Source organism: Puma concolor, chromosome E3 (genome assembly GCF_028749965.1).
Source record: "Puma concolor isolate L17-30 chromosome E3, mPumCon1.1.hap2, whole genome shotgun sequence".
NCBI lineage: Eukaryota > Metazoa > Chordata > Mammalia > Carnivora > Felidae > Puma > Puma concolor.
Genome location: NC_141682.1, coordinates 31,057,513 through 31,129,332, shown reverse-complemented (window position 1 = coordinate 31,129,332; position 71,820 = coordinate 31,057,513). Strand labels below are relative to the sequence as shown.

The following is a 71,820-nucleotide window of genomic DNA, read 5'->3' as shown; positions in this document are numbered from 1 at the left end:
GTGGTTCCATACAAATTTTAGGGTTGCTTGTTCTAGCTCTGTGAAGAATGCTGGTGTTATTCTGATAGGGATTGCCTTGAATATGTAGATTGCTTTGGGTAGTATTGACAATTTAATAATATTTGTTTTTCTTATCCAGGAGCATGGAATATTTTTTTTTCTTTTTTGTGTGTCTTCTTCAATTTCTTTCATAACCTTTCTATAGTTTTCAGTGTATAGATTTTTCACCTCTTTTGTTAGATTTATTCCTAGGTATTTTATGGGTTTTGGTGCAATTGTAAATGGGATCGATTCCTTGATTTCTCTTTCTGTTGCTTCATTATTGGTGTATAGGAATGCAATCAATTTCTCTGTATCGATTTTATATCCTGCCACTTTGCTGAATTCATGCATTGGTTCTAGCAGTTTTTTGGTGGAATCTTTTGGGTTTTCCGTGTAGAGTATCATGTCATTTGCGAAGAGTGAAATAACCTCCTCCTGGTCAATTTGGATGCCTTTTATGTCTTTGTGTTGTTCGATTGCTGAGGCTAAGACGTACAATAATATGTTGAAAAACAGTGGCAAGAGTGGACATCCCTGTCTTGTTCCTGACCTTAGGGGGAAAGCTCTGTTTTTCTCCATTGAGGATGATATTAGTGTTGGGTCTTTCATACATGGCTTTTATGATCTCGAGGTATGATCCTTCTATCCCTACTTTCTTGAGGGTTTTTATCAAGAAAGGATGTTGTATCTTGTCTAATGCTTTCTCTGCATCTATTGAGAGGATCATGTGGTTCCTGTCCTTTCTTTCATGGATGTGATGAAACACATTGATTGTTTTGAAGATATTGAACCAGGTCTGCATCCCAGGTATAAATCCCATTTGGTCGTGGTGAATAACTTTTTTCATGTATTGTTGGATCTGATTGGCTGATATCTTGTTGAGGATTTTTGCATTCATGTTCATCAGGGAAATTGGTCTATAGTTCTCCTTTTTAGTGGGGTCTTTGTCTGATTTTGGAATAAAGGTAATGATGGCTTCATACAATGAGTTTGGAACAGCTATTTTTTGGAACAGCTTCAAGAGTATAGGTGTTAACTCCTCCTTAAATGTTTGGTAGAATTCCCCTGGAAAGCCATCTGGCCCTGGACTCTTGTTTTTTGGAAGATTTTTGATTACTAATTCTATTTCTTTACTGGTTATGGGTCTGTTCAAATTTTCTATTTCTTCCTGTTTCAGTTTTGGTAGTGTGTATGTTTCTAGGAATCTGTCCATTTCTTCCAAATTGCCCATTTTATTGGCGTATAATTGTTCATAATATTCTTACTATTGTTTTCATTTCTGCTGTGTTTGTTGTGATCTCTCCTCTTTCATTCTTGATTTTATTTATTTGGGTCCTTTCCTGTTTCTTCTTGATCAAACTGGCTAAGGGGTTATCAATTTTGTTAATTCTTTCAAAGAACCAGCTTCTGGTTTCATTGATCTGTTCTACTGGGTTTTTTTTTGTTTTGTTTTGTTTTGGTTTGGTTTCGATAGCATTAATTTCTGCTCTAATCTTTATTGTTTCTGTCTTCTGCTGGTTTTATGTTTTATGTGCTGTTCTTTTTCAGCTCTTTAACGTGTAGTATTAGGTTGTGTAGCTGAGATGTTTCTTCCTTCTTTAGGAAGTCCTGGATTGCTATATACTTTCCTCTTATGACCACCTTTGCTGCATCCCAGAGGTTTTGGACTGTGGTGTTATCATTTTCATTGGCTTCCATATACTTTTTAATTTCCTTTTTAACTTCTTGGTTAAGCCATTCACTTTTTAGTAGGATGTTCTTTAGTCTCCAAGTGTTTATTACCTTTCCAAATTTTTTCATGTGGTTGATTTTGAGTTTCATAGTATTGTGGCCCAAAAATATGCATGGTATGATCTCTATCTTTTTGTATTTACTTAGGACTGATTTGTGTCCCAGTATGTAATCTATTCTGGAGAACGTTCCATGTACATTGGAGAAGAATGTGTATTCTGCTGCTTTAGGATGAAATGTCCTGAATATATCTGTTAAGTCTATCTGGTCCAGTGTGTCATTCAAAGCCATTGTTTCCTTGTTGATTTTGTGATTAGATGATCTGTCCATTGTTGTAAGTGGAGTGTTCAAGTCCCCTACTATTATGGTATTATTATCAATGGGTTTCTTTATGTTTGTGATTCGTTGATTTATGTATTTGGGTTCTTTCACATTTGGAGTATAAATGTTTACGATTGTTAGGTCCTCTTGGTGGACAGACCCCTTAATTATGATATAATTCCCTTCTCCATCTCTTGTTACAGTCTTTATTTTGAAGTCTAGATTGGCTACTTGGGCTTTCTTTTGTCGAACATTAGCACGATAGATTGTTCTCCATCCCCTTCCTTTCAATCTGAAGGTGTCTTTAGGTCTAAAGTGGGTCTCTTGTAAACAGCATATAGATGGATCTTGTTTTCTTATCCATTCTGTTTTCCTATGTCTTTTGATTGAAGCCTTTAGTCCATTGATGTTTAGACTGAGTACTGAAAGATATGAGCTTATTGCTATTATGTTGCTTGTAGAGGTCGAGTTTCTGGTGGTTCTCTGGTCCTTTCTAGTCTTTGTTACTTGAGATCTTTTTTTTGTTTTTTGTTTTTTGTTTTTTTTTGTCTTTTCTCCCCCTCAGAGAGTCCCCATTAAAATTTCTTTTAGGGCTGGTTTAGTGGTCACAGACTCCTTTAATTTTTGTTTTTCTGGGAAACTTTTGCTCTCTCCTTCTATTTTGAATGACAGCCTTGCTGTATAAAGAATTCTTGGCTGCATAATTTTCCAATTCAGCACATTGGATATATCCTACCTCTCCTTTCTGGCTTGCCAAGTTTCTGTGGATAGGTCTGCTGCAAACCTGATCTGTCTTCCCTTGTAGGTTAAGGACTTTTTTTCCCTTGCTGGATTCATGATTCTTTCCTTGCCTGAGTATTTTGTAAATTTGACTATGATATGCCTTGTTGATGGTCAGTTTTTGTTGAATCCAATGGGACTCCTCTGTGCTTCCTGGATTTTGATGTCTGTGTCTTTCTCCAGGTTAGGAACGTTTTCCACTGATATGCTCACATAACCCTTCTACCCCTTTTCTCTCTCTTCATCTTCTGGGACCCCTATGATTCTGATGTTGTTCCTCCTTAATGAGTACTGATTTCTCTAATTCTTAAATCATGCTCTTTTGCCTTAGTCTCCCTCTTTTTTCTGCTTCATTATTCTCCATAAGTTTGTCTTCTATATCACTGATTTGCTTCTCTGCCTCATCCATCCTTGCCACTGTGGCAACCATTCGAGATGGCAGCTCAGTTATAGTATTTTTTATTTTGTCCTGACTAGCTTTTACTTCTTTTATCTCTGTAGAAAGTGATTCTAATCTATTTTCAACCCCAGCTAGTATTCTTTTCATTGTGATTCTAAATTCTGGTTCAGACATCTTGTTTGTATCTGTGTTGGTTAAGAACTGGGATGTCATTTCTTCCTCCTCTTTCTTTTGGTGTGAATTCCTTCATTTCGTCATTTTGAAGTAAGAAAAGGAATTGATAAGTAAAAAAAAATTAACATTAAAAAATTAAAAACAACACACACACACACACACACACACACACACACACACACACACACAAATCAAATACATGATGCTAGATCCTAGGTGTGTTTTGGTCTGGTTGTTGAAAGGAACTTAATAGTTGAGAGAAAAAACGGGGGGGGGGGGGAAGGAAAATGTTTGAAAATTTGAAAAAATGAATACAATGAATTAGAATAAAATGAAATGATGGAAGTAAAATAGAATTCAAAAATTTTACAAAGAAGTAAAAAATATAGTAGAAAAAATTAAAGAAGAAGATTTTAAATAAAAATTGAAAATAAAAATAATTTTTCTCTTTCTGTATTCAAGAAAAGGAAACTAAAAAGAAAGAAAATAAATTGAATAGATGGACCCGCAAACAGACTGAAATACGATTGAAATTACATCGGTTTCCCCTTGAAGTCAAACTATGAAGTGCTTTATAATCCATCAACTAGGCAGGCGGAGAGACTTGTATTTCTGAAGAGCGAGGTTGGCCCAGTTGGGCGGGGCTTGGTGTAATGACTTTGTTCCCACTAGATGGCCTGCTCAGCTTACTGGAGGGGATTGTTGTGGCGCTTGCAGGTGTGTATGCGCAAGCGTGGGAGCCAGGAAAATGGCGTCACCCAACTGCCCCAGTCTCTAATATCAAAACTCTGTGCTCTCCCCAACCAGCAATTGTGCACCCATCCTTTGTCTCTGGCTTCCTCCGCTCCCGCTTCTACACTGTCCGTGCAAGCATTCAGGTTGCCAGGTGGCACCTCCCTCCTGAGTTTTATCTCTGACGCGGCTGTGTTTCCTGACCCCTCACTTCGGGGGAACTGCGGCTTGGACCCGCTCTGATCCTCTGCAGGAGGGTCTCCCTGAGCAATGGCCGGTGGCAGCCACAGCCAGGAACCTTTGCAGGACCGCTGCTGCTGCCAACGCCCAGAGACCGCGGCCGGGTGCCAGCCTGCCCCAGAGAAAGTTCACATGATTGTGTAGCAGCAACGTTTCAGGGATCATGGAAAATCACCACACGTATCTGGCCCCAGACTTCTCCCTTAACAACCTTGTTCCAGCACCAGCGAATGTGGTTGTTCTCTGGGGTCTGCTGTGGACCATCTGGCCACAGCCTAGACCAGATGTCCTCCTAGCAAGGAAACTGCCTCTCCCCATGTGACTGGAGGATAACCGGCCTTCACTCTGCACCTGGGGATCCGCCCTTCCCACCAGAGCCCCGCCAGGTAATGAGCTGCGGAGTTTCAGACTCTGCCCTCCCTGTTTCTAGAGTCTTAATGGAATTTCAACCCTCTCCTTTCTCCTTTCTCCCTTTTTAGTTTAGTCCCTGTGGCTGTTTCCACTTTTCCACTTTCTCTCCAGCTGCTTTTGGTGGTGGGTGGGTGCTTTTTCTGAACTCTCTCCCGTCTCCATCCTCTGTCTGCAAGCAGAAACAGCTCCCTGCCCTTTGGGGCTTCTCTCTCCCCCAGTTCACCTCTCCCTGCTGCATACTGCTGAGTTCTGTGGTTCAGGTTGTGCAGATTGTTGTGTTAATACTCAGATCAGTGTTCTAGGTGTGCAGGATGGTTTAGTGTTGATCTGGCTGTATTTCATGGATGCAAGACACAAAAAAACTTCCATCCTGTTCCACCATCTTGGCTCCTCCCTGTATGATCTGTTTTTATTATTATTAATTATTATTAGTAGTAGTAGTACCTTGCAGGTATGAAGTTGTAAATTTAATTGTGGTCTTGATTTGCATTTCCCTATTGACTAATGATATTAAACATGTTTTCATGTGCTTTTTTGCCATTTGGTTATCTTCTCAAGAGAAATGTCTATTCAAATTTTTGGCCTATTTTTTAAATTAGGTTCTTTGGAGAGACACATTCTTGATGACGTCTTTGAGCCCTAGATCCAACTATGAGACTTTGGGGTCTTACTCTTTTCAGTTATGGGAATCAATAGATTCAGTTTTCTGTGCAAGTCCTTTTTCATGTGTCTCTTGTCACTCACAACTAAAAACTACTCCTGAGAAATAGGCTAAGTCCACGGAACAAACCTGGATTCAGATCCGCTACTTGCATCCCCGAATAGCAACTCCTGAAATAAATTGCTCTTAGAGTTATGTTTATTTCTGCCAGAACTTTTTTTGTAATCAATGACCCAATTTTAAAAAGTAGAGAGTGCCTTTTAGGAAGATGAAAATCATCTGTATGATACTATAATAATACATATATGCCATTATACTTTTGTCCAAACTCATGAAATATACAACAGGAAGTGTGAACCCTGAGGTAAACTGTGGACATTGGATGATTATGATGTGTCCATGTAGGTTCATTTACTGAAAAATGTACCACTCTGGTGAATGATGTTGATAATGAGGGAGGCTATGCATGTGTGGGGGCAGGGGAGAATCTCTGTGCCTTCCTCTTAATTTTGTTGTAAAGTTAAAACTGCCCTAAAAAAAAAAGTCTCTCTCCCTCTCTCTCTGTCTCTGTCTCTCTCTCTCTCTCTCTTTGATTAGAGTTTTAATGAAAAGCCAATCAGCTAGGATGGACCAGGAAGTTTCCTGTAGGTATATCAAGACTGCTCTGGTATAGCAGAGCCCTACCTCTCCCATTTCATTCATGGACTTTTCCTGCATGGCCCCTGCAGGATTTTAAGTTTGCAATTCCTGACTTAACAGATGTGTGGATTTAGCTGGATCTCTTACCCTCAGTTTTCTTAATGGGTAAAGTAAGACTGATTAATAATATATACTTTGAAAGTTCATGTGCGACTTAGGTACCAAATAATAAAAGTTATTATTGCTGCTTTTAAATTATCATCGTCACTGATGATAGTCATTGTGGCAGATTCTTAGGGTGACCCCATCTTTCCCACCTCCTCGTGTTCTTGCCCTTGTGTGCTCTCTTCCCTTTCAGTATAGGCACGACCTGTGACTTGTTCCTAATCAATAGAATATAGCAAAGGTAACGGGCTACACATGATTATATTACATAAGCTTGTAGCACCTGTCTTGCAAGAGTCTCTCCCACCTTTGTTGGCCTTCAGGAAGCCAATGTATGCTGGGAAGCTCCAGGTTGAAAGGAACTACCGGTGGCCTCTAGAAACTGAAAACAGGAAACTAAAACTTTTAGTCCCATACCATGGAACTGAGTTCTTCCAACAACATGCATGCTTGGAAAGAGATCCTTCCCCAGTCTAACCTCAGATGAAACCACAGCCCCAGCTGATACTTTGAATGCAGCCCCACAGAAGACCCAGTTATGCTGTGTCCAGACACCTGGACACAGAGAAACTGTGAGATAATAAATGTCAGTTGTTTTAAGTTCCTAAGCTTAAGGAGTATGGTTCACCCATACTCCTTAAGGTAGTATGGCTATGCAGCCAAAGATAAGTCATACACTATTGTCCTACTAATTAATACATGAATATTAAGCAATAATACATTAAGTATTAATGCACATTAGATAGCAGGAAGATTATGGAAGAGATGGTCTAGATAAGAAGGAAGAGAAAAGTAGGAGTGCCTGGGTGGCTCAATTGGTTAAGAAGGAAGAGAAAAGTGACTTGCATCCGGTTCTGAATGATCCCACAGCAGCAACCAGCCACACAGACAAAAACCACAAAATGTTTCGTGTCCCCATTTTCCAAGGATGATTTGCCCCCTTTCTGCTTTCCCCGAACAAACACTGCTTTTGACTTGCTTTTGACTATCAAGAGAAGTTTCATGCAAATGAGACAGCCCCCTGGAAAGAATGAATGATCCCAGGGTAGGATCCCAAAGAAGAAATCTTATTCAGTGGATCCTAACTAAGGTGCTTATTAAACCAATATTTCAAGGCCTAATTTTTAATAAAATGCCCAGGTGAGACTTGATAAAAGCATCTCTAGAGAAAAGAGAGGGAGAGTCCCAATCCTGCAGCCACTGTCCAACTGTATGTGAAGCCATAAGTGGAGAGATTAATGGCTCCTCACAGCCATAAATACATTTTTTTCTCTTCGATGAGTCCTGGGGGACAGGAATCTGCTTATAATTGGATGTGTTGCAATATTGCTTTTTCATTTACAATTACAGTACTGAGAAAATGAAAAGGAATAGCGTGAGACTTGAGTGTGCTGGTGATTAAAAATGGCACTCGCAATATGCCATCAAGGCAGCCCTTCCTACCGTGCTGGCCCTCTTCTTCATTGGCACCTGCTCTGAAGGGGAGACGGGTGCCCTGTGACGAGGCAGGCACTGGGAAATTGGAGCTACCATACTTCCTTCTGCTGCCCTCACAAAGACAGGCAGCTTTCTTCAGCTTCTACCCTTGTATTCTGCCCATCTCAAACACATTATGACATCATCACCCAAGTTCAGGATTCCAGAGAAAAATGAGGGTCTCATTTCTCCTTCCTCATCTCTGTCACCTCCCCTCTCAGTTTTCCACAATGGCAGTTATGGCTGTGCTTTCCGGAGCTTTGTTTTCCATAACATCCTCTCTGAATTCATTTACAAATCAGAGAGAGGATGTTTCAGGAAACTATAGAGGGAAAACTCTTCGCACTGGGTGCCCAGTGCATCGCAGGTGCTTCACAAGTGCATTGCAGGTGCCAAATAATGAATAACTTAGTAAGTTAATTAATAACTTCATAAGTTCCTTCACTCCTTCATTTTGCATTCGCACCACTCCCCTCCTGCCAACCGTGGCCTCACTCACGTTCTCACTGAAATGCTTAGAAACTGGTCCCCTGCCCTCATCCAGCCATTGTCAGTGCGAAGTGTGGTCCCTAGACCAGCAGCATCAGCATCACCTGAAGACCTGTTGGAAATGCAAGCTGTCAGGCTCCAAGCCAGAGCTACCGAATCTGACACGTCAAAGGTGACAATTTGCATTCTGCATTTTGTTGTTTTAATGTTTATTTATTTTTGAGAGAATGAGAGAGAGTGCAAGTGGGGAAGGGGCAGAGAAGAGAAACAGACAGAGGATCTGAAGCGGGCTCTGCGATGATAGCACAGAGCCCGATGCGGGGCTTGAACCCGCCAACCGTGAGCTCATGACCTGAGCCGAAGTCGGACACTTAACCAACTGAGCCACCCAGGTGCCCCTAGCAATCTGAGTTTTAACAAGCCCCCCGGGGGATCTGGAGGCAGGCTCAAACACCTTAAGTACCAATCTAATCCCTTTTAATGCCTGATGGATCATCCACATCGATATCCTTTACCACAAACTCCAGATTCACTGGAATTATTTTTGGAAAAAACAAAAAAAAACAGAAGACCATTTGCCAGAGCTTAGAAATCCATTCGAGAAATTTCTCTTGCTCTGCACAGGTTGTAAGAGGACTTCACTTGAAAATCACATATGGCTTGCTGATGAATTACTCTTTAGCTCCACTCTGTGGATCTTTTGTGTTTCGTACGTACCTGCTTGCAGAGAGGTGCTGGTCAATGTTTAACAACTGGCTTTCTGGGAGCAAGATGCCTTTGCCAATCTCCAGGGTGAAAACATTCCCACCGTGGCCCACGTCAGGCTCCCAACATGATACCAAGCGCAGAGTCGAGAAAAGACACATACAAGCGTTCTCACAAGCATGCACCTGCTATGCCCGCTGCCTGCTTGCCAACAAAAGCCTGCATTTCTAGGGGTAGAGAATCTGTCTTCTGCTTCTTTGGCATTGCCCCCAAGGGTTCTGCTTGGCCAAAGGGGAATGTGTCTGCCTCCACCCTTAGGATGGTGGGACGCTTGACTCTCTCGCCAACGATTCTGTGTCCCTTCTGTTCACACTAGCCCTGTGGGAGGAGGACTTGCTAACTGGAGGTGGCAGCTTGAGACAGTCGGTGGGGCACATTTTACTAGTTGGCCGGCTATTGGGATAAAGGTAGGAACCAGCTAGATCTTTCCTCTTTTCCTTCTGTGCCTGTGCACGGTGGCCCCTTGCCCACTTCCTATTTTTTGTCCCATGTCGTGATGCCAGAAGACAAAGCAGCCCCTGGCTCCTCCTCCAGGGGCTGCGGGGGTCTGTGGCCCCAGAGTGGCTCACACACCCAGCCATTACCAACCCTGGGGGTAGGGTCCAGGAAGCCCTCTTGGACTTTCACCCCCAGACACATGCACAAAGAAGTCCAGTTCTCTGGGGGCGGGGGAAGGAAGGCACCAAGCCATGTGCCCACCGTTAATGCAGCTGCACTTCATTTTCCCTTTTTACCACCATCCTTGTGGAGGAGGGGAGCAACTTTGGCCATGAACCCTGAAGCCCTAACCCCTAGCTCACTGCTCTGAAAACAGCAGATACTTAGTTCTTTCTGGAGTAAGAAGGGCCTGGGTTTAGTAGACAATAGGTGCTCCATAAATGAGACATTTTGTAAGTCTTGTTTCATGGCGTCTTTGGCCAAAGACTTGGCCCCTAGAGACCCCTGTCAACTGTTTCCCCAGGAGGCAAGGCCCTACAGGAGAAGCTGGGCCCCATGGTGGCCATCTCAGTACCAGGCGGCAGTTGTGACAAGGCTCCCTCCACACCAAGCCAGGCCAAGCTGTCATCTACCCAGTCTTCTGCAGGCAGGAGGCCATGTGGCAGACCTTCAGGACTGACGGCCAAGTGTATGTTCTCTCCCTCCCTGTTTAATGGCTCCACCAATCAAGGGATGTGGCTTAGCATTTGTTTCAGAGAACCTGACATTCAAAGATGGGGGTTAGGGGGACCAGGGGCATAGCAGGTACCTTAACAGTGATGTGGCTGCTGTCCCAGCCTTAGTCCTGGCAACCAAAATAGATTCTGGTGTTTCCACTTAATGTGAACACAAGTCCTCTAGGGATCACGTTAAAATGCAGATTCTGGAGCTCCTGGGTGGCCCAGTCTGTTGGGCGTCTGACTTTGGCTCAGGTCATGATTTCATAGTTTGTGGGTTTGAGCCCTGCATGGGGCTCTGTACTGACGGCCCGGAGCCTAGAGCCTGGTTCAGATTCTGCATCTCCCTCCCTCTCTGCCCTCCCCCACTTGCACTCTCTGTGTGTGTCTCTCTCTCAAAAATAAATGAACATTAAAAAAAAACTTTTAATGTGGTATGCAAATGCCATCCTTCTCAGACTCCACTCTCATGACCATAACACAATCCAGTCATAAATCATGGTTATGGTGATTTTTGAATTTAATTTCGAATTTTCTTTTATGTTATAATCAGGCTTAGAAGGAAAGGCAAAAACAATATATCACGCTCTTGTGTTTTATTGGTTAGGGTTTAAATACATTTGTTCATTTGACTACTCACTGATTGCATTTTTAAACATAACGTATTTTAATGCGATTTTTCTCTACTGCACACAAAATGCTTTAAGGCCATAAAATTCTGTGATGAATAGTAACTCCTCTTAGAAACCAAGGCATCAGCGATTCCTTTGAAGAATTTCTTCAAATTGACTCTTCAAAAATGCTGTAATGTGGTTGTGTCTACGTGACATCAAAAACATCTGAAGCAAACTGTTTTGTCTACACAGAGCCAAGTCTTGAGATATTTACATACATTTGAAGACACAGAGGAAAAAGAATCCTGGCAAAGAGCTGATTTTCACTTCACATCTTGCTCACAGCAAGTAAAGAAGGAGCCCGTAACAAATGATGCTTAATTAATTACAGTAAAAACTCACGTCTGACTTAACAAGCATTACTGGCAACCCCATTAACCCAAATCCTGTGGATTCCCACACCAGCCGGAAAGCCTTCCAATCACAGAGAGGATGGAATGAAAACACAACTAAATCACATCTTCAGAGGAATGCCAGCAAAAAGCAGGAGTTAAAACATCCAAAGATAAATAGGAAACCGGCGAAAGCCACGAAGCATCCAAACATCCTGGTGAAATTACAGTCCATTTCAATCTCATTAGTGGCAGCCACCAGTGGAACGCAGAGCAGAGCTAGAAATAACTGGGAGGCATGTGCTACATCAGAGACGATGATTCTGTCCCGTTTAAGGTACAACTTGGCTAATTCACGGGCGCCTGCCGTGGCTCAGTTGGTTAAACATCCATGTCTTGATTTCAGCTCAGGTCATGATCCCAGGGTTGTGGGATGGAGCCCCGCCTCCCCTGGGCTCCACGCTGAGTGAGTCTCTCTCTCCCTCTCTGTCTCTGACCCTCCCCCCTCGTGTGCTCTCCCTCTCAAAAATAGAAAACAAATAGAGGCGCTGGATGGCTCAGTCAGTTAAGGGTCCAACTTCAGCTCAGATCATGACCTCGGGGTTCATGGGTTCCAGCCCGACATCAGCTCTGTGCTGACAGCTCAGAGCCTGGAGCCTGCCTCAGATTCTGTGTCCTCCTCACTCTCTCTGCCCCTCCCCTGCTTGTGCTCTGTCTCTGTCTCCAAAATAAACGTTAAAAATAATAATACATACATAAACATTTTTTTTAAAACTTGGCTAATGCTTTCTCATTTTGCCCCAGATTTAAAAAGTGAAACTCATTATTTGAGAGGTCAGGGATCCTCTCTAAGTGAACCTTGGGTGTGTCAGGCAAACCATTGCCACAATAACGCTGCAGAGCAAACCCCTCCCCTCCCCTCCCCTCCCCTCCCCCAATCTCAGTGGCTTAGGCTCATGGCCCTGCAGTTGGGATGTGCTCTGGCTGATCCCAGCCGCAATTGACTGCATGTCTCTGCTTCAGACTGTAGGTTCAGTTCAGCTTGGCTCCAGGGGTCAAAACTGAAGGGCCAGTGGTTTCATGGCCACTAGGACGCAAGAGGACAGGTCCCACCACCCAACCACATTGCAAGCCTCTGCTCACACCCCAGGCCCCAACAACCTATTGGCCAGAGCGAATGATACGGCTGAACCCCAAGCCAAAAACGGGCCAGAGTGAAGAATTGGGGCCGATAACGTAAGCTACCACACCAGATACACCAGTGTTTCTCAATCTTGTACTCATTGTCACCCGTCAACCCCCCCCCCCCCCCCCCCCGCCCCACCAGACAGCCTTTAGACTTCGGCACTCTGTAGAGAATGCATGAGAAGCACTTGACAAGAAGTGCTAGAAGCTAAGTCCACTTATCCCTCTCCGCCTAACGTAATTTGAGCTCGCCTCCCTGCTTTGCGGAAGAAGGAACCCGGCCACAGGTTGGATACCTACAATGGGTTCTTCATTACACTTTAGTCCCAGTTTGCTGTACAGGTGTCTCTACTCAAGTGCCTCTGCGGCCTGCTTCTCCCACTGACGCGCACAACTTCTCCTTAAGGAAATCATCTCATTTTATGCCTGAAAGCCTCTCCAATGCAGCCTGAATGTTATTACCAGTTCACCCGCATTTGCACGGCCTCTCAAACAACTAGCAAATCACAGAGCCCTGATCCTGCAGCTGCCACCAGGATCCTGGCCACAACGCCAAGTGTCACCTCCTATCAGGGTAACGACACCCTGCGGCTATCTTCAGAGCGCACTACGAACGCCTATTGCTGATCTGACTAGCATAATGTTAGAGTCTAACTCCCGCCTAATAAAAAAAAAAAACTGTAGTTTTTTCATATTAATTACAACCGCGGTTAATGTGCCTACAGGCACATCACACTCCTGAATAGCAAAAGATGTCTCTTACCAGTTAAGAACCACACTCAGCGGCTCGTGCAAATCCCTAAATGATACAAGAGGCTTAAACAAATTCAAGGTTTATTTATTTTTTCCATACACAAAAGAAGTCCACAGATAGACAGAACAAGGCTACAAGTAGAGGTACATCATGAAATCGAGCTTTTGCTTTCTTTCTCCCCTGGTATCCTTAGTAGATGGCTTCCTTCCTCGCTGTCACCTCATGGTCAAAAATGACTGCTAGAGCTCCAGCTGTCACACCCATACACCAGGCAGAGAAAAGGAGGAAAGATAGAAGGGCAAAGACTGTGCTTGTCCGTGGATCCAACTGAGTTCATTTCTCTAAGTGCTATTGATGTTATTTCTAGAAGTCATCTGAAATTATCTCATGTACCATGAGAAATATGTGTGGCACTCTTTGGCCCCAAGTACATGGGGTATGTTATGGTCACTCCGAAGTCTGTCTGCTCTGAAACCCTTCTCTTCCCCTTATTGCAAAGCCCTTCATTCTCCCCAAGGCCACCACCATGAAGCGTGCAGGTGTTGTACCGTGACCTTCTTTCCTGAAGAGCCGGGTCACTTGCAGAAGAAAACCTCAATATGAGAAGGTAATGTTTAAAGTCCTCACTGCTAGGGCTTTCCTTGGAGTTGCAAAAGGAAGCCATCTAAACACACGGACCCTTTGCAGGTGGCAAAATCCTTTAACTGACACCCTGAAGGAGTGCTCTTGATCTGGTTCGCCCCACCTCAGGTCTGTAATTCTCCCCTAAAATTTCTTCTGCAAATCTCTCCATTCAAATCTTTTTTTTTTTTTAATTTTTTTTTTCAACGTTTTTTATTTATTTTTGGGACAGAGAGAGACAGAGCATGAACGGGGGAGGGGCAGAGAGAGAGGGAGACACAGAATCGGAAACAGGCTCCAGGCTCTGAGCCATCAGCCCAGAGCCCGACGCGGGGCTCGAACTCACGGACCGCGAGATCGTGACCTGGCTGAAGTCGGACGCTTAACCGACTGTGCCACCCAGGCGCCCCTCCATTCAAATCTTTATTAACCCTCTGGGCAAGTCGAGAGGTGAGCCACTCTCCTCTTAAAGGGAAAGAACACCTTCCCTGGACACACCTCCCCCTTCCCAGATTATAAAGCCCTGAGGCTGTCCGTTTGCAGTTATAGAAGAGACTACTGGCTGCCTTCCCATTTTTACTTCTCTTCTACTCAAAGAACCTCAAATTTATTTCATGTAGCAATGTGACCAGCAGAAGGAGTGTTTCCTGACCTCTCTCACCGCTAGAGTTAGTCAGTATTATATAAGAATAAGTTGGTGGATGGAGTTTCCAGGGAAACTTAAAGAAGGGTTAATTGGGGTGCCTTCTCACCCAGGCTCAGTCAGTTAAGCATCTGATGTTGGCTCAGGTCATGATCTCATAGTTCATGAGTTCCAGCCCCACATCGAGGTCTGTCCTGACAGCTTGGAGCCTGAAGCCTGCTTCAGATTCTGTCTCCCTCTCTCTCTCTGCCCCTCCTCAGCTTGTGTGCTCACTCTCTCCCTCTCCCTTCCTCTCTCTCTTTCTCTCTCTATCAGAAATAAATAAATAAACTTAAAAACAAAAAAAAGAAGGCTGATTCATCCAGGAGATTCCTGTTTCTTTTTCCCCCTTGCTTCCTACTTCTTGCTTGGAAAAGCTTATACGTTTGCAGGGTTCCAGCAGCCATTTTGAACCATGAGACACTTTGACTATGAAGGCCTACATTTTACTGAAGCGAAATATATATACATGGAAGATAGGTCCTCACTGGCCATGAAGCCACACTATCAGTCCTAAACTCTTACTTCTGGACTTCCATGCACAAGAAAAATAAACATCTATCATATTTAAGCCACTGTTATTTAGGTTATCTTTTCTTTGCAGCTGCTGAACCTTCCCTTAACTGATACAGGGATCCCGGGCTTAAAGACTTCATTCTGACTGTGACTGAATTCTCTAGCTCAGTGACTCTCACGCTTTGCATAGCTTCAGTCTCACTGGAGGATTTATTAAAACAGATCGCTGAGCCCCACCCCCAGAGTTCCAGATTTGGCCATTCTGAGGACCTGCATTTCTAACAAGTCCCAGGTAATGCTGATCCTGATGTTCTGAGGACCACACTTCTAGAATATCTACGCTGGCTCGTTCCTAATTATTTGGATGATTTGCTTCCTAGAGACTGTGAAGAAAACAAGCGGCTGGGAACTGAGTCATTCTTGTTTCTCCCTTTTTGGCTTTTTGGCTCACCAATTCCTTTCCCAGACATAGCAAACTGTACCTTTTGCCTGATTTTTTTTTTCTCGTTTGGCAGTATGCCCCTCTATGTCTACCATTATGAGAACTGCTGCTAACTTGCTCACACGAACTTTGAGTCCTGGCAGAGATCCACGTAATTCATATAAATCTGCAACTTGTGAGCACTTCATCTTGTACACTTTCTATTTTCTCTTCATCTTTTTAAAAAAAAAATTTTTTTTTAAGGTTTATTTGTTTTTGAGAGAGCGAGAGAGAGCATGAGTTGGGGAGGGGCAGAGAGCAGGTACACAGAATCTGAAGCAGGCTCCAGGCTCTGAGCTGTCAGCACAGAGCCCGACGCGGGGCTCAAACCCACAAACCGCGAGATCATGACCTGAGCTGAAGTCAGACGCTTAACCGACTGAGCCACCCAGGCGCCCCTTGTCTTTATCTTTAATGCCACACTTTTCATAGACAATAGTTCAAAATTGTGTGGCAAAAAAAAAAAAAAAAAAATGATTTGGGGTTTATGGCTTTCAGTTTTGCTGTTTTGTTTTGCATCTGAAGATAGTTGTATATATTTTTTCCTCTCACATATTATTTTGGTTCATTATCTCTACAGCATGTCAGTTCACCCCATAGCCAAACATGAATTTTTTGTTCAGAGTTCTTTTCACTGGACCCATACATTTTCCTCTTCTAGAGGATTCAAAGCAATGGTGATACAACACTGGGTAATTTTTTTTAATTAAAAAAAAATTTTTAATGTTTATTTATTTTTGAGAGTGATAGAGAGACAGAGTACAAGCAGGGGAAGGCAGAGAGATAGGGAGACACAGAACCTGAAGCAGGCTCCAGGCTCTGAGTTGTCCCACACAGAGCCCAAGGCAGGGCTTGAACCCACAAGCCATGAGATCATGACCTGGGCCAAAGTAGGAGGCTTAACCGACTGAGACACCCAAGTGCCCCACCAGACAATTTTTTTTTTACCCAGCAGCATCCATTCTCCTGTATTTTGGTGGTACCATTCTGGTTTCCACTTGAAAATCACCTCTCCTGGTTCTCAGCCCTCCCCTCACAGTGGAACATGTCACCCATCCACAGCCAGTCAGAGCCCAAGGTCTTCTTTGTGTCCCCCCCAATTCATATGTTGGAGTCCCAACCCCTAGGACTTCAGAATGTGACTGCGTTGGGAGATAGGGTCCTTAAAGAGGTCATTAATTTAAAGTGAGATCCTTAGGATAGGACCTATTTTATAGGTATCCTTATAAAAAGAGAAGACAGCCATCTACAAGCCAAGGAGAGAGGCCTCAGAAGAAATCAATCTGCGCACACTTCAGACTTCTAGCTTCCAGAATCGTAGGACAATACATTTCTGCTTTTCATTCGGTCTGTGATTTTGTTATGGCAGCCAGAGAAAACTAATACATCCCTGGCCCTGGGGTCGGCAAACTTTTTCTGTAAATAGCCAGACAATAAACATTTAGACTTTGTGGGTCATATGGTCTCCATTACAACTACTCAACTCTGCCATTGTAGCATCACAGCAGCGGTAGGCAACATTCTAAACGAATGGTTGTGGGTGTGTTCCAATAAAACTTTATTAACAAAAATAAGCAGGCTGCCCTTGTAGTGTGATTTCCTGACTTCTGCCCCCAGATGATTGGTTTAGGAGTAAACATGTGACTGAGTCCTGGCCAATAAGCCAGGTTATGGTGACTCTCAGAACTTGCTCCAAACTAGTAGGAAAAGCACACTCTTTTTACTGGACCATAGTTAGGAGGATGTGAGAATGCAGCCACCGTTCAGACACAAACCTGCCATCTTTCATCTATTTTTACAGAGGCCAGAATTCAGTAAGTAGATGCACACAAATGCCTAAAGAACAAATAAGCAGTAATCAACAATTTAAAATCTTCTACATATCCAAATGGGCTTGGCTGCTAGTTTGAATCAAGTTAACAAGAGAAGTGCCCATTGCACTGTTTGAAAACAACAGAAAGCAACATATCCTGCTATATGGCACCTTATGTAACAAGAACTTTATTTTTTTTTTTAATTTTTTTTTCAACGTTTATTTATTTTTGGGATAGAGAGAGACAGAGCATAAACGGGGAAGGGGCAGAGAGTGAGGGAGACACAGAATCGGAAACAGGCTCCAGGCTCCGAGCCATCAGCCCAGAGCCTGACGCGGGGCTCGAACTCCCGGACCGCGAGATCGTGACCTGGCTGAAGTCGGACGCTTAACCGACTGCGCCACCCAGGCGCCCCACAAGAACTTTAAAAGAATAACAAGACCCAGGAGAAAAAGTCAGAGGGAAGATACTTATCCAGATTCTCTGAGAATTCCCAGAAACAAAGCAGCTTTAAAAACACATCTGGTCAGTAATAAAGGAGATTCAAGGATGGCTGAATTTTTTTTTTCCGTCAACTTACGTGATTTTAATTTAGATCTTTAACAGAAGAATTCAACATAGCTTCCCTGTTATGGATCAGATAGAAGAAGATATTAGAGTTCTTAAAAATTGAAAATCGTATATTATTTTCTTTCCAGACTGATATTTACTTCTGTGTAGTAATTAACAAAATCAGATGCGAGCTTGCTTTTGTCCAACAGCTGATGGTGCTGGTGTCGGATAGTTAGCAGACCAAGTTAAGCTCTAGTAGTAAGGAAAACTCAAATCTCAGGGGCTTTATGCAAGTTTATTTCTTGTTCCTGCAAAGCCCTGAGTCTGGGCAGCTTTCTGGGGAAGCCGCCTTCCACGTGGTAACTACTTCCTATGGCACTTCCAACAGATGATTCACTATGGAGGGAGAAACAACACGGAGAATCACACACAGCCTTTAAACGCTTTCACCCTAGAGTGTCAGAGGACACGCCTACTCTCAAGCCATTGGCCAGAATTAGTCACATGGCTTCCCCAACCACAGAAGCCTGGGAAATGTAGTCTTTTAGGTGTCCAGGAAGAGGGGGAGGATGGGAAACAGTGATTATCACAGTGCGATTCCTTCCAGAGGAGGAAAAAGGGCAACTTGCAAACCAATGAGGAGGAAGCACAGAGAAATAGGGATGCAGATAACTGGAGGAGAGACTACCATGGGGTGTTGCTCAGTTCCGTTGTTCTCAAGATGCACCTATGTACAAATGCCTGCCCGTGATGTTGTTCACTGAGCTGTGGTAAAAGGAAAAAAAAAGAACATGTCATTATAGAGCTAAATTGGCAGTGTAATCCTTCAGTGTTGCTAAGATTGACAATAATAAATGGCCCTCCTACATTTTTTTTTTGTTTTAAAATGTCATTTCTTTTTTGACTTGATGGTGATCATAGTTAGTAATTGCTTATCTAATGTCCTAACTTGGCAAAATAAAAGGTTGGCAGCCGCTCATAACTTTCACCATGTTTTAAAGTTACTGTGTCAGTCTGCAAAATGAAATTCTTGGAGCCAATGACCTAGTTAATGGCTTTGCCTAGAGCTTGCTTTAGCTGTGTAAGGAAATTTACTTTTTTGAGCCCTCAATCTGCAGTGTTTAGCATTTTTCAAAGGAAGGTATCATTATCTCACATTTATAGATAAGGCAACAGAGACTCAGAATAAAGGGTTCCTGGTTATAATTTCTCAGTTGTCCCACTTTTCAGCCCTCTAATAAGTCCCTTTCTCCGCATTACTCTCTGTGGTTCTCCTTGTCTGATTGAACCCTTGCTGATACACACAAGGATCCTCTTCTCGGTGTCTACTTGTGGGGACTCTAACTTAAGACAAATCACTTAATAAATGGTGCCCTATGTGACTTACCAAGGCCACACTGTTAATTAAGGCCAACAGTGGACCTCAATCCGGATGTACATGACTGAGGTACACGTTCCATCCCTAAAGCCCACTGTCACTTTAGATACTGAACTACACCAAAGCAGTGAATTAAGAGGAACTTCTGGGTCACGTTCACCAAGTGCATGTGGGCAGAAATCCCTGCAGCTCTATTAGAATGATATTTAACTCAAGACCCGTTAATGAAGCACCCATCGCCTGCACACTGGCAACAAGAAGGAGAATCACGCAGTAGGGTGTCTGAGAACAAAAACGGGCTAATTCTCAGCACAGGTGCTCTTGTGGAATATTGATAACTGTTCTGAAGACCAAATGGAGTATCTTTGGCTCTTTTTACCCCACCAGGTGTTTCTCACTCCCGGAGCCGAAAATGTATGTGCCTTCTAAGACTGTAAAAATAGGCATCTCTCACATTCCTCTATAGGAACATTTAGAAACAAACAACATTTGGAAAGCTGCATACATCTTATATGAAATATAAAGCTGTTCCACTGTAACTAGGGGCTTGCTCAGTCTGATGCATGAGCATAGATATTTGTATATTCATAAATTTCTGGTGCTAATGCACTTGAAATTCACTGTTCCTGAGAAAGGCAAGAAGAGACAAGACAACTTTGAATAAGTTGGTGGGTTGTTTTTTTCTGAGATTTCTTCACTAAACAAACTTGTAAATATCCAACTTGCTTTTATTAGTGTTAAACCCTAAATCTTATGCATTATATTAAAACATCAAACTTTGAACAGGGTTTTGGGAAAGGCTAAAATAAAACTTAATTTTTCTGATTTAATAAATATTACTAATAAAATGAGGCCATTTTGTTTTTCATCTACATACATTTCTAACAATCCCTCTTATATCTATACTTCCTTGTCAGTACATAAAAATCAGTTCTATAGATCATGAGTTATTTTAAAGCTACTTTTATTCCAGGACTTCAAAGACATACAGAATGTACTTTTCTTTAAGTGCTCTGCAACTCAGTATCCATGATACATCATCATAAAATATCAAAAATCTTATTATCCATCAGAAATATTTAGGTGGAATAGTTAATTAAATGGTGCAAAAACCTTAAAATTACGATTCACATTTGAGGCTATAAAAAGGTACTAAAGCATAAGGAAAGAGAACATTACCTTAAAGACTTAGAGGAAAAACAGAACTTAATGATCATCTTCTAAAAGACATGGACATAATTTTTTTTTAAATATTGTTAAAATTGCAATTAATTTTATATTGATCAATTTAAAGGAAGATCAAGAGTCCTCTATGAAACAAAAGTAGGAGGCCATAAGAGATTAAGGAAAAAATGCAGGGGGAAAAGCCAAATAAAATTTTTAAAGAATTTAAGGAAATCTAAACTCTAATAGGAGAATTAAAATCCACACTGGAGACAGTTTAAAACAGAAAGACCACTGTAGAAAACGGTGTTATAGGAAACTTAGAAAACCCTAAAGATTAGAGTAGGGAAAAAGAGGCAATGAAAATCAATTTTTGAAGGATAAAGTACAAAAGCAGTAATCATAAAACAAAATATAAGATATAAGACTAAATGGGTTAACATGTACAATGAAATATTACTTGGCCATAAAAAAGGGTGAGCTATTGCCATGTGTGACACTATGGATGGACCTCAAAGGCATTATGCTGAGTGAAATAAGTCAAAGAAAAACAAATAACATATGATTTCATTATATGTGGAATCTACAAGACAAAACATATTAATTAAATAGAAAGCAGATTCAGACCCATAAACACAAAGAACAAATAGATAGAGGGATAGACAAAATGGGTGAAGGGGAGTTGGAGGCTTCCAATTATGGAATGATTAAATCATGAAAATAAAAGGCATACCATAAGATATATAGTCAATGACATTGTAATAGTATGGTAACTACATGGATGGTAGTCGGTAACTACACTTGTGGTGAGCATAGTAATGTATAAACTTGTTGAATCATTATGTTGTACACCTGAAACTAATGTAACATTATGTCTCAGCAGTACTCAAATTAAAAAGAAAAAAAAGACCAAACATGCTGACATTGCCAATAAATATAAATGGGTTACACTTCCCTGTCAAATGGTTAAGAATTTCAAATAAGGTTTTAAAAGAAGTTTCAAATAAGGTTTATTAAAAATAAAACTCTAGGGGTACCTGGGTGGCTCAGTTGGTTAAGTGTCCAAGTTGGACTCAGGTCGTGATCTCACAGTTCATGAGTTCTAGTCCCGTGTTGGGCTCTGTGCTGACTGCTCGCAGCCTGGAGCCTGCTTCGGATTCTTTGTGTCCCTCTCCCTCGGCCCCTCCCCAGCTTGTGGTCTGCCTGTCTCTCTCTCAAAAATAAATAAACATTTAAAAATAAATAAATAAACAAAAACTCTATTTTGCTTATAATGTATATACCAAAAAGGCAGATTAAACTAATAGAAGAAGATCTATCAGACAAATGCAAACTGAAAATGAAGCATAGATGAGAGATAAAGTAGGTGAAAATTCGACATATGTGCATGGGCGTGGATAGGATGTCCTGGAGGCACCTTGAACTGACTCACAACAGCTGACTATACACATCTCTTCTTACCTCTACATTTAGTGACATTTTAGTACTTGTTTTTGCGGACAGCTGGTTTACCAGCACACCACTGTGTGTGCCCCTCTTTCCTTCACTCCTCTCCTCAATGTTTCCCAGCATTATGGATTTAATTTGTCATCTTAGATCTTGGTTATCATCATTAAAGTACTTTTATTTACTGTAAAGTTTCATTGTATGGGTCAATTTTACCATCGGGTACCCAGATATTTCATCAAACATTATTGTGGGTGTTTCTGCAAGGGTAATTTTGGAGAAGATTAACATCTTAATAGAGGAAAACAGATTGCCATCCATAATATCAGGAAGACTTAAATAGAACAAAAAGAATGACCTTCCCATGAGTAAGAGAAAAGTCTCCAGCAGACTGCCTTTAGACCTCTTCTACATCATCCACTCTCCTGGATCTCCAGGCTGCCAGCCTTCGGACTGGAATTATACCATTGACTTTCCTGTATCTTTTTAGAATCTACACACACACACACACACACACACACACACACACACCCCTCATTTGTTTCTTTTCTCAAGAGAACCCTAATTAATACATTTATACATTATATGCTTCACTTTATAGATTCTTTAAACATTTGCATTGTTTTATAGCTATATTAGGATTAACTTAGACTTTGTGTAAGCAGTTATTATATACCTTGAGCTCCACATTCTTAATTTCTATAATTCGATTGATGTTCTAGTTGTCTGGAGTATGATGGTAAATACTTTCAGGAAGTGTATGTTAAGATATACATCTTGGGGCACGTGGGTGGCTCAGTTGGTTTAGTGATGGACTTTGGCTCAGGGCATGATCTCGAGGTCCGTAAATTTGAGTCCCACATCGGGCTCTCTGCTCTCAGTGCAGAGTCCTCTTCAGATCCTCTGTGTCCCTCTCTCTCTTTGCACCTCCCCTCCTGTGCTCTCTCTCTCTCTCTCTCTCAAAGGTAAATAAATATTTTTAATAAAAAGATATACATCTTGATCATGTCTGAAATTGTCTGTTGCCTTCCCACATGAACAAGAGAGGAGCCAGATCCTTACCTTTGATCACTGGTTTTGCAGATAAGAAATATCTTAGCCTTATTTTTTTTTCCTAAGTAAGTAGTCTTTTATCCTGTCTGAATGCCCATCATATTCTTTTTCTTCTTAACATCCAAACACTTTGGGGTGCCAGGGTGGCTCTGTCGATGGAGTGTCTGACTCTTGATTTCACCTTAGGTCAAGATCCCAAGGTCATAAGATCTAGCCCTGCTCCATGGAGCCTGCTTAAGATTCTCTCTTTCCCTAGGGGCACCTGGATGGCTCAGTCAGTTAAGCATCCGACTTCAGCTCAAGTCACGATCTCACAGTTCCTGAGTTCGAGCCCCACGTCAGGCTCTGTGCTGACAGCTCAGAGCCTGGAGCCTGCTTCGGATTCTGTGTCTCCCTCTCTCTCTGTTCCTCCCCCACTCACACTCCGTCCCTCTCTGTCTCTCAAAACTGAGTAAATGTTAAAAAAAAAAAAAAGATTCTCTCTCTCTCTCCCCTTCAGCCCCTTCCCTACTCATGTACATGCTCTCTCTCCCTCTCTCTCTCTCAAAAAAAATTCAAACATTTCATCAAAATAGCCTGTTAGATTGATTTGAAAATGAACATTTTATCACATGTTTACTCCCTCTGGAATCAGGGTACAACTTACAGTCACTGTCTAACGTATGGCAGTATGATTCTGCAAACTCCTTCTATTTGACACCTGTGGAAAAGAATCAAGCATAAAACCCTCTTAGCCTTGATGCTATGTGGGTTATACTCTTTGCTAGTCTATTTTCATAAGTTTGTTTTGGCCTGTGCTCAGTAAACCATAAATTTAACATTATTCAGTTAAAAAAAAAGGCATCTCTATTATTCCTTTGAATGATTCCGTCTCTATGTGCTGTTTGCTCCTTCTGAAATTCTTCTCATTCTTCTCCCTCTAGTCTGCATTTCTTTGATCTTTTCTTAAGTCTGTGTTCACGTCTTTGTCCTCTCCCTTTGGGTTTTGGGAGAAATTTTTAAACACATCTCGCACTGCTCTGATTCCATTTTCACAACAGACAATTGTGTTCTGTATAGCAATTGTGTCCACTGCGGATTTTCATTTATCCAGTGTGGATTTTCTCTCCATACAATCCTTCCAGTCTCCACCTCTTTCCTCTTTAATATCACCCGCAAATGTAATGTTTCCAAATGTAATGCTCCAAAGAATTGTGTTACAATATACTTTAGAAATATCCTAAAATATGAGACATATCCTAAAATTTCTTGCAACACCCCTAGTTCGCAAGGCGATTTTTGTTCTTTTTTTTTTTTTTAATTTTTAAATGTTTACTTATTTTTGAGAGAGAGAGTGAGTACAAGTGGGGGAGGGGCACAGAGAGAGGGGGACAGAGGATCCGAAGCCGGGGCTCGAGCCCACAGACGGTGAGATCATGACCTGAGCGGAAATAGGACACTTAACCGCCTGAGCCTCCCAGGCGCCCCCAGCGAGTCTTGTTCTGATTGCTGAGTTTGATCCTATGGTTTTGAGATCGCTCTACTTTGGTACATCACTTGGTTTCCTATGTGCTTGCACATCTGGAGACATGAGCAGTGATGCCAAAGCCATCGTGCCTGGCCCTGGTAGTGTGTCTGTCAGGCTCAGAGTTTGAGTGGAAACATGATTCCCTCCTGCCCTCCATCAATTTCCGACAGGCTTTCTCTTACTTCTTTCCTCCCCTCACCCTGTAAGGGAAACTCTTCCCAGAGAATTCAACTGTCCGATCGTGCTCCACGGGAGAGGAAACCAGTTCCTTTACTGGCTTTGTCTACTCTGTCCCAGACATGTGTTGTCCCTCTTCCTCCTGTTAATGCGTGTTGTCCCCTCTCACCTCCAACAAGCCACTTTGCAGGAGTTCAGTCAACACGTCTGATTGAGTTGTGTGTTTCTTCTTGAAGAATTTGATACATTAATACACGCCTATTCCCTAGACCTTCATCAGTCATTATTCCTACCAAGACAAAGTATACCCCAGAGGGACGTTTTGTTTCTCCTGAAATGATGTGAGATAATTAAGATGCTATTAACTAGTCTGGAATCATTTCGGAGTCCTTTAAATTCCGTTATCTAATGAGATGAGGGACTCACTCCGATATTATGGGAAGGTAATTTCTTTCCTTCATCAAAATAAACAAGCAATTGCTCGCATCCCAAAAAGATAGTAAACACTAACTACATTCAAGAATAGGATATGAAAAGATGACAAAGGCTACATGATCTATTACTGATCCCATCAAGGTAGAAATCTGCATTAATGCTGGTCAGTTAGAACCAAAACAGCAAAGCATACTAATTGTCACAGGCACACACATCAAGATTAACTTTTTGCAATTATATTCCCATGTACTGTATGTGCTACCTTTTGGCAAAGCACAAACTCACTGGTCTATATTACATATAGATCAATACAAATACAATACACATACACTCATAGAATCTAGAATGCATCTATATTTTAACTAAATTGAATCTATACATTTATTCTTCAGTTCCTTCCCTTGGATTTACTGCTAACTCAAAATAAATTCACTCACAAAGTTAATATTCAATTTCCGTTTATTTCATTACAGTCTTCGTTCTTTTGGGGCCATAGTAATTTTGCTGGGGAAAGAAGTAAGAAAACGTTTCATCCAAATACATTTTCTTTATTTAATTTTAATAATATAATTTAATATGTAACTGCTGTTTGGACTAAAATGGGTGGTAAATAAAAAGACTGGAAGAGAAATATGGGTTTTCTCAGAGTCTTGACATTTTGATATGGAATATAGTTATTTAAAGATACAGCTCACATTTAAAAAATTACCTACACACTGACTTTTGACATCCATGGTTACCAAATTGCTCTGCTCTTGTCAGCATCTACTTCATTCAAAAATATCCTTCCCTGGGGCGCCTGGGGGGCTCAGTCTACTCAGGTCACGATCTCACGGTTCATGGGTTTGAGCCCCACGTCAGGCTCTGTGCTGACAGCTTAGAGCCTGGAGCTTGATTCAGATTCTGTGTCTCCCTCTCTCTCTGCCCCTCCCCTGCTCGCACGCTCTCTCTGTCTCTCAAAAATAAATAAATGTGGGGCGCCTGGGTGGCGCAGTCGGTTAAGCGTCCGACTTCAGCCAGGTCACGATCTCGCGGTCCGTGAGTTCGAGCCCCGCGTGGGCTCTGGGCTGATGGCTCAGAGCCTGGAGCCTGTTTCCGATTCTGTGTCTCCCTCTCTCTCTGCCCCTCCTCCGTTCATGCTCTGTCCCTCTCTGTCCCAAAAATAAATAAACGTTGAAAAAAAAAATTATAAAAAAAAAATAAATAAATGTAAAATAAAAAATTTTTAAATAAAAATTAAAAAGAAATCCTTCGCCCAATATTTGCCAAGCTATGACCATGTGTCAGGTTAACTCGGTTAACACTCAAAATAGTCCCATGATTTACTTTTCATTCCTGTATTCCCATTTTACAAGTGGAAAGACTGAGGCTCAAGAAACTTGCCCACAGCCATGAAGTTGGTACGATGCAGAAACTGGATTCCAAGACATGGCTTCCTGTTTCCAGACCCCCTGCTTTTGCCAGCCAGGACCATTGGGCTGAACCACCTTCACATGGAGAGTCTTTTGTTTACCATGGTTACCCCCCACAGATACACTGCTTTCCAAATGTGCTGTTAGCTAATTAACTAAAATACTTGTGGAAATCAAGAATGGATCAATACTAGGAAATCGAGAATTCAACATAGTTCTTCAACAGATCAAAGGAAAACATCATGATTGTACCAAGACATGCTGAAAACTATTTGATAAAATCCAACATCCATTCCAGGTTTGAAATAAACTCCTAAAAAGGAGAAATGATATGTATGAAAACTACCTCAGACCGGAAGAAGCGTATTAAAGTAGAAATGAACAGCTCCACTAAAGCCAGAGGCAAGGCCTGACCAGTATTAGATTTTCCTCTGCAGCAACCTCCTGGCCAAAGTCCCAGAGTTCTGGAAGCTGGTAACATACAGGTGGATTCTTCTCCCAAGAAACAAACGTAGCCAAGAGGAAATATCTGGAGAATGTGGGGCATGGAGATCCCTCGATGAAGCCAATTAGTCTGCCAGCCCGGCCCAGGCACACGATGATAGCCAAGAAACCACAGTGGGGATTTGCCAACCGCCAAATATGTCCATTCTAATTACACGTGGCTAGCCCCAAGAAGTGACAGGCTTCTTCTGAGAGCAAGTCTTAGAGGTTAGGACAGAGAACCTTTGGCCCTCAATGCTTCCAGCAGGTGGGGAATTAATGTTTCTGTTTTCTTTTTTAATGTTTATTTTTCTTGAGAGAGAGACAGAGGGTGAACGGGGAGGGGAGAGGCAGAGAGAGGGAGACACAGAATCCGAAGCAGGCTCCAGGCTCTGAGCTGCCAGCACAGAGCCCCATGCGGGGCTCAAACTCATGAGCCACGAGACCATGACCTGAGCCGAAGCTGGATGCTTAATCGACTGAGCCACCCAGGCGTCCCTGGATGCTTCTTAATGTACAGGTTTCTCAGCCAGAGGCTACTGGCATTAGAAGCAGGACGAGAACCTGTTTTGTGATTTATTTGTCTTGAAGAGTAATTCCCATGAATAAGCTCTTCCACAAGTTCATTTCTCCCACCAAAAGGATAGGTAAACTATCAAATTATTTCCTCCTTTCTGTTGTTCCAAGTATGTGTCTTGACTTCTAAACATAATGCCTCACTCTAAATGTCAGGGCTCTATATCCTATCTCCCTGTGCAGGTAAAACTACATTAAACATATTTACATTATATATTTACATTAAATAATAATAAATTCCACTTTTGAAATGAATCAACTTTGAATTTCCTGAGTCCATTTTTTTTTTTTTTTTTTTTTTTTTTTTACTAAGAAAGCACCTTCACCCCATGGGATTTCTTAGGAAGATATAAGAAGTAAACTCCAAATTAAGCATCTCAGAGGTCAGGAAAAGACCAGGCCATGAAAAAATAATTACAGAATTTTTTTTTTAACGTTTATCTATTATTGAGAGACAGAGAGAGACAGAGCATAAGCATGGGAGGGACAGAGAGAGGAGGAGACACAGAATCTGAAGCAGGCTCCAGGCTCTGAGCTGTCAGCACAGAGCCCGACGCCGGGCTCGAACCCACCAACTTCGAGATCATGATCTGAGTCGAAGTCAGATGCCCAACCGACTGAACCACCCAGGAGCACCAATTACAGGACGTTTTTAATAGGCTATAATTTAATTTCACTTATTTAACAAATTAGTACTTTTATCCCCAAAATACAGCACAATGTATATTTGATGTCTTATTTGTATTATTTTTTGTTACGTTTTATTTTAATTTATGTTAATTGTATTTAGCTTAGAAAATTTTTTTAATGTGTATTTATTTTTGAGAGAGAGTGTGAGCAAGGGAGGGGCAGAGAGAGAGGGAGACACAGAATCTGAAGCAGGCTCCAGGCTCGGAGCTGTCAGCACAGAGCCCAACTCGGGGCTTAAACTCATGGACCACAAGATCATGACCTGAGCTGAAGCCGGGCCCTTAACTGGCTGAGTCACCTAGGTGCCCCAGTTTTAACTTTTAATACGTTTTTTAACTATGTAGTTCAAAACAACAAATATAAGATAAACAATGAAAAAAATTCCCATTCCTCCTCATTCCCATCTGAAAATTCCAGTAGAAAACCAACAACCTTAGCTTCTTATATATCCTGCCAGACTTTCTTTATGTATATTCAAGCACTACACTCACAAAAAATTTCTTACACATCACATTGTACTTTGCTTTTTTCACTGAACAAAATCAATTGTTTTTGATGAATAAAAAGCCACAGGGTTTTGCAGGGGGTGAGGGGGGTGGATGGATTGCAGCCAGATATTAGGATATTTTGGCAATCATAATATTTTTGCATGTATGCTTGGGATGATAACTGATTGTAATTTATAATTTACAGATTTAATTCTGTATACGTGCTCTACCCCAATGACAAACTCCTATAGGAAAATGACATGGTTTATTAAAGATTGTCATAGGTCACTACAAGCAATGTGGTCCAATAATCAGACCCATATTTAGCATCTTCTACCTATGCTTCTTCCCCCGTCTGTGCTTCTATGAGACTGTAGGTGGAACCACATTTGGAGAAAACACCGAAAGTCTGTGTGTAAGTCCCCTCATGAACAAGATGCCAGGGAAACGGCCCCGCCACCACCACCCCTACTTTCCATTCCCCACACATGACACTAACTCCAAGTCAGGCAAATGGATTACAACAGCGTCATCAATGCCTACTGACAAAGACGAACAGCTTTTAGATCATTATTATTCACAAGGTCAAAGCTCTTTGTCAGCGCCATGGTCGGGGCTTGCGTAGCCACCCGGACCCCAAGCTCTGAAGGGTCCCAGGCTTGGTTGAACGCTCTGCTGTCGCCATCTTGAAATTCCCATTACTTTTTTAACAAGATGCCCTGAATTTTCATTTGCACTGGACCCCACAAACTATGTAGCCAGTCCTCTGTTCCTTGTCAGAATACATTCTAAGAGGGAGAAGATGGTAAGGGAAAAGGAATGTCTCTAAAATTAAGGAAAAACCTGGGTCATCTGGGTGGCTCTGTTGGTTAAGCGGCCAACTTCAGCTCAGGTCATGATCTCTCTGCTGGTGAGTTCAAGCCCTGCGTCGGGCTGTGTGCTGACAGCTCAGAGCCTGGAACCTGCTTCACATTCTGTGTCTCCCTCTCTCTATGCCCCTCCCCTGCTCACGCTCTGTCTCTCCCTGCCTCTCAAAAATGAATAAATGTTAAAAAAATAAAAATTAAAAAAAAAATAAATAAAAATAAGAAAAACACACTTCACAAAATTTGCCTGACTCACATATTCTTTTCCCCATGGGAGAGTTTCCTCGGGGTTCCTCATAAATTCCTACAAAAAGCTAATTGCCTAATCCATAAGAACCACTATCATTTCTTGATGTCCTTGCAAAGAGGGGCAGGTAATTGGTTTTCAGGTTCAGATTCATTCTTACTTTTTTTTTTTTCCTTTTCTGTTGTCAAACAGTAAAAATATTTTTATTTTAATTAGAGTCATCAAAAGTCCTTATTTCTGAGAAAAGAGATTAGTTTAATGATTAACTTCCCTGTGCCTCTATGAGTAATAATTAGTTAACCAAATACAAGTCTTCTCTCGGTGGAATAATGACACAGTGTTAGTACACAGGTGACTTCATTTTCAGACAATTAATGTAAGTGACACACACCAGTGGGTCTCCCAGGGACCTCAGGTCCCCGGCGAAGCTCTGTAGGTATTGCAATGGTTTCCTCCCTCCTACGCGTACCATCCATTGCCCGCAGACAGAATCGTAACAGGCCTCTCAAGGTCATATACTAAAAATTTGCACATGCTCGTAGACGCTGTCCGGTTTAATATACCACAGATCTATTTGAAACTGTTGCTGAATTCATAGTAGCTTTTTAAAAATGTGGCTGCAGGGCACCTGGGTGGCTCAGTTGGTTAAGTGTTCGACTTTGGTTCAAGTCATGATCTTGCAGTTCATGAGTTTGAGCCCCGCCTCAGGCTCTGTGTGGACAGCTCAGAGCCTGGAGCCTGCTTCGAATTCTGTTTCCCTTGCTCTCTGCCACTCCCTCACTCATGCTCTGTCTCTGTATCTGTCTCTTTCTCTCAAAAATAAATAACATTAGGGGCGCCTGGGTGGCGCAGTCGGTTGAGCGTCCGACTTCAGCCAGGTCACGATCTCACGGTCCGTGAGTTCGAGCCCCGCGTCAGGCTCTGGGCTGATGGCTCAGAGCCTGGAGCCTGTTTCCGATTCTGTGTCTCCCTCTCTCTCTGCCCTTCCCCCGTTCATGCTCTGTCTCTCTCTGTCCCAAAAATAAATAAAAAACGTTGAAAAAAAAATTTAAATAAAAAAATAAATAACTAACATTAAAAAAAGAAATGTTTTTACTTTTTTTAAATGTTTATTCTTGAGAGAGAGGGAGACACAGAACCTGAAGCAGGCTCCAGGCTCTGAGCCATCAGCACAGAGCCCAACGCGGGGCTCAAACTCATGAACCATGAGATCGTGACCTGAGCCGAGGTGGGATGCTTAACCGACTGAGTCACCCAGGTGCCCCAAGAAATTTTTTTAAAGTGTGGTTGCCACCCACAGACACAAATCTACTACTGTCATCATGGAGGGATTGATCCAAGAGTATTCTGAGTTTATGTTAAAGGGATGTATAAGCATAGAAAGGATGTGGACCATATGAGTCACGTGTTCAAGTCAAAGTGACTCAGGATGGCATTCATGGCCTGCCCGTGTTAGGCATCTAAGGAGGCAGTGGGGGGAGCGGGGGTGTCCACAGTTTTCGAAGTCAAGTAGAATTTGCTCCTGCTCCCACTTGGGGGCCGTGGACAAGCTCCTTACCCTCCTATGTCCTCTTCTCCTTACGTGTAAAATAAGGAAAATAATAGTAGCTACCTTATGATCTTAGTGGACACCACCTCATTGTGCCCCAGGACACCTTGAACTCAAAGGAGAATCATGGCATTAGAAGAAGCCCCCAGCCCCGAATAAGGGAGAGGAAAGAGCTGAACAGAGCGAGGTAGAGCCGGGATGGTGGTTAGTAATGTGCCCTGCCCCAGCCACAGTGTCTGCACATTGCAAGCCCACAATAGACGTGACCTGGTTGTTGTCGCCATGGTTAGGTCACTTGCCCACCTGTCTCTACCTGAGTAGCTGTCCTAACTTGCACGATCATTAAAAGCACACTCTAGCTCAGCATGTCTTTCTGTTCATTACCTGGTAAGACGTTATCTAATTTTTAAGACATTATCTAAGCCTCTAGGTTTTCCTAATTGCTTTCCCCATGAAATTTTAATACAGCAGATGCATTGCAATTCTATGTGTTGTGAGTAATTTCAAGCGTCGTCTCAGCTGGGCCGTGAGTTGTAAACCCAACCCCTAGTACACAGACTTGGGGGGGAGATGTTATAGGCTCCGGATGGAAGGTTCTTAGCCAAGCAAGACTGTGGCTCGTGACCTGAGAGACCTCGCCTCTCAGTTCCGCCCTTCCAGATGGACTGGACACCTTCCCTGAGAGGCAGTCCCAGGACGTTGGGCCCCACCTAGAAACCTCCTTGCTTGCTCTTCACTCCCAACACCGCTATCTTCCATCATGTTCTCAACCTGCAACCTCTTTATCCCCTACGTAAAACTCTTGATATTCTCTTTTCCTTTCATAATCATCTTTAAAAAATTTTGAAACTGGACCCCAAAGGTTAGCGACTTTCCCTTTGTTAGAGGGCAGGGATGATCCAGGCATCAAATGCTCCTCAGCATTAAGAGGGAAGGTTTGGTTTTAATCCTTAAGAATACATGTGCTTCAGGTCCTAGAATGGGTTAGAGTGTTTTAAAACAGTTGTCACTGGGGCACCTGGGTGGCTCAGTCAGTTAAGCATCCGACTCTTGATTTGGCTCAGGTCAAGATCTCATGGATCGTGAGTTCAAGCCCGAGAGGGATCTGAGCTGACAGCCCAGAGCCTCCTTCGGATTCTCTCTCTCCCTCTTCTCTCTCTCTGCCCTTCCCTCGCTCTCTCTCTCTCTCTCTCTCTCAAAATAAATAAATAAATATATAAAAAATACAATGGTTGCCATGAAGTTTTTAAATTAAAATTGGTTGAATGTTCACGTCCTGCTATTTTCTTCATCTCAGTTAACTTCTCTACCCATCACATGAGGTAGTTCTTATTATCAGCCCCCATTTTAAAAATGAGGCAACTCAGAGAGGTTAAGTAACTTGCATGAGGTCACACAGCTAGTAGGTACCTAAGCTGAGTTTTCAGCCCAGGTCTTTCTGACTTAGAGCCTGAACCCTTAAACCACCACAAGCAAACTCTAAGAGACTCAAAGGTACTCTGGCCCTAGGACAGGGTTAAACTCAGGAAACATTCGCTTTTTATCCAGCTTCTGGATTTAGCAGACATTCCGAATAGGTATGAGAAAGGCTGAGGTCGCTAAGAGAAATCACAGTCGTGGTCAACCTAAGGTTAACTGAGATATGCTGGGTTCTATCTCAGGGCAGAGGGAAAAAAATGATGCTTAATCTCATTCCCAGCCCAATGCCAAAGGCCAAAGGCCAACTACCTGCCCTGTGTCCTCACGGGCAAAAAAGAACTAGAACTTACAAAGTGACCTAGAGGGGAGATGGCTGTGGAGATCAGAACACCCTAAGAGATAAGAAAAAGGTTAGGAGAACTGTGGCGACAGAGGCACGGGAAAAGAAGAGTCCCATCACCTTATGTTGAAAACGTTTGCCCACTGGAAAAACTAAAATTTTAGTCTAGACAGAATCTGTGAGAATTTATGTCTGCCTCCCCAGATGCCAACTTTTGATATTAAGTGTTGCCCACCACCCACATATTAAATGTAGAATTCACAAGAGGATCATCTTTAGCGCTGATGAAGTATGTATAGAACCTGGGAATTGGTTTTGGCTTCATTTTTATTATACAAGCAATATATGTTCATGGTAAGCAAGACCAACATCATGGAAGGGAATCAACGGAAAAGTAAAGGTCTTAGTACGATGCCAGCCACTCGTTTCGCCTCCCCAGGAACAATCGCTTTTGCTAAGAGATTTAATTCCAGAGATTTTCTAAGCAGTCACAGGAAAACATTGGTTTTTTGCTAATGTTTTTAGACAAATGGGACCGTACTAGACATTATTGTCTTGTAACTGCTTTTTTTCAGCATATAATAACATGCACGAGATAGCTTGCCACATACACCTTTTAATAGCCATATGATATTCCTCTCAGTAGAGATGTATGAAGAGATTTTAACTAGCCTCCTTCTTTGGACATTTAGGAGCAATATCTGAGAAATAATGATAGTTCACAAAATGATCTGATGAATAAACATTTTTGTACACAAGCTCCCGCTCGAATATGATAAATTCTATGGTGGCAAAAATTTCACCTGCTTTGTTTACTGATGAACCTCCAGCAGTTGGTTCGCTACCTGACATGTAGCAGGTGCCCAACAAGTGTTTATTGAGTGAATATATCTTCGTGTGTATATGTATCTATACAAGTATTCAAATTTTATGTGTATGTTGACCACTGCCCCTCCAAAATTATTGCTTCACTATTCTCTACTCTGTTTTGTTCTGTTTGGTTTTGGTCTGCTGGGGATATCTTAAGAGCTCAGTGTCATGGAAATAGTGAGTGACTGTGTATGTTTCCCATTGTTGCTGTAAGTAGCTGCCATGAAGTTCGTGGCTGGAAACAACATAAATTCATTATCTCCTCGTTCTGGAGGGCAGAAGTCTATAGTATAGGTTAGCAAGGCTGTATGCTGCTTAAGAAGGTTTTAGGATAGAATTCATTTCCTTGCCTTTTCTGGCTTTTAAAGCTTGCATTCCTTGGCTCATGGTCTCTTCCACATCATTCCAACACCTGCTTTCACTGTCACATCCTTTTCTCCGATTCTGACCCTCCTGCCTCCCTCCTTCCCTTCCCTGGATGCTTGTAATTTACACTGGCCCCACCTGGATAATCCCAGATAATCTTCTCATTTTGAAATCACATCTGCAGAGTCCCGTTTGCCACAGAAGGTAACATATTTGCAGGTCCCAGGGATTAGGACTTGGACATCTTTCGGGAGCCATTATTCTGCACACCACAGCATGAGAATCAGGTTTGAACTTCAGCACTGCCTCTTCCGCATGCACACCCTAAATACGTGGTGCGTTCCTGCTTGCCACGTCCTGAACTAAATCTAAGCAATACACTAACTCACTCCGTGGTCTTGGCCAAGTTGTATAACTTCCCTGAAGCTCCATCTGTCACTTTCAGAATTGGAGAGATTAATATTTGTTTCACAGGAAATTCTGCCTGTCGAAAATTGCAGGCAAACCTTCCCATTCAGGAAATTATTACACGTTGTTTTAATCTTGACAAAATGTAAGTAAAATCCTGGTTAAGCCGTAACGAGATAGAGAAACAGATCCTCTTGCATCTGCTGATGTGAATGTAGATTGGGACAGGCTTTCTAGAGGGCAATGTTGCACTATGAATGTAACGAAAAGCCTTATGTTGGTTCTCTGTATCCCACTAATTATCCATTCTAAGTATATCTTAGGAGCATGGTTGAATTTATGTGCAAAAATGTTCAGTGAAATATTATTTACAATAGGGGGTGATGGTGGAAACAAACTAAATGTCCATTAATCAGGGCTTAGATAAATAAGTGTGGTATATCCTCATTACAGAAATATTATCAGCCATGTAAAAGGATTTTGTAGAATACTAAATAGTATGCTCGAGGTTTGTCAAATATCAGTGACAAACTTGGAAACCCGCCTCACTTACTATCTCAAATCGGTAAAAGAATTGTGCGGTGAGAAGGGAAAAAAAAAAAAACTGAAAATACACATTTCATGGTATTACAGTGACTATTTCTGGGTAATGGAATAACGGTTGATTTTCATTTTCTAATAATTAAGTTGGGGGGAAAGGAATGTCCACATAGAACAATTCCTTTGGTTGGATTATCAGGCGGTCCTTGTGTGGAACAAAAACTTCCGAAGGTGTCCCTCTAGTGGAAGAAAGGATGCGGCGGCTGGGGGGACACCCGGGAGCGACTTTTTAAGAAACAGATTATTATTGCATTCAAGACATTTCGAGACAAACAAGGGCCTGTAAGTAGTAAACTATTCTGCTCATTCAAAAAAAAAAAAATGTTTACAGGGAGACAGAGGCCAACTGCAAAAGTAAAACTGAAACCTCACCGTGGCAAAGAGGGCCACTAATTAATTCTAGGCGCGCTTAGACAACTGACAGCTTTTTCATTGCCGAGGTTGGGGAACTAAACTCCTTGGGTTTAATTCTCCCCTCCTTGCTTTGGGGTAGCTCGGGTTCTAGTTGCAGATCCAGGCCGCCCCACCCTCCGACCGAAGGGACAAGGCAAGACGGATTCCCTAAAGGCCGTGGGCTGGAGCCTGAGGTCTGGAGCGGACACCTGTCGGGAGCGCGCAAGCACCAAGTTGCTGGGGAACTCTACGAATCTTCGGCTCCACTCGGCTCCTCTTCGGCTAAGTTCGGTCAGCTCTCCTCGCGGCTTCGGCTCCTCCTCGGCTGAGTTCGGCTGGCTCTCGACCTGTCGGGCTCGGCTCCCTTCGGCTTCCTTCGACCGACGCTCGTCTCCCGCTCGGCTCTGTTCGGCTGAGCTCGGCTCCCGCTCGGCTCTGTTCGGCTGCGCTCGGCCCCCGTTCGGCTCTGTTCGGTTGAGCTCGTCTCCCGCTCGGCTCTGTTCGGCTGAGCTCGTCTCCCGCTCGGTTCTGTTCGCCTGAGCTCCGCTCCCGCTCGGTTCTGTTCCCCTGAGCTCGGCTCCCGCTCGGCTCTCTTCGGCAGAGCTCGGCTCCCTCTCGGCTCTCTTCGGCTGAGCTCGGCCGCGGCCCCGGAAGGGCGCCCATGGAGCCGGTACCGCCGGCTCGGCCGACCGCTATGGCGCCGCTGCTGGAGTATGAGCGGCAGCTGGTGCTGGAACTACTGGACGCGGACGGGCTGGTAGTGTGCGCCCGCGGGCTCGGCGCGGATCGGCTCCTCTACCACTTCCTCCGGCTGCACTGCCACCCCGCGTGCCTGGTGCTGGTGCTCAACACGCAGCCGGCCGAGGAGGTGCGGCTGCCGGCGCGGGGGTGAGGGGGTCCCCGAGAGAGTTGGGGGCTTCCCGAGCGGATGCAGGCCCGGCGCGGGCGCGAGGCCTCTGAGGGCGCCGGCGGTCCCTAGCGCCGGGGGAGGGCGTTGAATGGGGGTCCGTGAGGCAGATGCAGGGCCCTGACACCGGCGCGAGGACGTAGGGTGGGAGGGGTCCCTTGGAGGATGCACGTCCCTGACACGGGCGCGGGGACACTGAGAAGGATGAGAGGGGTCCTTGAGGCGGACGCGGGTTCCTGACGCGGGTGGGAGGACACGGGAGTGGGAGGAGTCTCGAGGCCGACGCAAGCCCCTGACACCGGCGCGGGGACACCGAGGGTGCGAGGGGTCCCGAGCAGGGTGCAAGTCTCTGACACTGGTGGAAGAGCTTGGAACGGGGGTCTCTGAGACAGCTGCAGGTCCCTGCCGAGGGTGCAAGGACGCAGAGGGACGGAGGGGCTCGGAGAGGGGGAGGGGAGTCACCACCGGAGGCGAGGGGCAGAGAGAAAGATTGGAGGTCCCGGAAGAGGACGCGATGGCCAGAGACGGCTGCGGAGGAGGCAGCCTTGATGACGATGAGAGAGGCCCCAGGCCGGGTACCATGGGGCCTGTTGGGTCAGAAGAGCGGGATCTGGAAAAGGGAACAGTGACGGGGATGGGGGAGTCTCAGAGGGTAATTGCAGGATGTGAAAGGAGAGACTGAAACTGGGGAGAGCCCTGTAGGGAAGAGGAGGGTCTGAGGGGGTTGACCCAGGCTGGGGGGAGGGGGCGGAGGGTCAGAAGGGAAGGGAGCTGGAAGCTGAGGACCTGGCGGTTAAGGAATGGAGGGCACTGAGGACAGAAGACGGATACACCTGTGCCAAAACGGGGCGTTTGCCATTGAGAGGTGGCGCAGCCTGGTCTGACAGGTCTGCTGCGCCCCTAGGTAGAGCAGGTGGCCAGGAGGCAGGTGGCCGCTGAGAAGAATGCCCACAGACTCCGTGAGGGCAGGGATACTGTCTGATTTGTCTAGGGATCCCCAGTACCTGGCACAACCCAGGGCCCCCAGGAGAGGAAGGGTTGCCCTGAAGACACAAAGGGCCAAGCTCCCACCGACCTGAAGCCCCGCTGGGGCGGATGGGGACAGAGCCGCCAGTCTAAAACTCGGCTTGGGAAGAGGATTCCTTGCGATCTCCTCACACCCTGTGCTTGCCTGCAAACCTGGCTTTGATGGCAAGTGTTTTCTAGCTAGCCGAAGTGTTTTAACTGGGGGTTTTAAAGTCTTTGTTATTGTTGTTAAAATGCTCGTAAGTCAAGTGCAGTGATGCCTCAGCACAAACCCAAAAACCCAACAAAAATAAAAGCCTGGTTGCATGTGGATGATTGGTTGATCACCCAAAGCGGTAACTTGGTTTGTATATTCCTCAAGTTCCCTGTCTCTCTTTTTAAATACAAAGACCTTGCCGCCTAGTAAAAACTGCCCTGTATTAAACAGACTGCTAATCACACTTGATTTGATGTAGGAGTATTTTATCAGTCAGCTGAAGATTGAAGGAGTGGAACACCTCCCTCGTCGGGTAACAAATGAAATCACAAGTAACAGTCGCTACGAGGTCTACACCCAAGGAGGTGTGATATTTGCAACAAGTCGGATACTTGTGGTCGACTTCTTGACTAATAGAATACCTTCAGATTTAATCACTGGTAAGAATTTGACACCTTGTCATTATTTGTATAATGATACAAACTAGCACTTTTTTGTGCCTGTCCCCACTGCTAAAGTCTAAACTAGAACCTCCTTGGGGGCAGCACTGGGTGTTTTGACTCAGCATTGTACTCCCAGGGGTTAGCACAATACCGGACACATTTTAGATGCTTAAAAAGTACTTGTAGCCTGAATAAGTAAGAATGACTTTTCCTTGCTCTCTAAGCTCCCATCTGGTTAATACTTCGTAATTGGCTGGCATTTGCTTTTCCAACCTAATCAGCCTTGAAATGTTTATAGATATTCTTTGTATATTTCCTAAAATATTTGGTTTTTTCTTTAAAGAGTTTTTCTCCCCCCCGTGATTTGAAATTAAACTGAGTCGTTGCTTAATTATTTTGAGAAATAATGGCTTCATTTTAGCTAGAATTAATATAGAAAAGGAATTCGTTCTCATTATTATTCATCTGTTTGGCAACCTTTTCTGATCTCCCCCAAAGCTCATTTGAGGACCCTACCTCTCTGTCCTCGGGTTATCCTGTGCTTCTCCCCAGTCATAGCACTAAAGAACAACCCATTATATTTGCCAGTTTATTTTTCTGTCTCACTCTTAGATAACAAGTTTCATAAGCACAAGGAACAATTTGTTCATCGCAGGCTAAGAACCTGATACGCAGGGTATTAAACACGTATTTGTTGAATGAACGTTGTGTGAATAAGCTGTGATCTTCCGTAAACTTCTGGAGGGCAGAGCGACTGTGACATTCATAATGGTATATCCCACTATTGCCCTGACCCAGAAGACCCTCAGGAAGCATTTAGTGAATCAATGTATGAACGAATGTTTTATGTGGCTCATGGTACACTGATTGAAGAAAAGTGTTTTTATACTTTTGTAACATTTTATAACATTTATAACTGTAATAAGCTGGGGCACAGGTGGTGAGGTCGGACTCACCTGGCTTTGAATGGGGATGCCACCACTCAGAAGGAAGTTATGTAATTTTGGTGAGCCTCAGTTCTCTTTTCTCTCTTTTTTTTTTTTTTTTTTATTTTAGTTAGTTAACATATACAGGGCAATATTATTTCAGGAGTAGAATTCAGTGATTGATCACTTACAACCCCCAGTGCTCATCACAAGTGCCCTCCTTAGTACCCATCCCCCATCTAGCCCATCCCCCACCCCCCTCCCTCCGTCAACCCTCAGTTCCCTGTGGTTAAGAATGGCTTGTCTCCCTCTCTTCTCTCCGCCCACTTCCCACGTGTTCATCTGTTTCGTTTCTTGAATTTCCACACATGAGTGAAATCCTATGGTATTTGTCTTCCTCTGATTGACTTAGCATAATACACTCTAGCTCCATCCACATCATTGCAAATGGGAAGGGGTCATTCTTTTCAATGACTAAGTAATATTCCATCGTATAGATAGATACACCACATCTTCTGTATCCATTCACCAGTTGATGGGCACTTGGGCTCCTTCTATAATTTGGCTACTGTTGATAATGCTGCTATAAACATCAGGTGCACATACCCCTTCCAATCTGTATTTTTGTATCCTTTGGGTAAATACCTAATAGTACAATTGCTGGATTGTAGGGTCGTTTTATTTTTAGTTTCTTGAGGAAACTCCATACTGTTTTCCAGAGTGGCTGCACCAGTTTGCATTCCCACCAGCAGTGCAAAAGAGATCCTCTTTCTCCGCATCCTCACCAACACCTGCTGTTTCTTGTGTTGTTAATCTTAGCCACTCTGACAGGTATGAGGTATTATCTCATCATGGTTTTGATTTCTATTTCCCTGATGATGAGTGATGTTGAGTATCTTTTCATGTGTCTATTGGCCATCTGGATGTCTTCTTTGGAAAAGTATCTATTCGTGTCTTCAGCCCATTTCTTCACTGGGTTATTTATTTTTTGGGTGTTGAGTTTGAGAAGTTCTTTGTAGATTTTGGATGCCAACCCTTTATCAGATATGTCTTTTGTGAATATATTCTCCCATTCTGTAGGCTGCCTTTTAGTTTTGTTGACTGTTCCTTTGCTGTGCAGAAGCTTTTTATCTTGATGAGGTCCCAATAGTTCATTTTTGCTTTTGTTTCCTTTACCTCCAGCAACATATCTAGTAAGAAGTTGCTCCGGCCAAGGTCAGAGAGGTTGCTGCCTGTGTTCTCTAGGATTTTGATGGTGTCTTTTCTCACATTTAGATCTTTGATCCATTTTGAGTTTATTTTTGTGTATGGTGTAGGAAAGTGGTCTGGTTCATCCTTCTGCTTGTCGCTGTCCAGTTTTCCCAGCACCACTTGTTAAAGAGACTTTTTTCCATTTTTCCTTCCTGCTTTGTCGAAAATGAGTTGGCCATATAGTTGTGGGTTCATTTCTTAAATTGAGAAAAAGAGCACCTCCTAGAGTTATCTTAAGGATTAAGTGAGTAAAAATAAACGGCTCAGTATAGTGCGTGGTACATACTAAATGATAAATAATAGCAAAGAAAAAAAAAAGCATTGGCTTTTCATAACCAGATATTCTGATGCATCGTAAAGTCTTTCACTGTTTGCTGCTTTCTTCTCAGCTTAGTTTTATATTGGTTTGTTTTTTAAGTGGATAAAATGGGGGCAGTGTACCGGAACTACCACTAGATGTCAGTATAGCTCTGACTTTTAGTAACCGTTCAACCTACTTAGGCAGAGAGCGGGATGAATCAAAGAAACCTCCAAATTATAGCTTATAGGTAGTTCCTAATTAAAAGCGCAAAATTCCCGGCCCATATCTGATCAGCAGCCAATAATGAAGGTGGCGCTGCTGCTGCCGCCGCTTCGCTGCATGGAAGGTGAATCAATGCCAGACAAGAACCCCGCCGGATTCTGCTCCCCAAGGGATCATTCCCCACCCCCCACCCCCCGCTCCCGCCAGGCTGGCAATGACACTTTGACCACAACTCTGACAGACCAAACAGCAGTCCTTGAGACATGTAACCCTCCGGAAAGTTCTGAATGTCCCCGGCCCTAACCTGCCCCCCCACCTCCGCCACTGCCATTGCTACTTGTGGTATCCGCCACCATACCCCACCCAAGGGTCCCTGCCAAACGCAACTTCCCGGTGCAGAGAGAACTGTGTAGATAGCGACCCTGGTTGTACTGGCAGGAGACAGAACAGGAGGCTTTCATTGCTAAAACAGCTCCTGACATCCCCAAATAGAACTCAGAACACGCTTTCCACGGGACGCTTAAAAAAACCCTCCCATGTTACATGTTAGGTTCATGCTATAATCCAGTTTTCTGTTCACTCAACAAACATTTAGTGTCCTAAGGGTCCTTTGTTTGGCAGGGATGTGGTAGGTCCTGGAGACAGATGAACGAAGAGACTGGTGAACTCTTGAGCTAGGCTCCCTCTGGGTTTGACCCCGCCTCCCCCGTGTACCAAAGTTGTGACCCCTGGCACGTTCCTTAATGTCATCAGGACTCCGTTTACTCACCCATAAATGGGAGACTGTAATAGTGCCTTCCTCTTAGGCTTAGCACACGGGTGAAATGAGATCATGTTTGTAAAATTCTTAGCTTCATGCTCAGCACACAGTCAAGCATTCTCTGATGACTGCTTGTTGTGATGTCCTTGTCCTCGAGCGGTGTCGTGGAGGAGGCAGGTGGAAAGCAGTACTCGCAGTACAGGATGAGATACGAACTGTTGTGGGAGCATCAGAATGAAATGTAAGGAGGCTTTGGTGAGACCGCAGTTGCCCCCAGAAGTACACCTGCTCGTGTTTTCTTGTTGCTGGTTTTTCAAACGGTGTGTCGGGGGTGGTGGGGAGTCCTCAGGGGGTGTCACTTAGGAGAAACCAGGCTTTGTCTTCAGGCACACATGGTTTGGGACCTTTAGCCTCCCATTGCTTGGCGGATGACCTTGATCAACCTGTTTGCCTCTCCTGATCTCATAATAATACCTACATCATAGAATTCTGAGGATTAAATGAATAAGTCTGCAAAAGTACCTGACCCCAGTGCCCGGGATGGAGTATTCTCTTCTTCCATCTGGGTTCCAAAAGAATGACAGCCTTTCGGAACTCAACATTTTCTTTCTTTTTTCTTTTTTTAATGTTTGTTTATTTATTTTGAGAGAAGGGAGAACCTGTGTGCACACGTGCATGAGCGGGGGAGGGGTAGAGAGGGAGAAGAGAGAGAATCCTAAGCAGGCTCTGGGCAGGATCTCACGGGGCTCGATCTCACGAACCGAAACCGTGAGATGATGACCTGAGCTGAGATCACGAGTCAGATGCTTACCCAGCTGAGCCACCAGGTGAGCTGGAGCAGAACATTGTCTTAAATTGAGGCCCATCTTTCCTTTAGAAGCCCACCTTTATCACTTCAACCTTATATAATATCTCAGTCTAGGCCAGCAAAGTGTAGCCCAGTAAAGTACTTGGAAAAGCCCAGCGTCTTAAGTCCAGGATCTTTTCCGAGTTGTAAATTTGTTACTACACGTATTGCAGTTATTGAAAACCCTTTGTCTGTAAATTCCTGAATAACACTTACTGATTTTTAGCACATCTGAAAAATAGTGTGCTTAGCTAGAACTAGAATAGATGGTAGCTCTCTCCACCTCAGTCCAAAATTTAAACGCCAAAAGAGCAGAATCTGAATTGAGCCTCCTGAACTACTAAAAGGGGTCATAAATCACTATTAATGTCATTTCCCAGATGCTAGGAGTCATGGGAACTGGTACAAAAACACATAAGCACATTTATGACAAATTTTTATGTAAGGTAATTGGCTTGATGTCGGTCTCAAAGACTAAGAATCATCACAGAATAATTGAGTTTTTGATTCAGAAATGACATCCGTGCACTCTTATTTCATACGTCTTCCTAATTTGCTAATCACACTGCATCAAAATGGCATATATGTGTCATGTCTCATGGATGTATTATACACACAAAAGAAAGGTTATCTGGTCAGTGCTCTCATTTTATAAATAAGGAAATATATAATAATTTCCTTGTTTTTGTGATCTCAGAAGTGTCCTAATCACAGCACCCCCAAACCCAGATGTAGTAAATATATTCATTAAAGGTCTGTATTTTAATGGGCTAGTTTATCTCTCAGTTGAATATCCTCTGATTCCAAAAATTGAATTATTCTAGTAGGTGGTACAGATGTTACCCAGACTTGTGAAATGGCCCTCTTTTCTGTAGTCCACATCTGGTTCCCATATGAAAGGAGAGTCAGCGAGGCACTTTGCTTTCAGAAACTCTTCCTCCGCCGTGCCGGCCACACCCCACCCCAGGGCCTTTGCTCTTACTGTCCCCTCATCCTGGACCGGTCTTGGTGCACGTGGTTACAAGGCTCACCTCCTCTTTTCCATCTAGCCTTGGCCCAGATAGAGCCTCAACGAGGCGACCCTGCCTAAAGTTGCCCCCCATCACCTCTCACACACACTCCCTCTCCTCCTCCTCGGATTCCTTTTTTCCTCCCCAGCCCTTATCGCTGTACAACTCACTAAATCGTCTCTTTGTTTATATTGTGTATCGTAAGTACCGCAAGGACACAGATTGCCATCTGTGTGTTCACTGCTGTATCTCCGGCCCAGACGAGCACACCGCCTGTGCTCAAGAGAAATGTGGTAAAATCAGTGAATGAAAACGAGCATGAACTTCCTTGTCTGTTCTGTAATCTAAATTATTATCTCCTCCTCCCAGGCATCTTGGTGTATAGAGCGCACAGGATAATCGAGTCTTGTCAAGAAGCATTCATCTTGCGTCTGTTCCGCCAGAAAAACAAGCGTGGTTTTATTAAAGCTTTCACAGACAATGCTGTCGCCTTTGACACTGGTTTTTGTCACGTGGAAAGAGTGATGCGAAATCTTTTCGTAGGGAAGCTGTATCTGTGGCCAAGGTAAATAGCCTTATGTGACAGATTTCTGTGAGAGAATCCACTACGACTTAAGCGTGCACTTGAAAGTGATGTAAAATTTATAGGAATTGCACTTGACATACGATAGGCGGGTCCATACCAAGTGCATCAAATAGAAACATATGGTTACCTCATTTGTGATTATTTTAAAAGGAGAGACGGATTTGATATTTCCTTTTCTGGTAGCCCGTCACATCCATCCAAGGGCAGCCACTTTATTGCTTCTTCTACGTTTAGCGCAACACCCAGGGAATCTAGAGCCTAAGGTATATAACAGGTTTAGGAGAACTAAACTCCCTCTGAAAATTACTCGTCAGGGAATAAGGCACAAAGATTGTTTTATTAATTTTGTTTAACGTTTATTTGTTTTTGAGAGACGGAGCACGAGCAGGGAAGGGGCAGAGAGACGGAGACACAGAATCCGAAGCAGGCTCCAGGCTCCGAGCAGTCAACACAGAGCCTGAGGCGGAGCTCGAACTCATGAACCGTGAGATCGTGACCTGAGCGGAAGTCGGACGCTTAACTGACTGAGCCACTCAGGGGCCCCAAAGCATAAAGATTTTTGAAGAATTCCTGTAAATGTCTAGGAAAACCCGGAAGGTTCCAATGTTCAAACCTCTCGCACCTATGCTGATACGTATTTTGGTTACACTACATGGTATTTGAGAGTAATTGCCAGGGTCTTTTGCCTTTCTTGATTATGCTGTCTCAAGGATAGGCAAGCTTTTTCTGTGAAGGGCCTGATAGTAAATATTTTGGGCTTTGCAGGCCATGTGGTTTGTGACAATGCTTCCAGTCTGCTGTTACATCAGGAAAGCAGCCATAGACAATACATAAACACTGGGCACGGCTGTGTTCCAATAACACTATTTCTAAAAACAGGGAATGAAAAAAAAAACAACAACAAAAACGGGGCGCCTGGGTGGCTTCACTCGGTTGAGCATCTGACTTTGGCTCAGGTCATGATCTCATGGTTCATGGTTTCCAGCCCCACGTCGGGCTCTGCTGACGGCTCAGAGCCTGGAGCCTGCCTCGGATTCTGTGTCTCCCCCTCTCTCTGCCCCTCCCCTGCTTGTGCTCTGTCTCTCTCTCCCTCTCTCTCAAAAATAAATAAACATTAAAAAAAAAAAAAAACAGGCACTGGTTTGGACCCAGACCATATTTTTGCTGACCCCCCGCCTTATTCAACGAATGCATCCTTTCGTTGAGATTAAAAGTACTTCTGAAAACATTGTCATTTTGCTGTCTGTTTGGTTTGTGTCTTAGTTGCATTTCCAAAAACCCTGAGAGAGCAAAAACTGAGAGCCGTGTTATTTCTGGTCTCGGAGAAAACGTTTGGAAACGATTTGTCTCTTCAGGTTCCATGTAGCAGTAAACTCATTCTTAGAACAGCACAAACCTGAAGTTGTAGAAATTCACGTTTCTATGACGCCTGCCATGCTCGCCATACAGACTGCCATCCTGGACATCCTAAATGCGTGTCTGAAAGAACTGAAATGCCACAACCCATCGCTCGAAGTTGAAGATTTGTCTTTAGAAAATGCTATTGGAAAACCGTTTGACAAGGTACTCTGCCTCTTTTCCTTGTAAGCGCAGTGTGTTAGGTTATAGCTTTAAAGAATCCAAGTTCTTTTGCTAATTGCAGTGTCCTCAATAGGATATTGCTGTTATTTTTTTAAATGTTTTTTTATATGCATTTTTGAGAAAGACAGAGAGACAGAGTGTGAGCAGGGGAGGGGCACAGAGGGAGGGAGACACAGAACCCGAAGCAGGCTCCAGGCTCTGAGCTGTCAGCAAAGAGCCCAGTGCGGGGCTCGAACTCACAAACTGTGAGATCATGACCTGAGCCGAAGTCGGACGCTTAACTGACTGAGCCGCCCAGGCGCCCCAGAAATTGTTGTTATTTTAAAACTAATCTGGAGGTGATTTAAGTACAACCTGTTCAGTTTACTGGAGAGTAATAATTTGTAGTAGAATACATGGATTGACCTGTAAGCACAACTCTTTATTTTTGCAGTTATACAGTGGTTATCTTGTATTTCAAGTATAATTAAGAGAAGGAAAAATAACCTTTTTGCTCTGAAATGGCAGCATTTGGATATCTACAGATAGAAGAGTTTTACATGAGAATGCTTTCATAATTTATGATCTTCTGTTTGGAATAAAAATAACTGGGACGAGTTTTCATTACTGAGGAATGTGAACCTTGCTGTGTCCTAAAATTACGTTTTCAGTTGAGAAAATGTTAAGACTTTTAGTTCAAGGAACTTTTATTCTAACTGATGTTTTCTATTGTAGATGAATATTAATACAGATGCGTAAATGTCTAAAATGGAATTGTAGATCCAGAAAACGCTGACTTTTAAAAAAACTCCTGGCAGCTTTTTTTTTTTTTTCTATATTTTGGTGGAACAAGTTCCTGTCTTTTAAGCTCTGAGTGCATCTGTGTGTCACTGGAAATAATTCACAGTGATTATTTAAAAGGAAAAATTTAACTCCTCATATCTCTGATTCTTCCAGAAAGTGCTTCTATTGAAATAATGATACATAAAACTAATTACATTATGTTTTGTTCCTCTGTTCTTACAGTTTAGTGCATGTGAAGCCACAAAGAAAAACCACAAAAAAAACCCTTCCCATTCTTTTAATAGAATGTGTGCGTCCTTATTAAAAAACAAAATATAACCTGATAGGTTTTGTACTAAGTTTCTGTTTCTCATTCCCTGGTAAAGGTCAAAGTATTATTTTGGGTATTCTTTCAGCAACCAGATGTAAATGCAGACATGACTCTCATCTTGTTAGAAAATTAACATTTGTAAAATTTTTTTATTTTTTATTTATTTAATTTTTTTAACATTTATTTATTTATTTATTTATTTATTTATTTATTTATTTATTTATTTAGAGAGACAGAGAAAGACAGAGCATGAGCAAGGGAGGGGCAGAGACAGAGGGAGACACAGAACCCGAAGCAGGCTCCAGGCTCCAAGCTGTCAGCCCAGAGACTGACTCGGGGCTCAGACCCACGAACCGTGAGATCATGACCCAAGCCGAAGTGGGATGCTTAACCAACTGAACCACCCAGGCGCCCCAGAAAATTAACATTTGTTTAAGAGAGAGAGCGAGGGGCACCTGGGTGGCTCAGTTGGTTGACCGTCCGACTTTGGCTCAGGTCATGATCTCATGGTTCATGGGTTCGAGCCCCGTGTGAGACTCTGTGCTGACAGCTCAGAGCCTGGAGCCTGCTTTGGATTCTGTGTCTCCCTCTCTCTCCGCCCCTAACCCGCTCGTGTTCTGTCTCTGTCTCTCTCAAAAACAAATAAACATTAAAAAAAGTATAGGAGAGAGAGCGAGAGCATGAATGAGAGAGAGGGGCGGGGCGGGGGGGTGGGGAAGGGGCAATCCTAAGCAGGTTCCACACTGAGCGTGGCTTGATCCCACAACCATGCAGCAATCGATAGTCGGATGCTCAACTGCCTGAGCTGCCCAGGTGCCCAGAAAATTTAACTTTTGTAGATTATTTTACAAAGCAGGCATGCAGTTATATGTCCCAGTTTGTCTAGGATAGTTCTAGGATCTGTCTGTTGTCCCGGAGTGATTATTAATAATATAATTTCATTTTCATAAGAGCCCCAGATTGGACAGTAAATTATATGGTCACCCAGATACTCCTTCTGAGTATGAATTTGTTGGGTAAAAAGGTGCCGTGTAGTGATACTCCTTCCATAGCATGCTACAGGTATTATCCTTTTTAGTTAAGAAATAGTTTGTGGGGCGCCTGGGTAGTTCAGTCGGTTAAGAGTCTGACTTCAGCTCAGGTCATGATTTCGCTGTTCGTGGATTCGAGCCCTGCGTCGGTCTCTGTGCTGACATCTCAGAGCCTGGAGACTTCTTCAGATTCTGTGTTTCCCTCTCTCTCTGCCCCTCCCCTGCTCGCACTCTTGTCTCTCTCTCAAAAATAAATAAACAGTAAAAAAAAAAAAAAAAAAAAAAAAGAATCAGTTTGTGAAGGACGTGTATATACGTAGCAGTGGATACGTAGATACCTACATAGTACATGCCAAAGCTAGCCTTCATTTTAGGCAACACTTTAGGATCCCAGAAAATATTCAGATGTAGTCCCTTGTTAATTTAACAAATTCTTTTCCATCCATGAATCACATTGGGGGGAAAAAAACCCCAAGCAAATCACTTACACCACAGAGTTAAGGTACGTCGTTATTTAATTTGATATCATGTAGTTTCCCTGGTATGTGCCCTCTGTTCCCTGTTCAGCTGGATCCCACATCTTTATGTATCCAGGATAGGGTCACAGCCAAACTCGGCAGAAACTGGGCGGGTCTAAGCTGTAAGCTTTGATGTTTCATGAAAACAAATGATCGGGGACACCTGGGTGGCTCAGTCAGTTAAGCGTCTGAATTTGGCTTAGGTCATGAGCTCATGGTTGATGAGCTCAAGCCCCACATCAGGCTCAGCACTGACAGCGTGGAGCCTGTGTGAAATTCCCTTTCTCCCTCTCTCTGCCTCTCCCCTGCTCCCACGCTCGCTCGCTCTCTCTCTCAAATAATAAATAAAAAAATAATAGCTATATCGAATATATTTTTAGCCATACTAAACTGTATTCTTGTTTTAGACAATCCGCCATTATCTGGATCCCTTGTGGCACCAGCTTGGAGCCAAGACTAAGTCCTTGGTTCAGGATTTGAAGATATTACGAACTTTGCTGCAGTATCTCTCTCAGTATGATTGTATCACATTCCTTAATCTTCTGGAATCTCTGAGAGCGACAGAGAAGGCTTTTGGTCAGAATTCAGGTGGGAGATAAAAATACTAATATTATTATGGGAGCTGATTTGAATAAAGTGTCGGATTTTGTTGGGGAATCAGATGTGGGGAGTGCTATATTCAACTACACGGTATACTAAGCTTTCAAATTACGTTTTATGTTCATAGCATAAGGATGTAGGTTTTATTGATAGCTAATGTTTCCGCCTACTGAACTTCTGTTCTGTATAATAATAAATATTCATATCCATTCCGGGCAATTTTATTTCTAGAAAAGACTCTGTATATTACAGGCAGTCCCCAACTTAGAAATAGGTTGTGTTCTGGAAGTTTAGTTGTTAAGAACTTCAAATTCATTTTCTCCTAAGAAACAGCAAGGGAGTTTAGGGTTTCATCAGCTAGAGTGCTGAAGACTGAAGAGATTTGTAGAGAAACATACTTAAACAGTTGACTACCGTCTTGTTTTTCTACTAGCCACATCTGCCCCACTAATGTGACCTCTGTCACTGTTTGACTAGACCGTTGATTTTCAAAATGGGGTCCGTTGTCCTCTGAGGCCAAGATTTACTACCGTTAGTAATGTTTTTAACTTTTAAAAATTATTTTGTTTTATTTGAGAGAGAGAGAGCAAGCAGGCAGGAAAAAGGGGCAGAGGGAGAGAGAGGGAGGGAGGGAGAAAGGATATTAAGCAGGCTCCATGTTCAGCACAGAGCCTGATGCAGGGCTCAGTCCCACAACCTCAAGATCATGACCTGAACAGAAAGAAGGAGTCAGACACTCCACCAACTGAGCCCCCCAAGCGCCCCTACAATTAATAGTTTTTATTGCTTCATCAGGGACATTAAGTAATAAGCTACGAATGCACAGCAGTGAAGAACACATTGACCACTAGTACTCTTTGGTTCTACTGCCTTCATGACGCTCAGGCGCCCAGCAGTGTTACCCCCCAGTGCTTTTGCACCATTACCAGAAATGTCAACACAGTGGGGAAAAAACCAAATAAGGAATTATTACTCATCTGAGAATAGTTTTGAGGTCCAGACTCCCTGAAAACATTTTGGTGGCCCCCAGAGGTCAGTAGGCCACACTTTGAAAGCCCACTGGCCTAATCAAACAGTGAGGCCTCAGTAAGGGAGAAGGTACGGTTCAGAGAACACGATGGCAGGCAGTTGTATAGATAGGGCATGTGACCACCAGAGAGTCTTTAAAATTCATCCCAAATTGAAGGCCTTTTTTTTTTTTAACTTTTCATATTAGGTTGGCTCTTTCTTGACTCCAGCACCTCGATGTTTGTTAATGCTCGAGCAAGGGTTTATCATCTTCCAGATGCCAAAATGAACAAAAAAGGCAAAGTGTCTGAAAAAACGGAAATTGAACAAGTGCAAGGTATCCTGTAGGCTTCATCTTTAACTGTGTCTCTTATTTAAGTATTTGATGTGAAAATTCTTACCAAGTCAACGTGTAAGCCTCAGTCTCCTTCAGCTGTGTGAAGAATGCGTGCCTGTATGTTAAAGGCGTGTTATGTGTAACGTAAGTTGAAAGTATCCAGCGTGGCAAGTCCTAGAATCCGTTGTTAGAGGATTCCGGATAACAACTGCCAAATATCAGTCAGGAGTGTTCTTACTGCTATATAAGAACTATTGATTGATACATTTTTTTTTTTTTTTACTTCAGAATAATAACTACTTTTGGCACTTACAGTCTTAACAGAATATTTAACATTCCTTTTAGCTGTACAAAAATAAATATACCAGAATGAGGCGAGAATAGGTTTATTCCAATACTTATCTAGTGGGTATGACAAATATCATTGGTTTTTTTAAAGCATGGGATAGGATTGATGCTGACTTTCTGCCTAGTTCAAAGGTCTAGTTCAAAACTTAAATACATTAGTGATGCGTTTGGGTACTTACAGAAATGTTTGATTGTGGTCTCCTTGTATTCCATTTTCAGGAATGTGAAAGTCATGCGGATTAGAAATAATAAATACTCTTCCTCTGTACTAATTCTTTCGTTTTATGTAGCAGCTTATATATAGTATCACGGTTGACAACTAATACAGAATCATCTGAAATTCATGACGTACATGTAACTTTCTCTCAAGGCACTATGAAACCTCTCTTTCCTTTAAATTAAAGTTCATTTATTTATTTTGAGAGAGAGCATGTGTGCAAGCCAGAGAGAGGCAGAGAAAGAGGGAGAGAGAGAATCCCAGGCAGCCTCCATGCTGTAAGCACAGAGCCTGATGTGAGCTCAAACCCATGATCCGTGAGATCATGACCTGAGCTGAAACCAAGAGCGGATGTTCAACTGACTGAGCCACTCAGGCGCCCCACTATGAAACCTCTGTTAATGTCGGTTTCAAATATCTTCTATTTAGACCTTAAAGAGACGTTTGTCAAGAAAGTAGTTTCTATCTGGCATCAGGAAGGAAGCTCAAAAGAACAAGCTTTTGGAATGACGCTTGTGTTGTCTGTGTTGTGTTGTTTTGAAAGCCTGTGGAACACTTTACAGGTGAATACTACCCTGGAGAATGAGGTTATCCTTTTATTCCCATACAGAAACAAAAAAGGAATTGGTGCTAGAAAGCAACCCGAAGTGGGAAGCTCTGACCGAAGTACTGAAAGAAATTGAGGCGGAAAATAAGGAGAGCGAAGCGCTTGGGGGTCCAGGTAGGAAAAAAAGAGAAGAGGACATTTGCTTTCAAAATGGAGCAAATGAGTCTTTGTTATTAGTCCTTTAAAAGTAACTTACTGTTATTGGGGCGCCTGGGTGGCTCAGTCGGTTAAGCGTCCGACTTCAGCTCAGGTCATGATCTCGCGGTCTGTGAGTTCGAACCCCGAGTCGGGCTCTAGGCTGACAGCTCAGAGCCTGGAGCCTGCTTCCGGTTCTGTGTCTCCCTCTCTCTCGGCCCCTGCCCCGTTCATGCTCTGTCTCTCTCTGTCTCAAAAATAAATGTTAAAAAATAAAAATTAAAAAAAAAAAAGTAACTTACTGTTATTTTGTTTATCAGACGTAAAAGAATAAGTGCCAGATGAACACAGAAATCCTAGTGGCAGCCTCCTTTCTGTTCGTTTGATGTGATTTTCTCCTGGTTGAATCCTTGCATACTTGTAGAAAGCAGGCTGTCTTGCTGGGCTGGTTGACTTCTCAGGACTTCTATTTAAAGATGCAGCTAGGGGCGCCTGGGTGGCGCAGTCGGTTAAGCGTCCGACTTCAACCAGGTCACGATCTCACGGTCCGTGAGTTCGAGCCCCGCGTCGGGCTCTGGGCTGATGGCTCAGAGCCTGGAGCCTGTTTCCGATTCTGTGTCTCCCTCTCTCTCTGCCCCCTCCCCACATGTGCTCTCTCTCTCTCTCTCTCTCTCTCAAAAATAAATAAACATGAAAAAAAATTAAAAAAAAAAAAAAAAAAAAAAAGATGCAGCTAATCTCCACATACACATTCACCACGATTTCAATCTAGAATCCCCCGAGGAGAAAGCTAATGGGCTTGTTTTATATTCTCAGCAGGTGTCTTTCCAAAGACGTCTCAACTGTTCTATGGATCAACACTGACGTGGCCCTGAAAAAAAAAATGCCAGATTTTAGGGCCCCTCTCTTCAAGCATGAGTATACTAGTAGATGAGCATCGTAGACCAATCCCACTAAAAATTTTTTTTAAATAAAACCAGATATTTACTTTTTTTTTTTTTTAATGTTTATTTATTTTGGAGAGAGCGACAGAGGCAGAGCACAAGCAGGGGAGGGACAGAGAGAGAGGGAGACACAGAATCTGAAACAGGCTCCAGGCTCCGAGCTGTCAGCACAGAGCCTGACGTGGGGCTCGAGCCCACAAACCGTGAGATCATGACTGAGCCAAAGTCAGACACTTAACCGACTGACCCCCCCAGGCGCCCCAAAACCAGATGTTTAAAAAAACTAGATTTTTCTTTAGTCTATTGAGACTTTGAACTCCTATGAATCAGTAAAGGCAAGCACATAATTCTCACATGAGTAAATACGCTGGTGATATTATCTGAGAACGTATGGTACTTTGATTTAAGACTCCGAGTCATGCCTGCTCCCTTAGGAAAATTGAAAAGTACCAAGAAAAAAGAGAAGGGAAAAAAAATTATGTCTAGAAGCCACGTTGGTGTATTTCCTCCAGGTTTTCTTTTCTGTATTTTCTGTTTCACATTGTTAAGGTCACAGTGCAGTGTAATTTCTGGATATATAATTAGCAAGTCAAATGATAACGTTCTTGAGACATATTACCACATTTGACTTACATGAAATTTTTATGAGTTTTCATTTCTTCTAGCAATGTAAGAGCTCATCTCTTTTTCACTTAGCAGTGACTGGAGATCATATATTCGTGTGTGTATATACATACATATGTGTAACAATTTTATTAATTTGGAGAAAAATGTTCATTTGAAATTTGGTGTTTGCTAAGCTCAATGTTTTCTTTTTTTAATGTAAAAAATGGTTTTTAATGTTTATTTATTTTTGAGAGAGAGAGACAGAGCACAAGCATGAAAGGGTCAGAGAGAGAGAGACACAGAATCGGAAGCAGGCTCCAGGCTCTGAACTGTCAGCACAGAGCCCGATGTGGGGCTCGAACTCATGAGCTATAAGATCATGACCTGAGCTGAAGTCGGACTTGTAACCGACTGAGCCACCCAGGCGCCCCAAGCTCAATGTTTTCTTAATGCTTTCTCCTCTTTGGTGAATTGTCTTTCTTTTCCTTGGCCAAATTAGGGTATGTCCTCGGTTTGTATTGGCTTTTTATATATTAAAGATACTATCATTTATGATAGTTGTTTTGTAAAGTCATTTTTCTGTCTTTAGCTTTCTTAATGCACAGTTTTTTTCTTATATAGAGTCCCTCTCAGATTATAGATATCAGTCTTGTCTGAGATATCTTCCACTGTTTTTAAGCCTAGAAAATCATCTCCATCCACAGAGATGGAGAGTAGTTGCCTTTTTTTTTAATGATTTAATATTTAACATTTGACTCAGTAATCCATTTGGAATTTATTTTGGCATATAAAATCCTCTGGAAAATTATTAATTAAAAAGAGCTTCTGTAAAGCCTCCATTATACCACGGCTAGGCTTTCCTAAGACTAAATGTTTCTGGATTCAACTTTACTCAAAAGATTTCACTAATCCTGTCAGAGAGGGAAAGCATTTGATAAGCATCTGAGACCCTTTTTAAACAGATTGTAAATGCGCCAAGGGGTAAGATGTGTCTTCTTTGTCAGGGGAGGAGGCGAGCAGGCGGACAGAGAACGGGGGTGTGGTGGCAGTGGGGGGACACGTGAGGTAATGGTAACATTACGCTGTTTGGTAATTTTAGGTCAGGTACTGATTTGTGCAAGTGATGAGCGAACGTGTTCCCAGCTGAGAGAGTATATCACGATCGGAGCAGAGGCCTTCTTGTTGAGGCTCTACAGGAAGACCTTTGAGAGGGACAGCAAAGCCGAGGACGTGTGGGTGCAATTTAGAAATGAGGACAGTGCAAAGAGAATGGCGAAATCTCACAAAAGGCCTAAAGACCCCCACAGCAAACAGAGGGCTGCCCCCAAAGAAAGGACTCTCAAGAAGAAGAAGCGGCGGTTAACTTTAACACAGATGATAGGAAAGCCTGAAGAACCGGAAGAGGAAGGGGATGCCAAGGAAGGCTGTCCTGGAGACACGGGCAGTAGCCCAGACAGTTCCTTAGAAGAAATCAAGCACGAGGAATTTGACTTAAACTTGTCATCCGATGCCGCTTATGGAATACTGAAAGACCCGCTCACCATCATCCACCCTCTCTTGGGCTGCAGTGACCCCTACGCTCTGACAAGGGTGCTGCACGAGGTGGAACCGAGATACGTGGTTCTGTACGACGCCGAGCTAACGTTTGTTCGCCAGCTTGAGATTTACCGGGCGGGTAGGCCCGGGAAACCTCTGAGGCAAGTTATAAAGAACATGAGCTCTTTCCTCTCTCTTTTTTGATGCATATATATATATATCTATATATATCTATATATAGATATAGATATATATATCTTTGTTATTGAAGTATAGCTTGACCTGTTCGATTAGTTTCAGGCGTACAACACAGTGATTGGGCAATTATATACGTTCTAAAATGCTCACCATGATAAGTGTGTTACGATATCATCGCCTATATTCCCAATGCTGTACTTTTCATCCCGCGGCTTATTTATTTTATAAGTTTGTACCTCTTCATCCCCATCGCCCATTCTGCCCATTCTCCGCACACCCCCTCTGGCAACCATCACTGTGTTCGCTGTCTGAGTCTCTCTCTCTGTTGTTGTTTGTTCATTTGTTTTGTTTCTTTTTAGATTCCACTTATAAGTGAAATCATATGGTATTTATTTGTCTTTCTCTGTCTGGCTTATTTCGCCTAGCACACTGTCCTTGAGGTCCATTCACGTTGTGGCAGATGGCAAGATTTCATTCTTTTTCGTGGCCAAGTAATATTCCATCTGTTGAACTATTTCTGAAAGACTCCAATCCCACAGTTCTTCAGGCTTTAACACAGACACTGCACCAGCTACACATGGATTGTCTTTAACATTCTGTTGTCATGATGGGTGGGTGGAGTTTATGAAACCTTCTTTTGCTTTCTGACCAATCTAGGAAGTTTGCATATGAAGCGTGTCAGATGTCTAGCAGAACAACAAATCTAGGGAATGATTTGTATTCCCATTACTTACTGCCCTGCTGTTCCATACTGTGTGCCTTATGCATTGGTTGTAGCTTCTGGGGTGCTGGATCTGAACAAGGCCAGAAAATCTATAATATCATAACCTCCACCAAAAATTACTGTAGTTATGACTCACCTCCGTAATTTCGATCTTCTGAAAGGTCATCCATATAAATTTGAAGTGACTCTAAGTTACATCCACATAAAACGAAAGTGTTTGGGGAATTGTTGTACCAAGTTTTCTTGAGTTTCAAGAATTAGCAGCTAAAAAAATCTAGAGAAATATCAGATTGAGAAAATGATGCCTCTCAAAGAATATAGTGTTCTGGCCCTCCAATTATCTGAAGGAAATAAACAGCAAAATTAATATCCTGAACTCAGTCTGAACCAAAAACAGAGCCAAAAGAAACCTTCCTAGCGGCTTAACTGACACAATCTTCCCGAGCAGAGATGAATGGAGCAGGTGGGTCAGAAATAACACAGGATAAAGAGATTGGACGAAGCTGGTCAAATAATTATAGGCTGGTAGATTTTTCATACTTTGCTATTGATCACCTGTGTAGATAGCTTGTTCGCTGTAAAGTTGTCTGTTGCCTGAGAATGGAACAGTGTGATATTTGAAAACAAAATGTGAGAATTGGAAGGGACCTTGGGGTTCCACTGCTGTCTCCATCAGTGGGAAACTGAGGCCCAGAAGTGATGAGTTACTTGCCCGTGGCCATGTCGCCCTTCTGGGGGACAGCTGAGGTCTCTGGACTCATTGTCCAATGTTTTTTTTTGTATGTTTTTTTGTTTTTGAGCGGTCCACACTTCAAAGATAACCTAGGAGTATGACATCTGGAAGAAAAGTTGAGGGCTGAAAACCTCCAGTAAAAGGTGAAGAAGGAGGACAGACAAGGTGCTTAATTCAGCCTCTTAGCAACAAACAAGATAGGAAAGCTGCCCTTCCTAAGAGAAAATAATATATCGAATTATTGTCTTGAGGCTGATAGCATCCATATGTCTTCCATGCTCATGTGTTTATATAAAACGTGCACTGACTCGGTTCTGTTAAGACATGGGTAAAAAAGAACCGAGAAGGAAGATAAAGGTCATATAGATTTCATGTGTTTATTTCTCGCTGGCATGAACTTTCACAAGCTGCGTTTTATAACTAGCAGCCAGCTTTTCAAATTATCGTTTGGCAGAGGGGTAAAGAGAAAAGTGACAAAAGAGAAGCCGCCGAGATTCTGTGTTTTCTGATTTGTTTATACTTCTGAGGCAAGACTTACTCTCTCCCTCTAGTTATATTTCAGTGTTTACCTAAACTCTGTTCCTCCTTTCTGTGAAGAGGGCAAAAAAATGTGGTAATGAGACTTTTAACAGGTGGGGGTTTAGGCAGCTTCGTTTTTAGGTGTGTGATTAATGGTACCTTTTATTCTTGGTCAAATATTTATTATTGCAGCCCTCTATGTTGCTGATTTCAAATGCTGTGCTGTGCTCGTCCTTTTAGGGATTAAAAATTATGTTTTTACAGCCTAAAAGAGTTCTGTTTTAACTGGCAGGGTTTACTTTCTTATATACGGAGGCTCAACAGAGGAACAGCGCTATCTCACTGCTTTGCGGAAAGAAAAGGAAGCTTTTGAAAAACTCATAAGGTAATAATACATGGAAACTTTCAAGGTCTAGGGGCTTCTCTGAGTGGAGGCATAGCATAATCGCCCTCAGGAGGGATGGAGACGGGGAGACCCTGGGAGGATCGCGTCAAGATAAACCTATGGTCCGCTTCATCCCTGGGGTACGTGCACCTTTCTTCTTTCTCCCCCGTCTCGGGTTGCCTTTCGATGGTTTGACAGAATATTGGAAACGTGGAGAGATCTGCTTCTCTGCTTGTAAAGACATGCGACGCAAAACACCAAAAATACAGCTCGACCGACTACTTTCCTAAGAAATAACGTTCTTAAATTTCCCATACCCCCATGCACGAGATTTCTTCTTTGCCTTGGAGTGATGATTTAGTTCCTCCTTGTAAAATTTCCATGGTCTGGGGTCGGTGACTGCCTTCCCTTTGGCCGGGAAATGCTTTTACAACCCAGTCACTTCAGATCACCAGCAGTAGAATCACCCCAGGAAGACATTTTTTTTGACAGTGTGACGTTTACCCAAACATTCGTGTATGAGTTTTAGGATGAGCGTCTGGCAGCGTGCCGAATCCAAATTGAAAATGCTCTTCTGTGTAACATAAGGCAGATGTTCTAAGTGAGGTACGCACAAACCGGTCAGCTACGTTTTACCCCCCCTAGGTCCTGGGGAAATCTGATAACCTCGCACCAGGGGATGCTGTCCAGGAGGTGGCAGCTTGGTGAGGGAAGATGGGCCACATGATCTCTGAGGGGCCTCAAGAGCCAGGGTAGGGGCTGGACGGGGCATCCTCGAGCTGAGCTAGAGAAAAGGCTAGAGTGGAGGAGACCGTGGCTTGGACTGACCAATCGTCCAAGCCTCAGACATTGGCAGTGTATCAGTGGCAACGAGAGGGCGGAAATCATTGTCACTGGCTGTCAGCCCACCAGGGCTCCCCACAGAATTTCACAGTGGACAGCCTTCCTCTAACACTGGCTGTGGGCTCTCAGTATACACGTAAAATGTCCCCGTACCCCACTTCCTCCGGGGCATGCTTTCTTGGAAACGGGTGCTTACTGAATCCGTGCCGCTAGGTCCCTGTGGAGGGGCTCAGCTCGTTACATGGGCAGTACCCTTCCCCCCCGCCAAATCCTCTGTGAGTACGATGTGCCTTGGCCGTGGATTCTTCCAGCTTCTGGCCAGTCCTTTCAGCCTATGAAAGTATTTTCTATTAACAGGCTCTGTGGGATGGTTTATATGCGTGTACTTATGTTTTTTGGCAAAATATTTCAGAAAGCGTGGTAACCAACCAGGTATTCAACAGGCTGCCTCTTCCTGTCCAAAGCTTTTAGCGTTTCTTCTGTGCCTTCTAGACTCTCTCTCCCCCACGACTCAAAACCGCCAACAGACATGTACCGGGCATCTCTGAGGTGCCAAGCCCTGTGCCACTAGGAACATGCTGTAGTCACAGCAGTGCCGGAAGTCCCTGCGCTGCTCGAGCTCATCCTCTGGTGGAAAAGACGAGCGTTAAGTGACCAGGAATATTACACTAAGCGGACCTGTATGGAGCCCGGCCACAGTGGTGAAAGAACAGGGTGTGGTAGTGGGTGCCAGAGAGACCAGGCCCGGTGTGGGGACAACGGGTGGCTTCGTTGGAGAGGTGACACGTAAGCCGACGCGTGAAGAATGTGCCCTAGGTGCTAAGTCGACAGGGCGGAGAGGAGTGTGCGTGAAGGCGCCGAGATACAGGAAGCCCTGGTGAGGATCGAGAACGTGACTGTGGAGGCAGTGAGACAGCACCGAAGCGTTCTAAGTGGGAAGTCTATTTTTAGAGGCGCTCTCTGGCATCAAACTGGGGAAGGGATGGAACAGGGAAGCGAGTCAGGAGAAAAGGTGGTAGCCAAGATTAGGCTGACGAGGAGAAGGGAACAGATTTCAGAGATTTGCAGATGCAACCAGAGCTGGTGCTACTAGATGTGGGTCGGTACCTCCTCACTGTTCCTTCGCTCTTCTTAAAACGTCCTCTGCCCAAGCGTGCTCTGGTTGATGGTCACCAAGTCCCAAATGAGCACGTAGAGCTAAGACCATTCAGATTAGGTTACTGGCGTTCCTGTGAAGGTCCGCGAGACCCTCCTGAGATTGGGGATCGACCCGGAGGACCCACGAGAGCCAGAAAACACTGGTATGCTCCCAGTCATGGTTTATTACAGCAAAAGGATACAGATTAAAATTAGCAGAGGGTAAGAACCCATGCGGCACAGTCCAGGAAAAACCAGGTGGAAACCCCAGGTGTCCTCTCCCCGTGGAGTCACACAGATGTGCTTCATCCTCCCAGCTGCGGTGAGTGACAGCACGTGCTAAGGGTTGTCAACGGGGAAGCTGACCAGAGCCTTGGGGCCCCGAGTTTTTACTGGGGATCAGTCACGTGAGCACAGAGTACCCATCGTGATTGTAGTTCTCCAGCCCCCCAGAGCAAAAGCAGGTATTTACGCCACATCAAGTTAGCATAAAGCATCTGATCAGACCGGGGCCAGGTGGCCCCAGGCCTCTGGCGTGCAAAACCCCTGATGAGGCAGACGATTGCAAGGGTTCAGAGCTCAACTCCCAGAAGCTGGTCAAGGGCCAGTCCTCAGGAGACTGGGCCTTTCCTGCATCGGCGTAGCCAAAGGAGCCTGGTGGGATGTGGGGGGGAGAAGGCCTGAGCGGGTGAGGTTTTGTGCTCCAGGCTGCCTCTTGTCGAACACATCAAGGAACCTCATCTAGAAAAGAGTCCTTTTAGTAGATTGTAGCAAGCTGCCGGGGACCCCGGGCCATTTGTATTTTGGAGCGAGCCTCCACATCAAATGGCTCGGTGATAAGCTGTGGGTAAGCCTGGCATGTCCTAGAAACCAGCCGGCAGAATCTGGAATACGGACTGTCCCCTGCCTTTCCGTCTACATGATCATTTCCATATCAGAGTTTAATGTAATTTTATCTGTGGTCCAGCCTAATCTCCTAACTCAATGGTGGTTGTCTACTTATTAGAAGTTAGATCTTCCCATATTACACAGCAATCAGGAAGTTACACCATCTAGACTCTCAAGATATTTACTTTCCCAGAAAACTTGGGAAATTTGAGAAGTGTTTGTTTTGAAAAGGAAAATATATATGAGGTGTGGTGCTGAAAGAGCATTTGCACTGAGCCCGTACTGAGAAATTTAATGTGAGAAAAAGACAATGTGCTTTTGCCAGGACCTCCGTGGGTGATGTCGTAAGAATAAAAGCAGTGCTACTATTTAAAACAACCAGAAAGGAATGAATCCCGCAAACTGGCAGTGAACAGATGGCTTGTCTGGGCAAGATCAGTGGGTTACCAATGACAGGAGAAAAAAAAAAAAAATGGCACTCCTAAGTATTGATAATAAAACGCTCCCTGGGTAGAAAGATTGGCCGTAACGTTCCGAGTAGACATAGTTTGGAGAGGTCACTGCTTTGCAAAGGCGGGGGTGAGGTTATTTGAATAGCTCGTGATCCCAAAGTGAGTTAGCATGAAGGCCAGAATGCGTGCCCGTTGGAAGAGACTTACGGTTCAGCACCTCCTCCCTACATCATCACGTTATACAAGCTATTCAAATATCATTAAAGATGCTGAAGTAAAAATAAGGAACCTCAGTACTTTAGATTAAGTGGGAAGAGGGGTCTGCACTTGTAATTATTTTCTCTCTGTCATATGGAACTTGGGTAATCATGCTAAATGTTGAAGGCGAAGGAGTGAATGTTTATAATTATGGCAGATTTCTGTTCATTTGAGGGAGACTTCTGATTTTCCTCCCAATCCAGGCTTCATTTCAGGAGCTTATCTTTTCTCAGATTCCATTTGCTGTTATGCTGTACAACATTTCACGGTAAACTGGCTGTTTTATTCATTGAAACCCTCGTGGAATCCTTTGAAGGCAAATCTCCAGTGTTTTAGCATTATCATGGATAATTAAGGGGTGAACTTACCACATTATAAGAAAAGTAGAATTATAATAACAACTAACCTTTTATAATGCTTTTTATATGCCAAGCACTATTCTGAGTACTTTACATGTATTGGATAATCCTCCTAACGTGCCTCTTTTAGGGTAGGTTTTATTATTGTCCCCATTTTACAGATGAAATTGAGGCACAGAGCCATTAAACTACTTGCCTGAGACCACACAGCCAGTGAGTGGTTTCAGATTCCACAAAATACAGGTTCGTACGCTAACCCACTATGCCGCTCACAGACTACAAATTAATCAGAAAATTGGGATGCCCCCATGTGTGATATGTAGCGTAACCAGTAAAGTAAGTGGAAATAAAGAAAAAAAAATCCCTAATATTAATCCCAAATGTTAAAGAAAAAGAAGTCAACGAGCAATTATTTTTCTGAATAGATTGCTCTTTGTCCTCAACTAGAGTCTAGTGGGTGTCACGGATCCGTAATGAGTGGCTGTTGGGGCCACGGCCACTGCCAAGCCGATTTCAGCAGGGCCACGGTGGACACTGATTTTGAGAAAAATAGGAAAAATGGAACTGGTACTGTGGCCGCCCCCTTGGGCCATTTAGCTATAAAACGTTGTACTAATAATAACTTTGTATGTTGTTTCAAAGGGTATATATAGGATTTAAAATCGTAATTTCTGTTCTTTGGTGGTATCTCGTAGTGGCTAAAACATCACTTATCCAGAGTTGGTCGCAAAATTGGTCCATCTGGTTTTATTTCCTTTAACTGGAAAATCTTTGTTGCTTCAGCCCTTCCTGAAATTATTAGTGAGTATTAAATATCCCCCTTCTGTTTCACCTTACGCCGCGCTCTGTGACCGCCCTTGGTCAGTGCCGCTGTTGTTTCACCCTCGCTCTGTTTCCTCGACTCCGTTTCTACGAGGGAGGAGACCCGGCTTTGTGCATCCTTTCTGCCGTTCCCGGCACCAGTCAGACACACAGCGCTTGCTGGCTCATGAATTGACTATAACCAACTTCATTGGTTCTGAAAAATACGACTGTGGCAAACCTGGTCCGCTCTTTCTTTGGTCATTGAGGATTGTAGTTCCCGACCACAAACCTTAGTTATGATAGTTCAGTCCTGTCCGTCGACCAGCCGTGAGATACTGAGCTACCTCGAAGACAGGATTTGTTGTGTAACCATATTTAAATCCGAAGCACCTAGCACAGCAGGGAGGAGCACTCCGGAAAGGTTTTTCAGCAAATGCACGAGTGAATGAATCCGTGCTGCTCTGTTGTCTCACCTGAGACGTCGATCTTTGTGTTGAATCTCTGTTGGAAATTTGTATTACTCTGGATTGTCTTGTAAAATTCCAAGTATTTAATAGGGCTCCCACCTGTTTTTTTAAATCAAAGTTGTATCATCTGTGCTTTCATTTTCTTAATCACTGATTTTTAACATTTCTACCTATGATTTACTCTGAAAGTATTGGAATATAAGTGGCTTGCGTTATTTTTAACGCTCAGAAACGCATTAGCACATTTTTATAAAAAATCTCCATCTGTCTGTGGCATTTTTGCATGCTTATTTCATGTGTCAAAGTGCTTGAAGGGCGCACAGAATGGAAACTAAACAACAGATTTTGTGACTCCGGAAGATCAGAAGTAGCACCCAACCAAGAAACTCTTTTCTCCTTCCTTTGCCCGTCGTTCATCCGTGTGTATTTACTGTGCTTGCTGGTCTAACATATTTCTTGTGTTCTCTTTGCCACTATAGTCACGCAGATCGTTTTCTTATAATGTATGGAAATTTAAAATCTGGAATTTTGAAATTAGTTGAAACAAATGTTTAAAATATCTTCCGCCCCAGGGAGAAGGCTAGCATGGTTGTTCCTGAAGGGAGGGAAGGGAGAGATGAGGGGAACCTGGACCTGGTGAGAGGCTCCGCGTCCACAGGCTCGCCCACTGACACGAGGAAAGCAGGTGAGTCCTGCCCTTTGCTGGGCACCCCCGTCGCCTGTAAAGGAGGCTGTGGGTTTCTAGAGCTTCTCCGCAGAGGTGAGGTTTTTCTCAGCAACCTCGTACAGGTGGCTGCCTGCTCCCATACCCGGTGCCCGCGCTGACATTCGCTAACCATGTGTCCCTCCCGGGCCGTTGGCTGCTCATCTGTAAAATAAGGGGGCTGTTGCTCCAGGCGCCCCAACCTCGGAATCCGTCACGCCCCGGCATTGCTCGCAAATGTGATTGGCTGAGATACAGAACTCAAGGAACCTGTACAAGTGGCAATTAGGTTCTTACCTTCACCCAGAGAAGCCGGTTTACCTCACAGGTAGGCAGGAGCTGTGTGGGGCACGTCCCCACTTCTCTTCCTGTGTCCACGTGTTGCTTCTTGGCACGTCTCCAGATCCCGGGTGTGTGGCGCCCTCATTGCGGTCTGCACTGTGGCATGCCAGCAAAAGCTGCTGAATTCCGAGTGCGGTGTGACCCAGGAATAACCCTGTCCCCCTCCCCAAGTCCCCGTTTCCCCCTGGCGGTGGCTGCTGCCAGCCAGGTGGCATGAGGAAAGCAATATGACTGAGTTGACTTAGCATCCAGAGCGAGACTGGTTAGAGCAGCAGGACTCCAGACGTCAGGGTCCTCGGGAATAACCTCAGAGGCTTGTCAAAACTGCGGATCCACAGGCCCCCCTCCATGGAAATTCTGACTCAGTGAGTCTGGAATGGGATCGGCCTCTCGGGGCCTCCTGATAGGAGTGATCCCGGGACCCTACTTTGGGAAACCTGGCCTCAGAGCATCTATGTCTTTTTTGAAGAAGATTCTCGTTGACTCAGATAGGCTGCTGACATTTCATGCAGAACTACTGAACATCAGCCATACGAAGGAAGTGAGATTTGAGCACGTAGATGCCATGCAGAACGCCGTTTACAGAAGTCCGTCCTTCTGAGTTCAGTCCTCCAGGCCCTCCAGCTGCCATAACAACTTGCCACAAATCCAGTGGCTTGAAACAGTATACATTTTTTTGAATGTTTATTTATTTTTGAGAGAGAGAGAGAGAGAGAGAGAGAGCGCACAAGTGGGGGCGTGTTGCAGAGAGAGAGGGAGACACAGAATCGGAAGCAGGGTCCAGGCTCTGAGCCGTCAGCACAGAGCCCAATGTGGGGCTCAAACCCCTAAACTGTGAGATCATGACCTGTGCCGAAGTCAGACGCTTAATTGACTGAGCCACCCAGGTGCCCCGAAACATATATATTTATTATCTTATGATTATTTTCTTCAAATTCTGGAGGCCAAATGGGTTTCACTGGGCTAAAACCAAAGTATAAGCCAGCTGTGCCCCTCCCACAGGCTCCAGGGGAGATCCCATCTCCTTGCCTTTTCCACCTTCTAGAGGCACCTGTGCTCCTTGGCTCCTGGCCCTTCCTCCACCTTCAAAGACAGCGCCTCTGACCCTGACCTTCCTGTTTCCCTGTTTCACTTGTAAGGACCCTTGAGGTGGGCCTGGGTAATCCAGAATAATCTCCCAATCTTGAGATCCTTAATTTAGTCACATTTGCAAAGTCCCCTTTGTCACGTAAAGTAATATATTTACACATTCCTGGGATTAGGATGCGGGCATCTTAAAGGGGCCACCATTCTGCCTACAGCAGCCCCTGGTCCTTCCGGGTGTAGTCCTTCAGCCAGCATCCTTAGCACCCACCTGCGATCTCATTAGAAACACGGTGTCTTGGGCCCTACCCCAGACCCTCTGAACACAGAACTGCCTTTAACTTGCTCCCAGGCTGTTCTGTGCACATTCAAGTGTGAGAAGTTCTGGTCTACCGGCTTACGGTTTTTCCCACCTTCTTCCATTTTCCCACCTCCGGACTCACTGGTACAAGCACTAACAGCTCCAAAGGTTCTCACAGCAGCTTATAAGGCAGTTTACTCAGCGAGCCTTTTTAGGCATCTAGTATGTGCCGGACTCTGACTCTGCCGTGGGAATCAGGAGTAGAGTGGGGCCGTGTGCAACCATCAGGGACGGTTCTTAGAGGGGCAGAGAGAAGGCAACAGTGAACGCTGGTGTTCGGGAGTCATTTGTGACTTTTCCTTTTAACTCTGTTCAGTTTAAGAGAAAATCGCCTTTAGTGACTCTGTAAACAGACCTTTCTGAAAATAGAGAAAAAGGAGGAATAAGCATGGGTTATTATATGACAGCGGATCCGAGGTTAGCAGCAGCAACCCAGATTTTAAACTTTAGTTGTTTTGCTTCGTCCTTGAGACTTCTTCCTCAGTGACATCACTTACCGTGCCACCTTTTGTTAACAGGTGGCCAGGAGCAGAACGGTACACAGCAAAGTATAGTTGTGGATATGCGTGAGTTCCGCAGCGAACTCCCATCCCTGATCCACCGTCGGGGCATTGACATTGAACCGGTGACGCTGGAGGTCGGAGACTACATTCTGACTCCCGAAATGTGCGTGGAGCGCAAGAGCATCAGTGATTTGATTGGCTCTTTAAACAACGGCCGCCTCTACGGCCAGTGTATCTCCATGTCCCGCTACTACAAGCGCCCAGTGCTCCTGATCGAGTTCGACCCCAGCAAGCCCTTCTCGCTCACTTCCCGAGGTGCCTTCCACCAGGAGATCTCCGGCAATGACGTCAGTTCCAAGCTCACCCTCCTCACGCTTCACTTCCCCAGACTCCGGCTTCTCTGGTGCCCCTCCCCCCACGCCACCGCCGAGCTGTTCGAGGAGCTGAAACAGAACAAGCCGCAGCCCGACGCGGCCACGGCCATGGCCGTCACGGCAGATTCGGAAACCCTCCCGGAGTCAGAAAAGTATAATCCGGGTCCCCAGGACTTCTTGTTGAAAATGCCAGGGGTAAATGCCAAAAACTGTCGCGCTTTGATGCACCACGTCAAGAACATCGCAGAGCTGGCGAGCCTGTCCCAAGACAAGCTGGCGGGTATTTTGGGCAACGCCTCGAACGCGAAGCAGCTCTATGACTTCATCCACACCCCTTATGCCGAGTTTGTGTGTAAAGGCAAAATGAGAAAGTGAACGAGGGCGGCCGTTTTCTTATCCCGTGACTGTGATTTCCAGCCACCCTGTACCGGAATGAACAGACCGAGATGAATCACGAGCTGAGAATTCCGCTCTCTTCGGCACCTAACGACCGCGCAGTCCGCTTCTGGGGTCGGCGGACCACAAGCCCAGATGCCCCTCTGGACTTTGTGTTTAGGCACTGATTTTAACCTTCCCATGCCGGCCCGCCTCCCTCCCTGCGCCGTCAGGGCCAGAGGCAGCGTGTCCCGCTCTTCGGTCGGGAGTCAGAATCAGGCGAGGCGTCTCGTGGGGGCTTATAGGAGGCCGCTCTTGACGCGAGCAGCAATTTATGTTTCCCACGCAGGCCGATAAGACACACCATCATGTCCCTGCCCTCTTTGTTCAGGACGGGCCCCTGGAACGCCGAGAAGGAACCTTGTCTGCCATTCCTTGCCAGTTCTCACCCTCTTTTCTGCAAATGCGCGCTTCCCCCTTTAAGAAAAACCCACGGGGACTTCCTCGTACTGACGTAAGACGTAAGACGGCGCCCCGTGAAACTAGCTGGTTTCTCAGCCCCGGAATGTGTGTGACGCGTACCAGAACTCGATTGTGCAAAGCCAGCAGCTTTTAAACGTGAGATGAATTGTTCCCTGTTTCCAGAATTTGATGGTGAAGGAGCGCTGAGGACGCGCCGTTGTGCAGACATCTCACCTCCTGAGTCTCAGAGATCTCTAAGCCCAAAGGGCTCGTTAGAGTCTCCTAAGACTTCCTCTTCCCCCCCCCCCCCAAGCCTCTCCCCACACGCCTGAGACCACCAGCGCCAGATCCTCTCCACACGCAGCGTCAGTCCACCCTCTGCTCCCCGCTTCGTGTCCCTGGGCCAGCGTGCTCGCTGGTGTCTGTGTGAGGACTCACGGACAAGCAAACGGGTGGCCCCCCGAGTCTTTAAGATTGGGTTTTCCTTCTTGCAGTGGAGATAAAAGAAGTACAAGTAAATGGAAGATCAGCGCATAGAATATCTAAGAATTCTAGAGAAATTCACACACTTAAAAATTCACAAAGCCATCTCCTTCTCAAACCTTCCGATTGAGTTAGGTTAGCTTTATACTGAGGTGCACATACAGGACATTCATAGCATCTTTGTGCAGTTTTTAAACTTTTCTATTTCAGCTTTCCTAAGGTATTATTCACACATCTAGTAACGAGTAGTAAATTTTCTACCTCAAGAGCTGATGCGGACGTAGACAGCAGTGCCGTCAGCCACGCCGCACAGTTTTGCGTTTTCCGCGTCGGCCATGTTTTCGTTTGTCACAGTGTTTGAACTCAGAGTGGACGCGGGAGCACAGAACAGAGAGTGGTCTTAGCCTCCACAGACGTTCTTTGCACTGGCCTTTCCACTCATATTGACGTCTTGATCCCTCCATATGTTAACACTTGTTGATAAGGTTAAAGCAGACGTGGATTTCCAACTCTCTGCCAGGGTAGGACAAGAATGAATTGAGAGATATCAAGGAACCGTGTCGTTACACGGAACTGTGTACAGTGATCTGAGGAATGGAGAAGATGACAGGAAACAAAAATTAGTTTAAGGTAGAATAAATAGTTGGGCTACTCATTTTTTTCCCCCAGAGTTAAAAATACACCCTTGAGGGGCACCTGGGTGGCTCACTTGGTTAAGCAATCGACTTTGACTCAGGTCATGATCTCGCGGTCCTTGAGTTCAAGCCCTGGGTCGGGCTCTGGGCTGACACCTAACAGCCTGGAGCCTGCTTCATATTCTGTGGCTCCCTCACTCTCTGCCCCTCCCCTGGTCACACTGTGTCTGTCTCTCTGTCTCTGAAAAATTAATGAACATTAAAATAAATATACACCCTTGAGAATAGAACACAAAATGTTGAGAACATTTTGTATTTCTTTAAGAGTCCAGTCAGAGTTAAAAGTACATTAAAATAGACATCCTGCCCCAAATGGAAATGGCTATTAACAATTTTTCTTCACCCAGTTCTAGCTCTTCTGCTTGTGGCAGATGAAATTGCTATTTTTGTTTTTTTCTTGTGTAATCCCACCTGCCGTATTTTGTTCTTCCATTACATAAAAGGCAAATCCGAACATAGCACATTTTTTGATGTGGGTTTCCCTCCGATAGAAGTCTTCAGAAATAAGCCCTAGTCCAAATCTACCATTTTAAACAGCCCTTGTTATCTAGTACCACATAGATAAGTCTTAATTGTATTCAGGGCGCTGTTGTCTCCCTGCTCTGATTCTGTCATTTGCTGTTGAACCTACCGGACCCTTGAAGACAGGCAGGCGTGCTACCTCACGTGTATTTAATTTATGGACGATAGTTTCTAATGAACTCCAACGTGCTCGTTGTAGACACAAGTCTCCCGCTGCCACTTCCCGTTCCCACTAAGGAAATACATCTTAATGTGTGTCCAGTTGTGGGGAGCCTTCAGTACAACCATCGTGTATTCACTTTTATCACATTCTTTGACACATTTTTACAACCTGAGACTCTTGGCAAAGGACTAATGCATGAATTTGCAAAACTAACGTATCGCTTTGTTTTCCAGCATCATATTGTTACCTTTGCCTTTTTTTTTCCTTTCAAAATAGTAAAGATCTAGTTCACTAATGAACTCACGCTTAGCTTTTTTCCAAACCTTTTATAAAAAACTGAGATCAGCATTATACTGTTTTTTGAGCTTTTTTGCATAAAAAAAGCAGCACGTATGAAATAGGAGAGAGAGCACTTTCACTGAAAATAATTGTCCCATCCATGCACCCATCGGGACACAGAGGGTTAAGTCTAGGTTTGGTTGTGTTGAGGTAACAGAGTATAGAATTAATAAATGGCCTCCAGCAAGAAAGCCTACCCCGAAGTCAGTCCAAAGAAGTGGGTGGGGGCAGAGAGACAAGAGTGTTGTTAGTCTTTGCTTTTGTTTTTCAAGCATAATTTGATTTTCCTCTGGCTCAGAAAACTTCTTTAGGGAACTTCTCTTCTCTTTTGTGTTCAGTTTAGCCCAGAAACATCCTCCTAAAACCCAGCAGTTTAGGAAAGTTCTTTTCTCAGTCTTGAATACATTCAAATGTATCCAGACTTCAACACAAGTTGTCATTTTTCTTAATTATTTTGCTTTCTATTTTGGTTTATTGCTACTTCCTGCCCAATTCTGAACTTCAGTACTTAACCGTCTTTATCCACAGGTTTTTAGTGGGTCACACCCACTGTGTTTTTTTTTTTTTTTTTAATTTAAGGTTATGTAAGCCAAAAGGGAGACTGATTCATATCAATTTGTAACAAGAGGCGTGTGTGTGTGTGTGTGTGTGTGTGTGTGTGTGTGTGTGTTTAATAAAATGTGTATTTATTCAGTGTTTTCCTCAGCATTCTGTGGGCAAAATAAAAATAACAATGTATAGTGAAAGGACATGTGTTCCCAGCGGGTCGTTTTTACCAACATGTTGGTAACTATACTCAGAAAGGAAGACAATATGTAACGTGCTTTCTTTTTTGTTGTGCACAATAAATGATTGCAAACCCCAGCTTCTGCGTTTGACTTGTGTGACAAACCCACTTTCTAAGGCTGCAGCACATTTTTCTTTTCGGTTATTTTTCCTTTACTGCCTTTTATTTTGTGCGTATTTCCTTAAGGAGTGGGGGAGAAAAAGAGTATTCTTCTGAAAACACTCGTTTGTTGACGTGTAATGAATATGTGCTAAGCACAATGCCTGGAACATCTTAACTCAACAGAGAGATTAATTTCCTGCCGCCCCTGACTCATAAGTTCTTGTTCCTTCAGCGTCAGAGTTGAAAGTAAATAATCCTTGCGACACATCTAGAATTTATTGTAACCTCTTATGTTTAATTATTATTTAATTAGCTTACTAATTGGCTCATCTTGAGGATTTCGTTATTTTCATTTCCGTCTTAAAATGTAGAACCGATCCCTTTGTAACAAGGCATAAGACAGGTTATTTTGCAAAATGTTTTAATACTGGAATAAAGACTGGTAGAATAATTAACCCTTTTTTAGTAGTAGTGATATAATTTAATTCACATTTACTGAGCCCTTGTGCATGATCTCTTTTCATCACAAAGACAAAGGTGCTATTATTTAAAAGCCTCTTTTACGGTGGGGGAACTGAGGAGCAGAGAGGTTAAGTCATTTGCCCAGGGTCACCCAGCAGTAAATGATGGAACCTTGATTTGAACCCAAACAGTCTGACTCCAGAGCCCATGCTGAAACATTGGTGATGAGTGGTGGGGGGAGAGAGGTTTGTGCCCACTTTCAAATATTTCATTACAAATATGTCACAGAGAAAGCAAATTGGTTTGTTTTCATGCCTCTCTTAGTTAATAGTTTCAAAAGCAAGTATATAAAATTTGAAAAAAGGTCAAAGAGATTACTGAGCTGGATGATGTCGGGGCTCCTGGCTGGCTTAGTCAGTGGAGCATTCCACTCTAGATCTTGGGGTTGTGAGTTCAAGCCCCACGTTGGGCTCCATGCGGGGCATGAAGCCTACTTAAAAAATAAATAAAATAAAGTAAAAAAGAGCTGGATGTTGTCCAGACGCATATGCTCCCTGGGGATTATCTGATTTTCCATGGCTGCGTACCTCTTACTATTTCACAACTTTATGAGACTAGAGGTTAACTTGTAGAAAACCTGAAAGCAATACAAGCGATTCCTGTTCAATAGTGTTGCAAGGTTATTGCCTGGTGAGACATGAACCAGTGCTACGTTCATTAGCAACTTTATTTCCGCGTTCATCTGACCAGCTACCAATCTCTGGGTCTTTAATTTTCTTTCAAATCAGTCTTAACATCTAACTGGTTTCCTCGCGCATTGAATCTAATAAAATCTTTGACCCCTTTTGTTGTTGTTTCTATTTGTATGAGAGCCACGTTTCTAACTTTCTGAAAAAATCATGCTTTGCAAATGGTGTTGCCAACATGAGCTTCCATATGATGATAAAAGCGTGTTTTCAGCCTCAATCATCCCCAAATTGCACCTTGTAAACTAGAAGATGGGTAATATACATATGCATATGTTTAAGAACTGTGGTTTGATAACTAAGATGTTAATACTACAGACTATAAGTGGATCAAATTTAAGAACTATAGACTCATTTTAAGATGCTCTGTGGACCCCTGTTTCTCTGTTTACAAAAGCTTAACTGAATGTTTCATCTCAGCTCTGTTTCCCTATAGCCCCTGACTATGAGTGTTCGGGAGACTGATTCATGAATGAGAAAGAAGAGGAATTTTAGATATTCCCAAGGATCCATTTGCCCGACAAAGATATTTCTACATGAAAAGAACAGTGCTCCCCAAGGGCCTGGGAGACAGGTAAACAAAATCAGTTTGTGATTTCCACCAAGGGAGTTTCCCGGGATTCATGAAAACAGTAAATAGACCAGGTCTGATGGAACGGCGGCGGCGCAGTATATTTAAGATGATGATCTTCGGGGACCCTTTTCCAACAGAATTTGGTGTCAGTGCGTGCCTTTCACTGAGAGATTTGTTTCTCTGTGCAACTTTGTTTCTGGGCAGGGGGACGCCCAACCGAAGCTCAGGGAAGAAGATAGTTCGGTAGACTAAGAGAAGCATGACTGGGCAGGTTTGTTTTCGT

At 43.7% G+C, this 71,820-nt stretch overlaps 1 protein-coding gene and 1 long non-coding RNA gene across 2 annotated transcripts; one reads left to right on the top strand and one right to left on the bottom strand.

Moving 5' to 3' along the window:
• The first annotated feature begins 36,277 nt into the window (after nucleotides 1-36,277).
• Nucleotides 36,278-69,730, top strand: ERCC4 (ERCC excision repair 4, endonuclease catalytic subunit). Its single transcript, XM_025916887.2, has 11 exons — nucleotides 36,278-36,526; nucleotides 38,047-38,227; nucleotides 43,917-44,112; nucleotides 45,489-45,696; nucleotides 48,764-48,944; nucleotides 50,173-50,301; nucleotides 51,477-51,587; nucleotides 54,258-54,855; nucleotides 57,161-57,253; nucleotides 63,034-63,146; nucleotides 65,469-69,730. Exons 1-11 carry the CDS (start codon nucleotides 36,320-36,322, stop codon nucleotides 66,200-66,202), a joined length of 2,751 nt encoding a protein of 916 aa, XP_025772672.2. The 5' UTR covers nucleotides 36,278-36,319; the 3' UTR covers nucleotides 66,203-69,730.
• Nucleotides 48,712-50,548, bottom strand: LOC147573106 (uncharacterized). The gene is made up of 2 exons (XR_015245201.1): nucleotides 50,366-50,548; nucleotides 48,712-48,907 (listed from the first exon to the last, which is right to left on the bottom strand). It is a non-coding gene; the product is annotated as an uncharacterized LOC147573106 (long non-coding RNA).
• Nucleotides 69,731-71,820: the final 2,090 nt, after the last annotated feature.

Coding starts and splice junctions, on each gene's coding strand:
- ERCC4 (XM_025916887.2), top strand. CDS start 36,320: ATGGAGCCGGTACCGCCGGCTCGGCCGACCGCTATGGCGCCGCTGCTG. Junction 48,945..50,172: donor GGCTTTTGGTCAGAATTCAG/GTGGGAGATAAA, acceptor TTTTCATATTAG/GTTGGCTCTTTCTTGACTCC. Junction 54,856..57,160: donor AGGCCCGGGAAACCTCTGAG/GCAAGTTATAAA, acceptor TTTAACTGGCAG/GGTTTACTTTCTTATATACG.